Source organism: Chiloscyllium punctatum, chromosome 1 (genome assembly GCF_047496795.1).
Source record: "Chiloscyllium punctatum isolate Juve2018m chromosome 1, sChiPun1.3, whole genome shotgun sequence".
NCBI classification, from domain to species: domain Eukaryota; kingdom Metazoa; phylum Chordata; class Chondrichthyes; order Orectolobiformes; family Hemiscylliidae; genus Chiloscyllium; species Chiloscyllium punctatum.
Window position 1 is genome coordinate 119,217,349 of NC_092739.1, and position 72,089 is coordinate 119,289,437.

Consider the following 72,089-nt stretch of genomic DNA (forward strand, 5'->3'; position numbering starts at 1 on the left):
CATACAGGGAGCAAAAATCTCATATCTGTTGAACAAGGTCAAGGGCTGAGGCTCCTCCACCCCTGAACTCAGAATCCCCCTACCTGCCTCACTTTCAGTCACACCTTGTTGTCCCTGATCAGGCCACTGAATTTGAATTACTTAATATACCGGGTCTGACTGCTTCTTGAAACAAAGCATCCAGGTAACTCTTCCCCCTCCCAAATGTGCCACAAAATTTGAAGCACAGATTCCAGATCATCAATTCTGATCCAGAGTTCTTCCAGCAACCAATACTTGCTGCAGATGTGGTCACTGCCATTCACAATGGGATCAGCCAGTTCCCACATCATACAGCTACAGCACATCATCTGTCCAGCCATCTCTACTTATTGAATTAATGTACACAAATTTATGTGTTAAATAATTTCTAGTATTTCTCTAGCTCTTATTCAACTAACCAACTAACAGTAAACTTTTAATCAATCATATGATACATAAGAAATATCAATTGAAACGCCTTACCTTAGCAACACATGAGAGTAATGTCTCGTGATTCAGGCACTGCCCAAATATATACCTGGCAGCCCTCTGCTCCTTGCTGTGGCCTCTCCCTCTGCATCTCCTTTAAAAATGATTCTCTCCGCCCTCTCTCTCCTCGCAGCTCTGTAAAAATGGAGGCCCGACACCTGAGGTAAGTCCCTTTTTTAATGGGAAAACTTACTCTTCCCAGCAGCCATCTTTTCTCTCCATCCTCTCTCCTCGCTGCTCTGTAAAAATGGAGAATGTTGGTGTCCAAAATGCAGTGTCCAAAATGCAGGTCTTTTGACATCAATCCAGCAATAATACTGAAGACCTGTGCTCTAGAACTTACTGTTTCCTGGCCAAACTGTTTCAGTACAGTTACAACACTGGCATCTACCCAATAGTGTGAAAAATTGCCACATGTACTCTCTGTCCTGTACACAAAATGCAGGATAAATCCAACCAGAGCAATTACCACCCCATCAGACTACTCTCGGTCATCAGTAAAGTGAAAGGTGTCATCAACAATGCTATTAAGCAGCACCTGCTCAGCAATAACCTGCTCGGTGACACTCAATGGGTATAATCAATGAAACCCCCACAATCAACATCCTGGACATTACCATTGACCAGAAACTTGACTGGACTCATCACATCAACAGAGTGGCTACAAGAGCAGATCAGAGGTTGGGAATATTGCAGTGAGTAACTCACCTCCTGACTCCACAAAGCCTTTCATTCATCTACAAGGCACAAGTCAGAAGTGTGATGGAATACTCCACAATTGTCTGGATCAATGCAGCTTTAACAACACTCAAAAAACAGGACACCATCTCGCAGCCCGCTTGATTGGCACCACATCCACAAACATCTACTCCCTATACCACTGATGCACTGTTCCTGTGATCTATAAGATGCTTTGCAAAAATTCACTGAACATCTTTAGACAAAATCTTCCAGACAAACAACCATTTGCATTTAGAAGGACAAGAGCAGCAGATGCATAGGAATACAGCAATCTGCAAGTACCCCTCTAAGCCACTCACCATCCTGACTTGGATAAAATCACCATTCCTTCACTGTGGGTCAAAATCCTAGGCTTCCTCCCTTGGGGCATTGTGGGTCAATCCACAGCCATTAGACGGCAATGATTTAAGAAGACAGCTCACTACCACCTTCTCCAAGGTAACGCTCACATCTCATGAGTGAATTTAGAAAATTCCTGCTTATTTAGTACTTTTCAGAAGATAGAATGGTGAATATTAATGAGGTGATTTGCACCATTAACAGGGTGTTTAATAAATAATAATTCCCCTTAATTGGCAACTCTCTGCTGCCCAGAGAAATCTTATTGTGCCATTTGTGAAAAGCATAAAAGAAGATGCAAGATGTTTCCAAAGTCATGATCGGCCTCATTACATTTCTCATCCAGTTCTGCCACAAATATTGCCTAGGACCACATCACTCTAACGTGTCCCCACCAATTAAAATACAAAATTAAATGGAAACTGTTGAACCAACATGTCAATTAAGAGGAAGCGACAGAGAGAGATGGTCAGTCACATTCAATGTACATTCTTGCAATGCTAGATTAGTATAAACCTGGCATAACAGCAAGATCACAGGCACCAGATACTGACTACTCATAATTTCTAATATGTCTACAGTCACATCACTGGACCCTGTCACACCTTTCTGACAAGGACCAGGGCTGACGAATCACTGTTACTTAGTAATCAAACAGCCAGTTACAGAGCTATGCAATTTACAGCAAGGAAATAAAGAGTTTGAATTTATGTAGCAGTATTTATAAAACAGGACATTCATAAAATATTTTACACCCTGTGAGGTATTTTTGAATTCACCATATTTACCAGTACTACAAGAGGTCCTGTAACCAACATGGACCAGGAGTATGACAGTGACAGATAAGGTCATCCACCTCTTTCAAAGTTCATGCTCCAGTCTTGTAATATCAATCAATACCCACATGTGTGTCAAAGATGAGACCGGTATGTTGACCTTGATTAGGTGAGCCAATGGGCCAAGGATTGACGGATGAAGTTTAATTTAGATAAATGTGAGGTGTTCCATTTTGATAAGGCAAATCAGGGCAGGACTTATCGACTTAGTGATAAGTTCCAGGGGAATGTTGCTGAGCAAAGAGACCTTGGGATGCAGGTACATCATTCCTTGAAGGTGGAGTTGCAGGTAGACAGGGTAGTAAAGAAGGCATTTGGTACACATGCCTTTGATGGACAGTACATTGAGTATAGGAGTTGGGAGGTTATGTTGTGATGTACAAGACTTTGGTTAGGGCACTTTTGGAAAACTGCATTCAATTCTGGTCTCCCTGCTATAGTAAAGATGTTGTTAAGCTTGAAAGGGTATAGAAGAGATTTACAAGGATGTTTCCGGGGTTTGAAGGTTTGAGCTACAGGAAGAGCCTGAATAGGCTGGGGCTGTTTTTCCCGAAGCATCGGAGGCTGAGGGGTGACCTTATAGAGGGTTGAAAATTCATGGGCAGCATGGATAGAGTGAATAGCCAATAATTTTTTTTCCCAGAGTGGAGGAGTCCAAAACTGGAGCACATGGATTTATGGTGAAAAGGGAAAAATTTAAGAAGAACCTAAGGGGCAACTTTTTTTCATGCAGAGGGTGGTACGTGCATGGAATGAGCTGCCGGAGGAAGTGGTGGAGGCTGGTATGATTACAGCATTTAAAAGGCATCTGAATGGATATATGAATAGGAAGGGTTGAGAGGGATATGGGACAAGATTAATTTCAGATATCTGGTTCGCATGGAAGAGTTAGACCGGAGTGTTTTTTTCTGTGCTGTACATCTCTATGACTCTATGACTCTACTAGAATGACACCAGGATTGAGGAATTTTAGATAAAAGGAAAGATTAGGTAACTTGGATTTATTCTCCTTGGACCAGAGAAGATTAAGAAGCAACCTTTCTTCTACATTATGAACAAAACTGATAAGGTAAAGAAGGATATTCTGTTTCCACTAGTTTATGTGTCAGTAACTAGGCATCATAATTTCAAGATTGCCAGGAAGAGAGCTAGGAGTGAGATGAGACAAACTTCTTCTTTACTCAGAGAGTTGTTAGGATTTGGAATGTGCTGCCTGAAAGAGTTGTGAAGGCAGATTCCATGCAAGTTTCAAGGACAGCTAGATATATATTTGAAAATAATCAATTTAGAGTGCAATAGAGATGGGTTAAATAATGGGACGAGCTGGGGACCTGTTTTGGAAGTCAGTGCAGGCATGATGGGTCAAATGGCCTCATTGTATACTGCAAATTCTCTGGTTCTACGTTGCATGAAGGCAATTTGTCCACAGACCAATCAGCTACTGGGAACTCCATTTGTACATAGCCCTTTGGCTCCAGCTCATTTGTAACCAGACATCCGCTACCAGTTGACCAAACTGCTGTGTAAATGGCAATTTAGTACAGAAAAGTAAAATAAAATGACTGTTACACTAATTGCAAAGTTTTCTTGAGTGAAAGAATCAGCAACTATATTAACTACTAACCCTGAGAAAACAATAAAGGCATGGTATCAAACACACAAGTGCAGGTAATGAGTTTAAAAAAGGGAGATATCTGGTGCAGACTTGAAAAGCACTGACTGTTCAAAAGTCACTAGAATCCTTCAGATGTTATCATTTTAACTTCTACCGATTATTTAAATAGTGACTGGTATTTCCAGTAGTAGAGAAATTTGTAGATATCCTTGAGCTCTCAGTGATTGGTACTTTTTCAAATGCACTTGTCGACCTTCTGAGGATGACAGGCAGGCAGTGACTTCAATTTCTGTCCTTAATATTTTTTTTTTCTCTCCTCGCTCTGCTACTCAAAAACAGCTACTGCAATATGCTATGCTTTTACATATTTCCAAGTCTGGCTCCATTGTCTATTCAAACCAAATAGTTGCAAGCAACCTTTTTCTGTTGAACATAGCACTTATCCTACAAGGTGAATTAAAAGAGATGATGTGAATTTCTTAGTAGCACATTTACTTGATTTCTATGTCTTTAGATAAAGTGAAGATTTCATTGCAGTCAGTTTCATTTATTCCCCATTGATCTTCTGCATTTACCTCTCTCTGTGGCCAAATGGTCATAAGAATATTTTTGTTCAGTATGCCTCCTTTTTTGAAAAGAAGTCATGATACATAGCAGGTATAAAGTTAGATACTGGAAGTTATAATTTGAAGGTCCTTTTTTTAATTATTGTAACAACCATCATTTACTCCTACTCCCACTACAAGCCCCTCCACACTTCATCCTGACTTGGTATTATATTGTATTGCTTCATTACTGCTAGATCAGAATCCTGGAACAATCTATATTCAGGTCTTAGACAAAGAGACAGAGTGCAATGTATCTATGTTTACTGATGATTAAAAGCTAGCAGAATGGCAAGGAGGACAGAGAGATTGTAATGAGATACAGGTAGATTCAGTGGATGGGTGACAAGGTGGCAGATGGAAAGTAAAGTGGGGAAGTTTGATGTTATTTATTTTGTTAATAAGAATAATTTTTGAAAAGCATGAAACTTCCAAATGTTGATGTTCAGAGAGACTTGGATGCTCTTGTTCAAGGAACTGCAGCTACAGAAAGCAATTAAGAAAGCAAGCGGCATGTTGGCCTTTATTGAAAGGTGTTGAGGGGAATTAAAAATTGTAGTTTTCTGGTGAGACCACACCTACAGTGCAGTTTTGGTCTCCACATTTCAGAAAACTTATACTTGTGTTGGAAGTGGTAGACTGAAAGTTCACTAAATTGGTCTCCTGGCTGAAGGTTTGTCCTATGATGAGAGGTTAAATTCATTGGGTCAATGTTCTCTGGACTTTAGAAACATGCAAGGTGAACTCATCAAAACAATTTTGAAGGGTTTTAATATGATAAACACAGGCTTCAGATGACTGGGAAACCTAAAAGAAGCAGAGGTACAGTCTCAGGATAAAGGAATGATTTTTTCTTTATTCAAAACATTATGCAATTTGGAATTCATAGCCCAGAGGGTGGTGGATGCTCCATCATTTGAATAGATTTGACTGGGACAGATAGATTTTTGGTCTTTCAGAGTAATAGTAGGTATCAGGAACAGAAAGGAAAACAGCTGAAGACTGAGATCAGCCATGATCACGGTCAATAAGAGAGCAGCTGTAATAGGCTATACAGTATCCTCTTCCTTATATATTGAGTGCTTTTGTGCATACCCAACAGCGCTGGAGATATATCAATACCAGATGAACTGCAGTAGTTCAAAATTACAGCTCAATACCACCTCCAAAGAGCAATTACCATGGGCAATAAATGTTGGCCTTTCCAGCGATGTCTACATATCATGAAAAACATAAGGCCATAAGAAATAGGAACAGAAGTAGTCCATTCAGCCACTTGAGCCTGCTGAGCCATTTTGTGAGATCATGACGAATCCAACATTGCTTATGTCCATTTTCTGCTCTTTCCCCGTAATATCTGATTTTCCTAATAATTAGGAATCAATATATCTCAGCCTTAAACATACACAAGGACTTTGCCCCCATGACTCTCTGTGGCAAGGAGTTATAAAGACTCACAACCCACTAAGAGAAGAAATTCCTCCTCAATTCAGTCTTAAATTGGTGACTCTTCATATTGGTGATGACCTCTGGTCTCAGATCTCATACTTTCACGAGAGGAAGCATCCACTCAGCATTTATCCTGTCAAGCTCCTTAAGAATCCGAAATGTTTCAATGAGATCACCTCTCATTCTTATAAACTCCAGTGAGTACAGTCCCAACCTGTTTAACTTTGGCTCAAAAGACAATCCTCCAACAGAGGTTAACTCTCTCTCTGCACTGCCAAAACTGCTCATAGGTAAGAAAAGTTCTGACATATTCTGACATACTCAACATGATTCCCTCAAGCATATGTGTTGCACTCTTCAGAAAGTGTGCTACTGTGCTGACATAATCAAAGTGCTATAAGATATTTTCTTCTGGGGTTGCTGGCAGAATTTTCTTATAGGACAGTGACGATTGAAGACATCATATTTCCAGATTTTTCGATTATATTCCCATAAAATAGGATACCAAAAAATAATCCTTTACATGTGCACTCACTTAGGATAATAGAGAACATTCTGGGATCAGAGATCGTGAAGATATTAACGAAATGAAGCTTTGATGGCATTTCCCCATGGATTGCAGATAATAAGAAGCTCACAAGCTTGTCTCTATAATCAATAAATGATGCTAATCTATTAGACGGAGAAATTTCTGTCTCAGTCTCTCAGGAATAGTGCTGATACCCTTTTCCATCCAGCAGCCAGCACCCGACCTGGAGGTTGAAGGATAGCAGCATGGACACCATTGAGCTTGTTTGATGTAGAAAAGGCCTCAGATGCTGTAGGGGTTTTGCAAAAGAAAGGTGCAGAGGCCTAAAAAAAAGCTGGGGAATGGCTTAAGCTTGAGTTGGAATCTATAATTTAGACCTGATTTTAATTCTATTTAAGTGACTAGCTTTAGCGAATCAAACAAATAAACAGAATCATCCAGTGCTATTGAAAAAGATTTTTGTTTTTTGTTTTGAGCTGTTCTTTCAAATGTTGTTAAAGCTCTACAACTTCAACACCTCTATCTTTGTTCAATAATGAATTCTTCAAAAACACATTTTCTTGATTTGTCATTGACTTTGGTATTGCCCTCTCACTGTAGATATTTGGTTTTTGTAAGCGTCCCACTTCAATCTCTTGAAGAGCAAAGCACACACTTTGAAAAAAAATGTGAGACTATTGCAGATGGGCCAATGGGCCTTTTCTGTGCTTTATGGCTCTATTACCGAGACCATGTCTTAGATCAGTGATTCTCAACTGTTTTTTTGGCCACGGCCCCCCTAGGAGCTCTTCACAGGTTCCATGGCAGGTTCCTTTCAAGCAGGGTGACAACACAGATAGACATGCTGATCTTTGGATAATGAAGTATAGTGATATTGGATGCGAGAACAATTGATTGAATACGTTGATCTGGTGCAGTCTGATTCATGGCTGACTCTGAAGTGAGGCTGTATGGGAGGAGTTAAGCAATTAACTTACCAAGTGTGCCAAATTCAAATGGTGTGTTGGAAAGATATTATAAAAGGAAGGAAACTATTGACTCTAATGAAGGTTATTGCTTGGGTATTTCATCAGTTCAGTTACCAGGCTCCCAAAACCTTGGGGCTCCCCTTTTCACAGTTTTCAGTCTGTGACCCCCTTCAGATGTGCCAGAGCCTCTAAGAGGGCCATATGGCCCCCATTGAGAATGGCTGCCTTAGATGATAGTAGATTTACAGGACAAACACCTAGAATGGGCTAATTGCATTATGAGGAGAAGTTGGACCGGTTAAACTTATGTCTACTGGAGGTTAGAAGTGGAAGCAGTGAATTGATTGAAGCCTTTAACATCCTGAGCAGCCTTGCTGGGTTTAATATGGAAAGGATGTCTCCTCTTTAGGAGAATTTTGAACAGGGCTCAGTGTTTAAAAAATAACGAGTTATATTTAACACAAAGACAAGGATTTTTTTTCTCAAAGAGGGGCTTGCATATTTGAAATTCTCTTCTTAGAAGACAATGAAAGGAGAGTCATGAATATTGTTAAGTCAAGGTAGATAAATTCTTAATAAACAAAGAAGTGAAATGTTATCTGGGATAGGTGGGAATATGAATTCATTATCAGCTATGATTTTATAGAATAGTAAAGCAAGCTTGAGGGGCAGTTTGGCCTATTCCTAGACTTGATTTATATGATCACATATAAGCCAGAGAAAATGAATTTATTAACCATACAAATGAGCTTTGTACCTTCATGCTATCACGCAATAAATCCTTTTGTTAACTAAGCGCAATGTTTCTTCAGTGGTTTCATGACTGATCATAATATAGGCCCGAGCCAAAGAGTAGCTTTAGGATGATTGGGGACAACAAATTGCATCAAACATCCCTTGCTCTGAACCACATATTGTCAGAGGTTGCAGATACTATGATGTGCTTCATATAGGGTGAGGGCATGAATGTTGGCCAACTGCTTTTTCCCTGTCTGCCCTGATGTGGGACATTTTCTCTTGCAAGGAGACATAAGTCTGAGTTGAGGGAGACAAAAGTAGCTGGAAGTGCTATTAGTGGCAGTACACCAAGCAAGAAGGGTGCTGAAGTGTCACTGGCGAATGAGCAGGAAGCACAGAGGTTAGGAAGGGTTCGTAGTTTTGGAGGATGAGGTGGGTGAGACCCATTGAATGGAGATGTTATATACAACAGTGAGAGTGAGAGGCCATTTGCCTTGGTGGGAGGTGTGTGCAATACCAGAGTTAGAGTAAATGAAGAAAAGGTACCACTCACTCTTGGAGCGTGTGGAAGGTCATTGAAATTCTTTCTACATTGCTGGATGTTTCTTCTCATCCAGGACACACTACTGATCTGGGTGACAGCAACTGGTACCACAGCTATCTTAGATGATCTGCTTTCCTCTCCATCACACTGTCCACCAAAAATTCCAGGCTCATGAACTAGCAAACCAAAATCACTTTCTTGGCATGTCCTCAGGATTCATGGTTGAGTACTGACTTTGATGAGTAGATGCAGTCCTGCAGAACTTAATGCAGCTAGGATTTAAATATCATGCCTTCTGTGTAATATCATGCCTTAAGAAAACACTTCTGCCTCTTGGGCCACACAGGTGAATGTGGAAAACACCATGATGTCCAGAAGAATAATTACTGAGGCAAGCAGTGTGAGACAAGTCATTATGGGTCAGGGTTGGAAATCCCCCAAAAATGACACTTCACCTAAAACATGGAAAGCAATTAGTGCAACACAGATTTGTGAAAGGGAAATTATTTTTAACCAATTTAATGGATTTATTTGGAGGAAGTAACATGCTATAGATGAGGAGGAACAGTCAAAGTACTGCCCTTCGATTTCTATCATTTGATGCGGTGCCACATCAAAGGCTATTATGCACAATAAAATATCATGGCATGGGGTAATATATTGACACGAGTGGAAGATTGATTAGCTAACAGGAAACATAGAATAGGCATAAATGGGTCATTTACTGGTGGAAATATTTAATGAGTTATGCACCATAGGGCTCAGTGCTGGGACTTCAATATTTTACAATCTGTATAAATGACTTGGATGAGAGACTGAAAGAATGGTTGCTAACTTTGCTTCTGACACAAATACAAGTGTGTAACTTGTAAAGAGAATATAAGGACGTTTTTAAAAAAGAGATTTAGACAGATTAAGTGAGTAAGCAAAGAATGGCAAATGGAAGGGGGCAAGATGCAAAATTGTCTATTTTGTTGGAAAGAATAAAAATAATCTTATTGGTTAGATTAAAATGAAATCATGTACAAATGTCCTGTCAAGTCTGCCATAGTCATGTGACATTCTAGGCAGACATCATAACCTCAATAAAAATCCTCACGCTGAACATAGTGCTGTGTTGCACACTCGAGAAATGGGTTTGAGATAATTGATTGATTGATTGGTTGTTTTATTGTCATGTGTACTGAAGTACAGTGAAAACTTTCTTTATGAGCTGTACAGGCAGATCATAATATGCAAGGTTGTACAGATCAAAGCTTGTAAAAAAACTTAGATAGAAGCATACAAGCTACATTGCACAGGGTGTGTGGTAAACGAGATCAGCGTTAACAAAATCAATATTATTTGAGGCTAGAGAGTCCATTCATTGGTCTAATAACTGCAGGGAAGAAGCTCTTCCTGAACTTGCTGGTGCATGTGTTCAGGTTTCTGTATCTTCTACCTGAAGGGAGACGTTGGGGGAGAGTATGACTGGGGTGTGATGGGTCTTTGATGATGTTGGTAGCCTTTCTGCAGCAACAAGATGTGGAAATTTTAAAAGCATTGAAGTCATGCTCTCAGGCCCAAGTGAATGTTATGTGTTAATGGTACAAATTTAATATTAAGGACCAAAAGGGAGAAAAGAGACCACTGATCAATATGTAATGTCATTATCTCAATTTGCTGAAACATGTGAATTTGTGCAACTAAAAGGTAGGTTAATTAAAAAAATAGAATCACCTGAAGCATAAGAGATCCCATAATGCAGCATGATAACGTAGAGACAAGAATGTGACTATTGAAGAACATATAAACAAATGTAGAAGTTCTGAGCTTATAAATCAATAGCTAAAGTACATACATGGGAAGAAAGGTTATTTTGCAGAAAGAGTCCAGATATGTTCACTATGTTGAAAAACTTTTCAAGTGCAACAATGTGAAGAAAAACAACAAGTATTCAAAGATGAGCCAACAGAACAATTAAACTTGAAGGACAAATTGTAAATATTACAGAGGTCACCACATCAGACAAAAAATAGGCATGTCCAGCATAGAATATAAATGTGTTTTAACTGCAAGAAGCGAAACCACTTCTCATACAAGTGTTTAACTTGGAAGCACGCAAACAAGCCTATAAAGAACATAAAAACGATTGCTACAAATGATTCAAAGAAGTCAAGCGTAGGAACTAGAGAGATTTTGGATTCAGATGATTTAATCTACACTGTAGAACAGGTTGTCAAAGTCAAGACCAAAGTAGAAAAATGTTTTCTTTAACTCTTGTGATGAAGGCAGCAGATCAAGAGTATCAAATGAATATGAAGTGTTTCTCTCTCAACATTATGACCTTATCAAGCCTGTATAAAGTTTTACCAGATGACTTGACAAAAATAATACCCCCAGGACAAAGTAGAAACTCTCTGATGGAACAATGCTCAGCCAATCCGAGAGCCCAATGATATGGCAAGGCTGAAGATCTGAAATTCCAGCTGTTAAACACAAAACGAAAACCGCATATTGTACCGGGAGCAAGTTGAAAGTTCAGACCAACAACACAAAATAATCCAGAAGAGATTTACAAATTTTCACATCAACTGATGAATAACAAACAAACAACATAAGACAGAGAGGGTCCAACTGGAGGAATACAAAAGAATCTTGATACCAAAATCACAAAATGAAAAGATTGCTGTGTCAGACACAGCTAATGCGACTTAAGGAAATAGATGTCAAAGGAGACAGTGCAAATCAGCAGAGCCAACTGAGAGCATTTTAAAAATAGTTACAGGAGTCAGCCATTCAATCCCTCAAGCCTGTTCTGCCATTCAATGAGATTATGGCTGGTCTGTGGCCTACCTCCATATGCCAGCATGTGTGCCATATTTCTTAATATCTTTGCTTCACAAAAGATTTTTTCTATCTCAGGTTTAAAATTATCAACTGATCTAGTATCAACTGCCATTTGTAGATGAGAATTCCAAACATCTATTAACCATTGTGTGAAGAACTGCGAACATCTTTTCTGGACTGCCTGGTCCTGATTTTTAGATTATTTCTCCTGCTTCAGTAATCTCCAACCGGTGGGGACAGTTTATTCTTATCTATCCTGACTTTTCCTGTTAATATCATAAAGACTTTGATCAGAACACCCTCAACCTTCTAAATTCTAGAGAAAACAAGGGTTTAAAAAAACCCAAAAGGACGGCAGGTGCTGGAAATCAAAATCAAAAACAAAATCAGAACTTGTTTCAAAAACTCAGCAAGTCTGGCAGCATCTGTGGAGAGAAAGTAAAGCTAATGTTTCGAGTCCAGTGAAGAAGGGTCACTGAACTCAAAACATTGGCTCTGCTTTCTCCCTATAAATGTTGCCAGTGATGTTACATTTTTCCTAATTTCTCCAAACTTCTATTTTTGTTCCTAATTTGTATAATCTCTCCTCATAACGTAATGCCTGAAGTTCAGATATCATGATTGCAAACCTCAGCTGTACTTGTTCTAGGGCCAATATATCCTTCCCAAGTTGCAGCGTCCAGGTCTGCTCATAATATTGAGTGATGTCAAACCAGGGTTTTGTACATTTGGGGTATAACATCTGCATCTTTGTACTCCAGTCCCCATGATAAAAAAGGCCAGCTTTCCATTAGCTTTCTTGATTATTTTGGCAATTGTTCATGGTATTTTACATATCAATGCACCTGACCCCCAAGACTCTTTGAATATCCACTTATTTAACTTCATATTGTCTAGAAAGTACACTAATCTGTACTTTTTTTATCCAAAGTGCATGACCTAACACTTATTCACTTTGCACTCCATGAACCACTGTTTAGCTCATTCGCCTGTCTACCGTTATCCATTTGTAGTTTTACATGCTAACATCTACTGTCTGTGATGCCGCCTAACATTGTCTCATCGGTATATTTGGATATATGATTCTCCAGGCCATTATTCAAGTTGTTACTAAATAATGTGAATAATTGAGGCACTAACACAGATCCTTTTGGGACACTGCTGGTCACATCCTGCCAGTTTGAGTCCCTACCCATTAGCCCTATGTTCTGTCACCTGCCATTCAACCAATTTCCTTGCCACGTCAACGGTTTGAAACCAAACTAGACAGCACTTCATTCTAGCCTGCAGAAATTGGAGAAAAAGCTACAAACCACAAGTATATCATTACAAGCCCCAAACACTTTAAAGATTGTGGGTACCATACCTGTAAATAAATGGACAAAACTGGGAGTAGATGGAATAGCAAACAGTTGCTATTGCATGAAAACTATCAAGTATATATTTGGTAACTTCGATAAATGATAATTTTATGATAATGCATGCAATTTTATTTCTCTCTCTTTGCAAAGAAGGGGGAAATTTGGATTAAAAAGCAATCTATGTACTAAAGTCATTTCAAAGCTGCATAGTCATGTAACATCTACCATAAGGCACAGATACTGTAGACTGACAACATAACCTCATTTCAATAATGTCCTCCTACTAAACATAATATGATATTGTATACTGAAAGCACATTATCGAAATAGTGTGAGATTACAGAGCTCTGAGTTGCTGAAGGATTTACTGTCTGAGGGCATGACCTCCAAAGGTCTGGGATGGAGATCAGATAATTAGGAAAGCTAATGGATTGCTATCATTCTGTGTTAGAGGAATTCAATGCAAAGGATACACATTCAATAGGACATTTGTGAGACCACATATAGTGTACAGTATTTGTCTCCTTATTTAAGAAAGAATGTAAATGCATGGAAGCAGTTCAGAGAAAACTTACCAGATTAGTCCTTGGAATGGGTAAGGTTGTCTAATGCAGAAGGGTTGGACAAGCTCGAGTCACATCCCATGGAGTGTAAAAGAGTAAGAGGTGACTTAATTGAACAATTTAAAATTGTGAGCGATCTTGTCAGCATGGATATGAAGATATTTCCTTGTGTGGGTAGATCTAGCATTAGTGTTCTGGGTTTCAAAACAAGTGGTCACTCAATTAAAGCAAGGTTTTGTGAGTCTTTGTGAGTCTTTGGAACTTTTTTTTTCAAATGTTGGTAAAAGCAGAGTCTTGAATTTTTTCATGTAGAAGTTAATGTATTCTTGATAAGTTTTGGATTAAAATGTTAGAAAAATGCTACAGTTTAATTGAGCAGCAGAGTAGGCTATAGGGGCCAAATGGCCTACTACTGTTCCAAATTTATACCTTTGTATGTGCAGCAGCTTAAAAGCACACAGAGACTATCAAAATACTTTGTGGGAGTTAGTTGGTTTGTAATGGTCATTGTAGGACAGCCTATCACTAGAAATGGAAACAGTGAAGATTAGAGTGGTGCTGGAAAAGCACAGCAGGTCAGGCAGCACCCAAGGAGCAGGAAAATCGACGTTTTGGGCAAAAGCCCTTCAGCAGGAAAGAATGGAAACAGTGAAGTCAAGGAAGGAAAGAGAATGGAAAAGTCAAAGGTAGACCCGGTGAAGGGGAGAAAAGGATGGAAATTGGAAGCAACATTGCTGAAATCTTCCAATTCCAGACACGAGCAGGAAGCAACAACGATCGATATATCAGAGAAAGAGTTGTGGATAGGGGGTCCCAAATAGAACCGAAGAAGGAATGTTCCACGTATCCCACTAAGAGACAGGTCACTGGGCCTGAAACTGTGGCAATCTATCACGTTGAAGGTGATATTCCCCCATGCTCCATTTTAATTTTTGAAAGACAGCTGCCAGTCTCCAACTTCAGTGTCCATTACATCTTGTCTTCGTCTATTCTAGTTGGGTAAAACACAATGTGCTAAGATAATGGGTCACACTCTGTCTGGGCTGCCTTGACTGAGTAACAGAACCTTATTTCCAACAGGATAATCACTGGTCCATCAGTTTCTGATTGAAGAATGGCCAGAACTGTAACTACATTCAGTTTCATAAATCATAGAACCCCTGCACTATGGAACCAGGCCATTTGACCCATCAAGTCCACACTGGCCCTTCGAAGAGCATCCCACCCAGACACTATACCTCTGTAACCCTGTATATCCTGTGGCTATTCCACCTAGCCTGTACATTCCTGGATACTGTGGGCAATTTAGCATGGCCAAGCCACCCAACCTGCACATCTTTAAACTGTGGGAGAAACTAGTGCTCACAGAGGAAACCTCCATTGACATGGGGAGAATGTGCAAACCCACATAGAAAGCTTCCCGAGAGTGGATTCGAACCTGGGTCCCTGGCGCTCTGAGGCAGCAGTGCTAACCACTGAGCTACCATGCCACCATTTCGGTCAGGCTGTTGCATAATTCTAGCACAGTGAGTAGCAACTGGTCTCAATTTAGCCATCCTTGTAATGCATCCAGCATTTGATAGTTTAGCATACTCCTCTATGCAGTAGGACATGGAAGACTCAAACAGGGAGGGCCATGGACGTTTGACATAAAAAAGAATTATTCCAATGAATGCAGCACAAGCTATATCACACAAATACAGTAGGTGATCTGCCGAATACTTATATACTTCTGCTGTATGATTATGATAACTTGATCTTCCACCCAGTACATTCCTAAGAAAGACAGAATTATTCATTGGAGCACGCTGGTGAACAGTTCAGGGCAAGACTAAATTAGGTCCATTTTCTTGTGCAGCCTGTGAGATCTTGGATTGACTTGATGAAAGAATTGAACAGATGCTCTGTTTAAGGTCACCTGTGACCATTTTGAGAACACCAACCATCTTAGAAGCTGAAATAGTCTATTTGGCCCATCATGTCTATTCCACCATTCAACCAAATCATGACTGATCTGAGAATCCTCAAATCCAGTTTCCTGCCTTATCTTGGTGAACCTTGATTCCCTCACCATTTAAATCTCTGTCCCCCCAGCTTTGAATATATCTAACAACCCAGCTTCAACAGTCCTTTGCAGTCTTTTGCCAAGTATAAGTTTAACCAGTTGAGAGTTTTTCCTCCGATTTCCATTGACTCCAATTCTATTCTGGCTCCTTAATGCCACACTCCCTCAAATGTAGCCTTGGTGTCAAAGGCTGTTACTCTCACCTCACCTCTAGTATTCAGATCTTTTGTCCATGCTCAGTCCAAGACTGTAATAAGGTCAGGATTTTAAGCATGCACATTATTATGCTTTTATCAGGAGCTGAGTGGCCCTGGTAGAACTCAAACTAGGTGTTGTGAGCAGGTTATTGCTGAACAAATGCTACTTAATAGCAGAAACAAAACAGAAATTGCTCGAAAAACTCAGCAAATTTGCTGCATCTGTAGAGAGAAAGCAGAGTTAACATTTCTGGTCCAATGAACCTTCTTCAGAACTGATTGTAACAAGGAAAAGGTTAGTACAAATGCTGAAGATGGGGAGTGAAGAGCAGAAAGCGGGGGCGTGCACAATAGGTGATGATGCAGCCCATAGACACGAGGAAGCTCAGGGGAACACAGGGATCTTGGGGTGGACAAGAAAAATGATTGGGATGCAAATCCTGCTAGAGAAAGGATCAGAACATCTTCGCTGCCTAGAAGAGCAGTGGCAGTGAGTTAAATATTAAGTAAAAACTGAAATAACTGTGAATATTATAAGTCAGGAACGAAAACCGAATTTGCTGGAAAAGCTCAGCAGGTCTGGCAGCATCTGTGGGGAGAAATCTGAGTTAACATTTCAGGTCTGAGGAAGGGCCAGTTGACCCAAAATGTTAACTCTGATGTCTAAGCTTTTCCAGCAATTTCTGTTTTTGTTTCTGATTTACAGCACCTGCAGTTTTCTTATCAGTTTTTACTTAGTGATTATAAACACGTTGTTTTCTGATAAACCATTCAGCTGTGTTCATTAAATTGTATCAGGTTACCATTTTTTGCTACATCAAGCCATATTACCTATTTAAGTTCTTTTAATAGACCACTACTTTTTATCATTGCAATCAAAGTGGAAAATCTTCGTCACCATTCCAAACACTGGAATAATGGAAAGCTCCTCGCCATGAAGATATTGCGCTGCAAGATTTAAGATAATTCTTGTTACATCCTTATGGGTTGCACATTCAAATCCAGGATGGCTAACATTGACTGATGGTTTGGCTGATAACTATACTAATTTTTAGCTGGACATTTGATCAGAAGAAAAAAAGTGCACTATCCTAAGGTGTGAGCTTTTGGATGTATTAAACGATCAGATGCAGCCCTTTGTTCTGAGGAAGGGTCACTCGACCAGAAACATTAATTCTGATTTCTCTCCACAGATGCCGCCAACCTGCTGAGTTTTTCTAGCAGTTTCTATTTTGCTTCTGATTTACAGCAACTGCAGTTCCTTCAGTTTTTAGATGCAGTCCTTTGTTTATTCTCACAAAATCAAAATATTACTTGGAGGAGACGGGAGGTGAAATTGTCAGCATGTCTACTCAGGAAAGGACTTCTTTACATTACAGAGCATCTCACACACAAAGGTCCAAAATAATTCCAGGTAGTCAATAAAAATTCACTTTCAAAATCATCATTAAAGATTGTGAAAGTACTTTCAGATTTGAAGCTGTTTACATGAAAGGATTTTTAAAAACTGGTTATATTCATATAATTTAAAAATATACAATATTATCCAAAGGAAAATTCTCAGAAAATACTGACACATGATCAGTCACAAAACTTCCACAAGAAGGAAAAATAAAGTTTGCATTTGCCCCTTGATCCAGCTAGTAGTGACAGAGTTATCAACATTGATCTTACGCATGAAAGAGCAAAATTCATCCAGAACATTCCAAGAAGCATCTTTGCCTTTTCTGCTCATTTCTTTTATGCTGAACAGTCAGAATTTTATGACTGTATTCATAGAACCATTCCTCTGAACTGCAGAAGGTGTATTGTTTTATAATCAGAACATTACCAGGGTGAAATTCCATTACACAGATGGCGATGAAGCAATTTATATCATCAAAACACAGCAGGTATAAATGATCTTGTAGGCACATTTTTGCTATGAAATTACATTTATATTAATGTCACTCCAAATTTCATTGCCTGGAAAATGATATTGCACTGTCTTCCCAATAGTGAAGAATAGATCGAGTGACGAGCTTTCAAGCCTTTGCCAAAAAGAAACTCATTTGCGAGTTCTACTTGAATCAACTCTTTGATTGACATTGACTCAAATCCCTTCCAGCCTGAGATGGAATGTTTAAAAAGGCTCTGATGGACAAAGGCAAAATTTACAGTTAATTTTCATTAATGTATGCTGACAACCTTCCCAGCTCATCTGACAGATACAGCACCATTCAAATTGATTGTCTTCTGTGCTGAATGCAATTTTTACCTTCCAAGGCACAGTTCCCCGCACCATAAATCATTTAGCTGAAATTTATTTACCTAGTTATTTAATATTTAATTTATTTATTGAACACATTGAAATAAGGTAGCCTTGTGAGACTGCTTGGAGTTTTTGATGTTCATTAAGAATCTGCAATGTTGGAAATTATTTATTAATAGAGTCTGTGCACTTAATATTACCAAAAGCAATGTATTCTTTTGGAATATTCTATGATTGCAGGATGAAAATTAGGAAAGATAAGAAAATGATGTTGCCTTGTTTCATAATATTCATTTCCGACTAATATATTCAAGCTCTGAATAGATTTTTAACTTCATTCCTAATTCAGGTTATAGAGCACAAACCAATGTTACACTTTAAATCTTACATGGCATGGATTAGTAACTCATCTACAATTGTAATGATGTGAATTTCCGTATTCCCAATAAAATCCCATCATCCAGACTTGTCAATCATTTCTGGTGAACAAAATCATTTGGGATTATAATTAAAATAATTTTTAAAAAGTAGTTGATGATGCCAGCATAACAAATTTAGTCTGTGACTGAAGAGAATGTTATTTATTTATAAGGTTATTGTTGACTTTACAAGAATTTGGTGCCACTGACTGTGACTGCTTCAATCGTATATCTTTTGTTTTCATTGAGTAAAGTCCATTCTAAAATAAAAATCCGGCTGATTAAACAGCAAAGAACTGCCAAATGTAAAGTGTTAAAAACCAACATTCTTTGCACAGATGCTAATGAACTGGTTGTAAGATTCTAATGTCTTATGTTTTATTTAATGTTTTAAACATGTTAGTCAGAATCAAAGAGAGCCAAGAAGATGCAGTTTTATTTTTAAAATGGTAAAGTTAGTTTCTATTGTTGATCATAAGAGCAACTAAAGAATCTTGATTGGAGTAGGGGTTAGAGGGTTACCATCTGTCTAATTTCAGCAAGGGCCCCTTCATCTGCTGTTAGGTTGCTACTCGACATATTTATACATTTGTATAGCTACCTGATGAAGGAGCAGGTCTCTGAAAGCTGATACCTCCAAAGAAACTAGTTGGACTATAACCTGGTGTTGTGTGACTTTTAACTTTGTCCACCCCAGTCCAACACTGGTACCTCCACATCATGTTCTTCCTGTCTGCAAAGATGTACAACTAAAAAATATAGGTGATGGCTATTTGTTTCTCATTTCACAATGCCCTAACAATCAGAGCCAACCTGCTTGGCTTGAAATTTAAACAAGCCTGGCAGTTAACTGTCAATTATAATTTATTAGTGCATTAGGTCAGAGGCTAGGAAATCTGTGGTGATTTACTCATCTCCTGACTTCCCAGATCCTGTCCATTATCTACAAGGCACAAATCGGGAGTGTGATGAAATTGTCCCCACTTATCTGGATGTGGCCAGCTCCAATAACAATCATGAAACTTAACACTATCCAGGACAAAGCAGATGGTTTGATTGGTCACACATCCACAAGCATCCACCCCCTCCACCACCAATGCTCAGTAGCAGCAGTGTGTACTATGTAACAAGATTTATTGTAGAAATTCACCAAAGATTCTTGTACTGATTGTTCCAAACCCACGATCACTTCCATCCAGATGGATAAGGGCAGCAGATACACAGGAACATCACTACCTGCAAGTTCCCCTCTAAGCCTCTCAGCCTGGCATGGCAGGCTGAAGTGATCTCCCAGCCTGATGCTTCTCAAGGTGAAGGCCAGCGCAGTCAAGAGCCAGGGCCAAGTGCAGACTGGAAACTAAGCGCCAGTGAGGTCTGTTGTTCTGAACTTTTATTTCTACAATGTTGGACATTTTATTTCTCTATTATCTAAGATCTTGTAACTTAAAGAAGCTGCACCTAGGTACCTTTGTACCTAATTTGGTGCGATAATTGGTGACGTATAAACTCCTCATTGAGTATATGTGATAATAAGGGCTAACTCTTCACTGTTGAAATATTGGATGCAACATCGGAAAAATGTTGTGAAACTTGAAAGGGTTCAGAAAAGATTTACAAGGATGTTGCCAGGGTTGGAGGATTTGAGCTATAGGGAGACGCTGAACAGGCTGAGGCTGTTTTCCCTGGAGTGTTGGAGGCTGAAGGGTGACCTTATAGAGGTTACAAAATCATGGGTGGCATGGATAGGGTAAACAGGCAAAGTCTTTTCCCTGGGATCGGGGAGTCCAAAACTAGAGGGCATAGGTTTAGGGTGAGAGGGGAAAGATATAAAAGAGACCTAAGGGGCAACTTTTTCACACAGAGAGTGGTGCATGTATGGAATGAGCTGCCAGAGGAAGTAATGGAGGCTGGTACAATTGCGATTAAGAGGCATTTGGATGGGTATATGAATAGGTAGCGTTTGGAGGGATATGGGCCCGGTGCTGGCAGGTGGGACTAGATTGGGTTGGGATATCAGGTCAGCATGGATGTGTTGGACCGAAGGGTCTATTTTCATGCTGTACATCTCTATAACTCTATGACTCTAATTCTAATTCTAAAGCCATTCAACATTCTGACTTGGAAATATATCTCAGTTCCTTCAGTATCGCTGGGCCAAAATCCTGGAACTTCCTCCCCAAGGGCTGTGTGGGTCAACCTACAGCATATTGACTGTAATGGTTCAATAAGGCAGCTCTCCACCTTCTCAACAGCAAATAGAGATGGACAATAAATTCTCTCCAATCCACTTCCCACAAGTGCATCCAAAAAGTTTAATGACAAAACTTCTAACCATCAACATCCTTGTGTCAATTAATCAACCCACCATATAAAATAAATATTGGTTTTCCCTTTGAATTGGTGTTCTTGAGAACTGAGCTCCTGAATGCAAGATGAAAAGCTTTGACAAAATATGCCTATTTTTACACAATACTGAAGTGCTACATTAAAAAAATTACATTTATATCAGAATTTTATTTAAAGTACAACCTACCATTGCAGGATTATGATCTCATGTTCTGTAGATTACCAGCCCAGTAACAAAACCATGATAGTTTTTTTTAGATTAGATTACTTACAGTGTGGAAACAGGCCCTTCGGCCCAACAAGTCCACACCGCCCCGCCGAAGCGCAACCCACCCATACCCCTACATCTACCCCTTACCTAACACTACGGGCAATTTAGTATGGCCAATTCACCTGACCTGCACATCTTTGGAGTGTGGGAGGAAACCGGAGCACCCGGAGTAAACCCACGCAGACACGGGGAGAAAGTGCAAACTCCACACAGAGAGTCGCCTGAGGCGGGAATTGAACCCGGGTCTCTGGCGCTGTGAGGCAGCAATGCTAACCACTGTGCCACCGTGCCGCCCATAGTCAACTTTTTTTCTTATTGACTCACTTGTAAGAAATGGGTGTGACTGGCTGGTCAACATGTATTGCCCATCTCTAGCTTTGCATCCCAACATCTCCTACTGTTACAAAGCTGACCTCCTTAGGCCTGTGGACTGGACCTCTGTTGTGAATAAGTGGAAGGACAAGAGAAAGGCAAGTATGGCTGTTTTGTACTTTGAGTTTTTCCACTTATATCATGGAGGAGTTTCAAGCTTTTTTTTATTCTTTCATAAGATGAGGACGTCGCTGGCTAGGCCAATATTTATTGGCGATCCATAATTGCCCAGAAGGCAGTTAAGAATTAACCACATTGCTGTAGGTCTAGAGTCACATGGAGGCCAAGCCAGGTAGAGACAGCAGTTTCATTCCCTGAAGGGCATTAATGAGTCAGATGGGTTTTTCCAATAATTGACAATTGTTTCATGGTCATCATTAGACTCTTAATTCCAGACCTTTATTGGATTCAAATTCCACCATCTGCCTTAATAAAGCCAAACCGTCTGAAGGACAATTTGACATAGGTAATAATTGCTGGCTTAACAAGTGTCAAGCTTTTAAAGAGGAATCAATTAGAGTTTTGAAATATTCACGAGTTGAGAGTTTTGATGAGCTGTCATAAACGGAGAGTTGAGACTTAGGGGGAATCAGCCATGATCTTGTGAATGGCCACACGGCTGGAGAGGCCAAATGGCCTAACCCTGTTCCTATTACTTCTGTTGTTATGTGAACCACATGTCATGTCTGAACACAAAGAAACCACCATCTATTCACAGAACTGAAATGCTTGAGAGAGATATGGTAGTCAGCATCCATATGCAAAAACCATCTTATGTTTTGATTTAATATCTTTTCTAAATCACAATATTTCTATAGGCAAATCCCTTCAATAACTTACTGTGACATCATCCAAGATTATAGAACAGGGCTTTCAATTATTGTTATAATGCACAAAGATTCCACTGGCCCACCCTATTATTTGGTATTAAAACATTCCCTGTTTTAATGATAATGACACCCCACTAGAAACAAAATGAAGTAGCTCACTCTGGCAAACAATGCTTCAATCAACTATTTACTCCATCTGGGTACTTCACAATGACTGTTGTTTAGATTTGTTTACTTACAGTGTGGAAACAGGCTATTCAGCCCAACAAGTCCACACCGACCCTCCGAAGAGCAACCCACCCAGACCCATTCCCCTAACACTACAGGGAATTTAGCATGGCTAATTCACCTAACCTGCACATTTTTGGACTGTGGGAGGAAACCAGAGCACCTGGAGGAAACCCACACAGACACGAAGAGAATGTGCAAACTCCATGCAGACAATTGCCTGAGACGGGAATTGAACCCAGGTCTCTGGTGCTGTGAGGCAGCAGTGCTAACCACTGTGTCAACATGCCGCCCACATAGATGTTGCCTCTGGCAGAAAAACACACATCTCTAATGGGGTACATGCTCATAGAATATGCTTGAGGACATTTTTGCAGCCTTTGACAAAGCTTTATCACTACCTCACTCGTGAACCAGAAAATCTGAATCATAGACTAGCCAAGGCAAATCCACTGTTGCCTCTGTATCAGTTGAAAGTGGTGCTGGTAGAGGGTGGGCTGGTAATGTCAGACAGACAAACTTTTCCAATTTATTCCAGGAGCAGCAATTACTGTTTTAGAAGTTGTTGCATTGTTTTGGAGAACTTTGGAGAAAAAAAAAGGCAAAACAATGGAACTTTTAAAAGGAAGAGGAACAGACAAAGGCAGCACATGGTGAAGTCAGTGCAGGGGAGAAAGAGTGAGAAAGAAACCCACACTGCTAACGTACACAGCAGTGAACCTGCACAGTTATGGCTTTTGCTGTTTGAATTCATGTATCGCTGGACATCGGAGTGCATCTGTGAAAATTAACAAACAGTGAAATTCACAACTGATCTTGGAGGAACCTGTTTGGGAGAGATCATAGCACAGAGACAGATAAGTGAATAGTTTTAAGTGTGGTCTTGGGGCCTTGCTGTAAGTCTGAATAGCATGGGTTCTTTCCTGATTATATGTTTAATTCATTTTATTGAAATACATCTCTTGTTTAAACTTAGGAATATAGGCCAGAAGTATTAAGTTAGCCTGGAGCAGTGTTTTGTAGAGGAATAAGACCGGGCTATTTTTTGGGTCTGTAGATGAGAAGAAGCAAAAATGGCCCTTAGTAGAGTGATATGCTCTTCTTCTCAGGTGTGGGAGTTTAGGGAGAGTTTAGGGGTTACTGAGGATTATATCTGCAATAAATGCCGTTGGTTGTGAATCCTTTCAGATTGAATGGATCAGTTGAAAAGGCAGTTAGAGGCAATGAGGAATTTGCAAGAGCAAGGGGGTGTGATGGATGGCAGTTATAGGAAGGGAGAAAAGTTGCAGATAAAGTCACATCGATGGGTTAATGCCAGGAAAGGTAAGAGAAGTAGGCAGGTAGTGCAGGAGTCTTCTGTGACTATCCCCATTTCAAACAAGTATGCTGTTCTGGAAAATGTAGGGGGTAATGGATTATCAGGGGAATGTAGCATGAACAGCCAAGTTTCTAGTATTGAGACTGGCTGTAATGCAATGAGGAGTATGTCGGGTTCCAAGAGATTGGCTGCGTTAGGGGACTCTCTACTCCGAGACACATACAGACGTTTCTGTGGCCAGCAGAGAAAAAGCAGAATGGTGTGTTGCTTCCCTGGATGCCTCAGAGAGGGTGCAGAATGTTCTCAAAGGGGGAAAGGGGGCAGCAAGAGGTCATTGTACACATTGGAACCAACGACATAGAAAGGGAAAAAGTTGAGATTCTGAAGGTAGAATACATGGAGTTAGGAAGGAATTTAAAAAGGAGGTCCTCGAGAGTACTAATATTTGGATTATTCCTGGTGCTATGAGCTACTGAGGGAAGGAATAGGAGGATAGAGCAGATCAATGCATGGCCGAGGAGCTGGTGTATGGAAGAAGGATTCACATTTTTGGATCATTGGAATCTCTTTTGGGGTAGAAGTGACCTGTACAAGAAGGACAGATTTCACCTACATTAGAAGGGGACTAATTTATTGGCAGGGAGATTTGCTAGATTTGCTCAAGAAGGTTTAAACTAGTAAGGTAGTTTGGGGTGGGGGGGGGAAGCCAGGAAGACAGTGAGGAAAGAGATCAATCTGAGATTGGTACCGTTGGGAAAAGAAGCAAGTCAGGCAGTCAGGGCAGGCAGGGACCTAGCAGAGAACAAGGTAGGACTGATAAATTAAACTGCATTTATTTCAATGCAACAGGCCTAACAGGGAAGGCAGATGAACCCATGGGGCTGGGTTATCACAACAATTACAGAAACATAGCTCAGGGATGGACAGGACTGAGGTATTCCTGATGAAGGGCTTTTGCCCAAAATGTTGATTTTACTGCTCCTCGGATGCTGCCTGAACTGCTATGCTTTTCCCAGCACCACTCTAATCTCGAATCCCGTTTCCAGCATCTGCAGTCCTTGTTTTTACCTGGCAGCTTAATGTTCCAGGATACAAATGCTACAGGAAGGACAGAAAGAGAGGAGGAGGAGTAGCATTTTTGATAAGGGATAGCATTACAGCTGTACTGAGGGAGGATATTTCCAGAAATACATCCCGGGAAGTTATTTGGGTGGAACTGAGAAATAAGAAAGGGATGATCACATTATTGGGATTGTATTATAGACTCCTTAATAGTCAGAGACAAATTGAGACACAAATTTGTCAGCAGATCTCAGTTATCCGTAAGAATAATAGAATGGTTATGATATGGGATTTTAACTTTCCAAACATAGACTGAGACTGCCAAAATGTTCAGAGTTTAGATGTACAGGAATTTTTTAAATGCGTATAAGAAAATTTTCTGATTCAGCATGTGGATGTACCTACTAGAAAAGTTGTAAAACTAGACCTACTCTTGGGAAATAAGGCAGGGCAGGTGACTGAGGTGTCGGGGGGGAGCACTTTAGGGCCAGCGACCATAATTCTATTAGTTTTAAAATAATGATGGAAAAGGATAGACCAGATCTAAAAGTTGAAGTTCTAAAGTGGAGAAAATTTGATTTTAATGGTATTAGGCAAGAACTTTCAAAAGCTGATTGGGGGCAGATGTTCGCAGGTAAAGGGACGGCTGAAAAATGGGAAGTCTTCAGAACTTAGATAACGAGAGTCCAGAAACAGTATATTCCTGTCAGGGTGAAAAGAAAGGCTGGTAGGTATAGGGAATGCTGCTTAATTAGAGAAATTGAGGGTTTCGTTAAGAAAAAGAAAGAAGCATATGGAAGGTCGAGTGTGGAAGATCTATCAGGATAGATCGAGTGAATCCTTAGAAGAGTATAAAGGCAGTAGGAGTATACTTAAGAGGGAAATCAGGAGGGCAAAAAGGGGACATGACATAGCTTTGGCAGTTAGAGTTAAGGAGAATCCAAAGAGTTTTTACAAATACATTAAGGACAAAAGGATCACAAAGCTAGTCCCTTAATTTTCTAAAAGCTCTTCCTTGGCTCAAGGAGACTCTGTCCTTGACTTTTTTCAGAGGGCAATAAACTTGGCCGGGCTCCAATCAGTCTAGTTTAGTGCAGAGATAAAAAGGACTTTGAGATGCCTTTTTTTTGTATGTAAACAAATGAGACTTCAGGCCAAAGTGGTCATGTTTTAGAAGTGACCTGTATAATGAAAGGGGAGCGGTCAGCTCTCCAGCTGAACTGCTCAGTTTTAGTTCGGTCTTGAACTGGTTGGAAGTTCAGCAGGGAGCTGTGTGGAAACTCCCTCTCTTTTCTGCCCCTCAACTTCAACCTGTAAGCATGTGCTCCATTTATACTGGTTTTTAAAGGCTGTTTGCTTTTTGCTATTGCTGTGTATATTCAGAACAGCATAATTAATGTTATTTTGGATAGACTGAGTTCTATAGGGATTCTGTATTCTGTTCTTTGAGATTCATTGTGTAATTTTGTGAATACATTTTTGTCTGTTTTAAAATCTAGTAGACAACATAGCTAACTTAGGGTAATTTGCATTATATACTTAGTGAAACAAATTACAAAGTTATGGTCTGAGCTGCCTATTTAAGAATGTTTTGAGTGGTCTGGCTTAGTTCATAACAGTAGGGGGAGAATAGGGCCCCTCAAAGATCAGCAAAGCGGCCTTTGTGTGGAGCCGCCGGAGATGGGGGAGATACTAAACGAGTATTTTGCTTCAGTATTTACTGTGGAAAAGGGCATGGAAGAAGGAGAATGTCAGGAAATAGATGGTGAGATCTTGAAAAATGTCCGTATTACAGAGGATGAAGTGCTGGATGTCTCGAAACGCATAAAAGTGAATAAATCCTCAGGTCTACCCTAGAACTCTGTGGGAAGCTAGAGAAGTGATTGCTGGGCCCTTTGCTGAGATATTTGTATCATTGATACCCACAGGTGAGGTGTTGGAAGATTGGAGATTGGCTAATGTGGTGCCACTATTTAAGAAAGGTTGAAAGGACAAGCAAGGGAACTATAGACCAGTGAGTCTGATGTTGGTGGTGAGCAAGTTGTTGGAGGGCATTCTGAGGGACAGGATGTACAAGTATTTGGAAATGTAAGGACTTAGGGATAGTCCACATTGCTTAGTACATGGGAAATCATGTTTCACAAACTTGATTGAGTTTTTTGAACAAGTAACAAAGAGGATTAATGGGAGCAGAGTGGTAGACGTGATCTTTATGGATTTCAGTAAGGTGTTTGACAAGGTTCCCCATGGGAAATTGGTTAGCAAGGTTAGATCTCATCAAATACAGGGAGAACTAGCCATTCGGATGTAGAACTGGCTCAAAGATAGAAGATAGAGGGTGGTGGTGGAAGGTTGTTTTTCAGACTGGAGGCCTGTGACCAGTGGAGTGCCACAAGGATCTGTGTGGTTCCACCACTTTCGTCATTTATATAAATGATTTGGACATGAGCATAAGAGGTATACTTGGTAAGTTTGCAAATGACACCAAAATTGGAGGTGTAGTGGACGACGAAGAAGGTTACCTCAGATAACAACGGGATCTTGATCAGATGAGCCAATGGGTTGAGGAGTGGCAGATGGAGTTAAATTTAGATAAATGAGAAGTGATGCATTTTGGGAAAACAAATCTTAGCAGAACTTATACACTTAATGGTAAGGTCCTAGGGAGTGTTGCTAAACAAAGAGACTTTGGAGTGCAGGTTCATAGCTCCTTGAAAGTAAAGTCACAGGTAGATAGGATAATGAAGAAGGCGTTCGGTATGCCTTTGGTCAGAGTATTGAGTACAGGAGTTGGGAGGTCATGTTGTGGCTGTACAGGACATTGGTTTGGCTACTTTTCGAATATTGTGTGCAATTCTGGTTTCCTTCCTATCAGAAGGATGTTATGAAACTTGAAAGGGTTCAGAAAAGATTTACAAGGATGTTGCCAGGGTTGGAGGATTTGAGCTACAGAGAGATGTTGAATAGGCTAGGGCTGTTTTCCCTGGACTGTTGGAGGCTGAGGGGTGAACTTATCGGGGTTTATAAAATTATGAGGGGCATGGATAGGATAAATAGACAAGGCATTTTCCTTGGGGAGTCCAGAACTAGTGGACATAGGTTTAGGGAGAGAGGGGCGGCACGGTGGCACAGTGGTTAGCACTGCTGCCTCGCAGCGCCGGAGACCCGGGTTCAATTCCCGCCTCAGGCGACTGACTGTGTGGAGTTTGCACGTTCTCCCCGTGTCTGCGTGGGTTTCCTCCGGGTGCTCCGGTTTCCTCCCACAGTCCAAAGATGTGCAGGTCAGGTGAACTGGCCATGCTAAATTGCCCGTAGTGTTAGGTAAGGGGTAGATGTAGATGTAGGGGTATGGGTGGGTTACGCTTCGGCGGGGCGGTGTGGACTTGTTGGGCCGAAGGGCCTGTTTCCACACTGTAAGTAATCTAAATCTAAGGGGAAAGATATAAAAGAGACCTAAGGGGCAACTTATTCACGCAAAGGGTGGTGTGTGTGTAGAATGGGTGCAAGAGGAAGTGGTGGAGGCTGGTACAATTACAACATTTAAAAGACATCTGGATGGGTATATGAATATAGAGGGTTTGTAGGAATATGGCCCAGTTGCTGGCAGATGGGGCTAGATTGGGTTGGGATAACTGGTTGGCATGAATGAGTTGGACTGAGGGTTTGTTTCCGTGCTGTATATCTCTATGATTCTATATAGCTCGATGTCCTTCCTTCAAATATTAATCCTGTTTTCTTCATCATAATAATTCAGAATGGTTCAGACTAAGGTACTCAATGGACAAAAGAACAGAGGTTCTTCCCCCACAGAACATTTCTGGGTGCCTATTTCGTAATGTTGCAGCTCATTTGATTCAGGGTATCGATTTAAAAATTAAGTAGTGCATGTCTGCTGTGAAAGCTGGAAAACAGTAAATACCAACAATAAATTATTATCCCAGCATTTCAATTTTAAAATGAACTCCCATATATTTCAGCATTGAACCTCCTAGCCCTTCAAATTTCACATGAGAAATAAATCTAGCACACAATGCATGGAAAATGAAAGGGTTCAATTTAATTTTCATTTCAGGGATCAAAGAGTACTTGGAAAGTCACAACCACCTAATGAAGGAACAGTGTTCCTAAAGCTAGTACTTCCAAATAAACTTGTAGGACTAGAACTTGGTGTTGTGTGATTTTTAACTTTCGAAAGTCCACCTTTTTTTCTATTACCCTTATACACTTTGTATGATATGATCTGCCTGTACAGCACGCAATACAAAACATTTCACTGTACCTACACACACACACAACAATGATAAATCAAATCAAATTTTAAAAATTGTTCATCCATAATTGCCATTAAGAAGTTGACTTTGAGCCTCCTTCTTGAACCATTGCAGTTCTTGAAGTGTAAGTCCAGCCATGATGCTGCCCGAGGTAAGGAGTCATATGTCTGTTCTGAAAGTTGGATCCAAGTGAAAGAATGGCGCTATAGTTCCAAATCAGAAGGGTGTGTGGCTTGGAAGGGTGCTTGCAGGTAGTGCATTCCCTTGCAACTGTTTCCCTTATCCTTCTTGATGGCCGGGATTGTGAGTTTGGAAGGTGCTAGTGAAGGAACTTCTTGAGTTGCTGCTGCACATCTTGCAAGTGGTACACACTGTGTTAGTTGTGAAAGAAATTAATGTTGAAGAAAGAACAAATCAAGTGGACTGCTTTGTCCTTGGTGGTGTCAGACATCTTGAGTGTTGTTCGAGCTACCATCATCCAAGCAGTTGGAGAATATACAATCATGCTACTAGCTTGTGCACTGTGGATGGTATTTAAGTGATGGGTGAATTGTCACTTTGGAATTCCCAGCCTCTAAAGCTGTTGTTCTAGGCACATTAATAATTTATATCTTCTTATTCAATCACAAGAGGTAGGTATCAATGACAGCTTTGTTTTCATTCATAATTTCACCCATCCCTAATTGCCCTTGAGAGGTGGCAGCATGTTGCCCTTGTAACTGTGGCAGTCCATGTAGTGGAGGTGCATGCACAATCAAACAGTGCTTTTTGGGGAAAGGATGTTGGGGAAGGGAGTTGCAACACTAGTGATATTGTTTCAAATTAGAAGATATGTACCTCGGGTAGGTGGGGTTACTAGAAAAGATATAAACCTTGTAGGTGGTTTTCCCATGTTTATGCTGCCCTTGTTATCCTAGATGGTAGATATTGTAATGTTTGGAAGGTGCTGTCTAAGTAGCCTTGGTGAACCATTGCGGTCCGTCTTGTTGATGGTACACATTGCTGCTGCTGTACACATGGAGGCAGTCAATACAGAACTTGGTGAATTTGTGCTAGTAAACTAGGGTGTTGCGACTTGAATGATGTCAAGCTTCTTGAGTGTTGTTGAAGCTGCATTCTTCCAGGCAAGTGAAAAGTATTCCAATACCCTTGATTTGCACCTTGTAGATGGTAAACACGATTTGAGGAATCAGGAGGTGAGTCACCAAGTCTAGAATTCCCAAGCACCGGTCTTCTCTTGTAGCCATAGCATTTATGTGTTTGGCCCCCTTCAATTTTTGGTTGATGACAACACCCAGGATATTAATAATGGAGGATTCAGCAATAATAATACCTCTAACGTCAAGGATGATAGTTAGGTCCTCCCTTATTATAGGAGTTAGTCTTGGCTGGAATGTGTATAGTGCAAATGTTATTTACTGCTTATCAGCCCAAGTCTGTCTTGCTCCAAATGGATATGTACTGCTTCAGTATGTGAGCAGTCATGGATCATGAATCTCTGACCATTGTGCAATCATCAGCAAACATATCCATCTTTGAATTTATGATGGAGGGAAGGACATTGATAAAGCAGCTGAAGGTGGTTAGGCAGAATCACTACCCTGAGAAACTATTTGCAGAGATATCCTGACATGGTGATGAAAGCTTTTCAATAATCACAATCATTGTCCCTTGTGCTAGGCATAACAGTAATCAATAGATTCTCATTGAATCCAGTCTTGAATCCATGATGCCATATTTGGTTAAATGCCACCTTAATGTCAAGGACAGTCACTCTCACTTCCTGTGAAGAGTTCAGCTCTTTGTCTTGTTTAGTAGCTTCACTGGGTAACACCTTGATTTTACATATGCCTGTTTCTGCTCCTAGCTTGGTGGCAATAGGAAAGTGGGAAGTATGCCAGGTTGGATGGTTGCAGTTTGTAATGGAATCCAGTTTTGCTGTTGATGATGACCCACTACACTTTGTAGTGCCCAGCCTTGAATTGCTAGATTTGTTTGAGATCTCTCCCACTTGGTAAAATGGTAGTGCCATACAATACGATGAAGGGTATTTTCAATGTGAAGACAGAACTGCAACTGCAAGATTTGTACAGTGGTTACTCCTACCAGTATTGTTATGGACAGTCACATGTGCTACATCTGGACTGGTCAGGATGAGTCAAGTATATTTTCCATCTGTAGGCCCATTCCAGCACTTTGCTCTCCCAGAATTCCACTACCTGGTTCAATAGTTGCTCTACTGAGCCACTCTTAGTGACGGACACTGCAATCCCTCACTCAGAGTCCATTCTATGACCTTATCAACTTCAAAGCATTCCTGTTATGGCATATGTATCATGTTTCTGATGGATGGTATTTGCCACAATTTGGCATTGTGATCTTTCAGCAATGCTAATACCATTGAATGTTTGGAAGAAGTAGTTAAATTTCTCTTCTGCAAGATGATCATTGACTGGCACTTGTAATGTTGGATGTGCTTTACTATTTATCTACTGAAGACTGTTAGATGTCTTCATTTTGCAGATGCTGGTATAGTCTGTTTTGATATTTGAATTAGTGAGCAACACTGAACACCGCTATAGTCAACATGATCGCAACTTCTACATTATGCTGGATTGCATGGCAGTTAATTCAACACTTTCCTGAGGGACATCTGCAGCGATATCCTGGGGCTGAGATGATTGATTTGCAACAAGATTCCTTTGTAGTATGACTCTGATCAGTGGAGTGTCTTTTCCCTCGATTGCATTCAATTTGTTGGGGCCCTTGATTCTGAACATGGCTATTCATGCCTTTATGTTAAAGCATTTATTTGCACTTTATCACCGGCAATCAGTTCTTATGCCCATGTTTAAATCAAGGCTACAATGAAGTCTGGATTTGGATGATCCTGGCAGAACCCAAACATCGCATCAGTGAGAAAGCTGCTACTGACTAAGTGCCTCCTGATCACACTGAGAAGACACTGTTCATCACTTTGCTCATATTTGAAAGCAGCCTAAAGGGGCAGTAACTAGCTGTGTTTGATCTGACCGAATTTCTACATACCTGGGTTTTTTTTTAACATTGTCATGTGGATGATTATGTTATAAGTTTCACAGGAACTCTTGGATGAGAGCATAACTGGTTCTGGCGCATTTGTCATTAGTATTATAGCTGCTATTTTATCAGGGTCCATAGTTTACATTTTAATCAGAGCCTTCAGACAATTCTTTAAATCACTAATGAGTAAGTTACGTTATTTGTGATGTTGGAGAACTCAGGGAGAAGGAGAAAGTGAGGACTGCCAATGCTGGAGATCAGAGCTGAAAATGTGTTGCTGGAAAAGCGCAGCAGGTCAGGCAGCATCCAAGGAGCAGGAGAATCGACATTTCGGGCATAAGCCCTTCTTCAGGAATGAGGAAAGTGTGTCCAGCAGGCTAAGCTAAAAGGTAGGAAGGAGGGACTTGGGGGAGGGGTGTTGGAAATGCGATAGGTGGAAGGAGGTCAAGGTGAAGGTGATAGGCCGGAGTGGGGTGGGGGCGGAGAGGTCAGGAAGAAGATTGCAGATTAGGAAGGCGGTGCTGAGTTTGAGGGATTTGACTGAGACAAGGTGGGGGGAGGGGAAATGAGGAAACTGGAGAAATCTGAGTTCATCCCTTGTGGTTGGAGGGTTCCTAGGCGGAAGATGAGGCGCTCTTCCTCCAACCGTCGTGTTGCTATGGTCTGGCGATGGAGGAGTACAAGGACCTGCATGCCCTTGGTGGAGTGGGAGGGGGAGTTGAAGTGTTGAGCTACGGGGTGGTTAGGTTGGTTGGTCCGGGTGTCCCAGAGGTGTTCTCTGAAACGTTCCGCAAGTAGGCGGCCTGTCTCCCCAATATAGAGGAGGCCACATCGGGTGCAGCGGATGCAGTTGATGATGTGTGTGGAGGTGCAGGTGAATTTGTGGCGGATATGGAAGTATCCCTTGTGGCCTTGGAGGGAAGTAAGGGGGGAGGTGCGGGCGCAGGTTTTGCATTTCTTGCGGTTGCCGGGGAAGGTGCCAGGAGTGGAGGTTGGTTTGGTGGGGGGTGTGGACCTGACAAGGGAGTCACGGAGGGACCAACCTCCACTCCTGGCACCTTCCCCTGCAACCGCAAGAAATGCAAAACCTGCGCCCACACCTCCCCCCTTACTTCCCTCCAAGGCCCCAAGGGATACTTCCATATCCGCCACAAATTCACCTGCACCTGCACACACATCATCAACTGCATCCGCTGCACCCGATGTGGCCTCCTCTACATTAGGGAGACAGGCCGCCTACTTGCTGAACGTTTCAGAGAACATCTCTGGGACACCCGGAACAACCAACCCAACCACCCCGTAGCTCAACACTTCATCTCTCCCTCCCACTCCAACAAGGACATGCAGGTCCTTGGACTCCTCCATCGCCAGACCATAGCAACACGACGGTTGGAGGAAGAGCGCCTCATCTTCCGCCTAGGAACCCTCCAACCACAAGGGATGAACTCAGATTTCTCTAGTTTCCTCATTTCCCCTCCCCCCACCTTGTCTCAGTCAAATCCCTTGAACTTTCACCGCCTTCCTAACCTGCAATCTTCTTCCTGACCTCTCCGCCCCCACCCCACTCCAGCCTATCACCCTCACCTTGACCTCCTTCCACCTATCGCATTTCCAACACCCCTCCCCCAAGTCCCTCCTCCCTACCTTTTATCTTAGCCTGCTGGACACACTTTCCTCATTCCTGAAGGAGGGCTTATGCCCGAAACGTCGATTCTCCTGTTCCTTGGATGCTGCCTGACCTGCTGCGCTTTTCCAGCAACACATTTTCAGCTCAGGTAGAACTTGAGTTTGATCATCCTCTCAGCACTTCTGGCTGAAAATGGTTGCAAATAGAGTCATAAGATAATAGAGATGTACAGCACGGAAACAGATCCTTTGTTCAACATGTCCATGCCGACCAGATGTCCTAAATTAATCTAGTCCCATTTGCCAGCACTTGTCCATATTCCTCTAAACCCTTCCTATTCATATACCCATCCAGATGACTGTTAAATGTTGTAATTGTACCAACCTCCACCACTTCCGCTGACAGCTCATTCCATACATGCACCACCTTCTGCGTGAAAAGGTTGCCCGTTAAGACCCTTTTAACTTTTTCCCCTCTCACCCTAAACCTATACATTCTAGTTCTGGACTTTCCCACTCCAGGAAACAGACCTTGTCTATTTACCCTATCCATGTTCCTCATGATTTTATAAACCTCTATAAGGTCACTCCTCAGCCTCGGATGCTCCAAGGAAAACAGCTCCAGTCCATTCAGCTTCTCCCTATAGCTTAATTCCTCCAACTCTGGCAACATCCTTGTAAATCTTTTCTGCACACTTTCAAGTTTCACAACATCTTTCTGACAAGAGGGAGACTAGAATTGCACACGTTATTCCAAGTGGCCTAACCAGCATCCTGTACAGCTGCAACATGACCTTCTAACTCCTATACACAATGCTCTGACCAATAAAGGAAAGCAAACCAAATGCCTATTTCACTATCCTATCTACCTGCAAATTCACTTTGAAGGAACTATGAACCTGCACTCCAAGATCTCTTTGTTCAGTAACACTCCCCAGGATCTTACCATTAAGTGTATAAGTCCTATCCTGATTGGCCTTTCCAAAGTGCAGCACCTCACATTTATCTAAACTAAACTCTATCTGCTACTCTTCGGTCCATTGGCCCATCTGATCAAGATCCCATTATATTCTGAGGTAACCTTCTTCGCTGACCTCTACACCTCCAATTTTGGTGTCATCTCCAAACTTATTAACTGTACCCCCTATAGGAACAGTTATTTATATTATTGCGCTGGGCTCCTCCATCACTGAAATATCTCCTACAGTTAATTAATTTTCCACCACTATTGGGCTTCAGCTCTGTGTAAGTGGATAGGTTTTGAATTGACTAAAACTGCATCCTAAATAGTGAGGTTGACTCCCTCCACTTGAACAATCTATGTTAGAGAAGGCTGAAGGGTGTGTAATCTTCAGTCACATTTCTGCATGCTGTGTGTGACAGGTACATCAGCCTTTTCCTCAGAATAGTGAGTGCACTAAGAATTTGAATTCGCTCATAAGCAGCTTCCTCTTACGTTTTGAGTGTTTCAATTTAAAGATAATTACAAACCGACTTTTATTCTTAAACTAATGTTTGTCTCTTACAAGTCTACTGGTGTACTAATTTTTAAGGGTGATAAGGTTATTTGTTAACACTAAAAATATCAAAGGATAAAAGATGAATTTTAATAAATATGAAAGTAAGATTAATCTCTAAGGCCTGTTACATGAAATTATTTTTAGAGAAGTCAAAGGTTTTAAACTTGAAAATGCTTACAGTGACTATCAAGTAGTTAGTGAATACCTACAGGTGGAATCAACAGGTCATCAGGGTTTGGGAATGAGATAGCTTTCTTGCTTTACACAAATTCTGCAGTGTTGCCTCTTACTGGCTGCTTGGACTTGTTCAACAAAACAGCAGTAAACTTCTGAAGGGCTTCTTCCTTGAGTTCCCTTTGGCTGAGAACCAACACTGATGTCTCTCAGAGTTTTTCCTGGGGTTCTGCACAAAGTGGGTTTCACAACTTTATCACACAACAGTTAAACACTCCGAAGTTAATTTCAAATAAACTTTTGTTGCACCAGGCAAAGGGCTAATTGCAACAAAGTCATTTTCTGCATTTTGTCTCCATTGCGACCCATTGCATTGTCCAAAGGTTAATCAAATTCGAAAAGTTTCCTTTTGTGGTTAATGCTGAAACAACAATGTTCTCTAGATCATAAAAGAACAGATGGTTGGCTACAGGGTCTTGTTTCTTGAGAAGACTTCTAAAACTTAAGCTATAGATTCCGAAGCAGGAATTTTCTTCTGACAATTTTCATCTTTAAAATGTGCAAACTCAGAACTGCATGGTTGTGGCAGATGGTCATCAAATGCTTTATAATTACAATGCTGCAACTCTATTCATAATTGAGATCGTAAGAATAGTTTTATCAGAACATCAACAACAGATTATAGGATTCTTTGTGAATACTTTACCCCAGCAGAGTGTTTTGGTCAATGAGAGCATGTGTCAGAGAGAGTATTCCAGCAACATAAAACTGACCTTTCCAGCTTACACCCCCAACGAGAAATAGATTTGCCTGGAAAGGCTTAATAGTTGCTAGCATCTTTATATTCGTAAAGTCATGCAAGCATTTTTAGTATTTAATAATCAATATGCATTGAATTAGATGGGGAGTGAATTTCTATATAGCAACTTGCACAGTAGATACTGATGTCAGTATGTTCTATGTTGATGTTGTGTAACACACTTGAACTGACAATGAACTTGTTTTTTAATACAGTTTGAAAGAGATAAATTTGATTAATTTTTGTTTCTTCTTTTCCTTTATGCTAGGAAAAGTGCCGCTAAAGACATTAAGAGTCCGCTCATGTCATCATCTATGACTTAAGAGAGGTCAAGAATCTAAAATGGCCACTTTCCCACAGAACCTTACATTTCTGTGCTCGATTTCCCCCAACCTCACATTCAACAGGGCATTGAATGCCCTGAGACACATGGCTCCTTAACCTAATGCAGCAAATCATTCCAGACATTTATCACAGATTGTCTAATCTGCATTCCCTTCTCACTGCTTCCTACTTATGACCATTGATCCTATTAACCTGCATTGTTTTATCGTTATATTCAAATTTAAATTAACTAGACTACTTTATATACATGAACCAGATTTCCCTTTAGTTGTCTTCCCTCCAGGCTGCATGTTTATCAAGCACTAATGTACTTTTAATAACATTTCTTGGATCTGTGCATAGACTCTGTCATGTCTGTTTGTCAATTTACTTCTTGCACAATGGTTAAATCTATGTTTTTCTTCTCTCTGTTTGATAGATAATGAAAATAGAAAATAATCACAGTCCTTTTTCCAATTTCAATTTCCTCCCCAATCACATTTTAGCAAAAATACTACCCAGTAAAAATATAAGTTGATGAAAAAAAGACAATTTAATTCTATCCCTTTTGATGTAAGTGACATTGAGTAAGAAAGATGAAGCGAGAATGTGAAAGTGTATGTGCATGAGGGAGAGAGAGAGAGAGAGAGAAGGAAGAGAAAAAAAAAGACAAAGTACTTGAGTTTTTTTTTCATTTTATTTGTGGGATTATGGTGCTGCTAGCTGGCCAGTATGTTTTGCCCATCCCTCATTGCTCTTGTGAAGGTGGAGTTTGTCTGCCTTCTTGAACAGCTGCAGTTGAGTGGTAATAGGTAGATGCACAATGCCGTTGAGGAGGGAATTTCAGAATGTTGACCTAGCAACAGTAAAGTAACACAATATATTTCCAAGTAAGGATAATGTTTGGCTTGGAGGGAAATTTTCATGTGTTGATGTTTCCATGTATCTGCTGCCTTTGTGTGTGAAGATGCTGGCTAAGGACCCCTGACGAATTCTTGTGCTTCACCTTGTAGATGATAGACACTGCTGCTAATGAGCATTGGTGGTGGAGAGAGCAAACGATTGTGCATGTGATGCCAATCAAGTGAGCTGCTTTGTCCTAAATTGTATCAAACTGCTTGAATGTTATTGGAGCTGAACTCAGGCATCTCTCATATCTCTCAGAGTTCTTCCTGGGGTTCTGCATAAAATGAGTTTCACAACTTGCCTTTATCACAATGAAGTAGAGAGTATTCTATCACACTCTGGACTTGTGCCTTGTTGCTGGTGATCATGATGTGGGGAGTCAGGAGGTGAGTTACTCACTGCAGTATTCTTACTCTCTGACCTACTCTTGTAGCAACAGTATATTTATAATTGTTCAAATCCTGAACTAGATCAACCATATAAATATTGTGGCTACAGGAGCAACATCAAGATTGGAAATTATGCAGCCCCCATCCTCTTGATTCTCCAATGCCTGTTCCCATTTACAGATCACCGGTCAGGAGTGTTATGAAATTCTCCCCATTTGCTTGGATGAATGTAGCTCCAATAACACTCAAGATGCTCAACAGCATCCAGGACAAAGCAACCTGCTTGACTGTACATCCCCTCCACCTTCAACATTCACTCCCTGTTGTAGAACAAGGAAGCCTCAAAGGCAATAGCAGTGTCCCGTATTATAAAATAATGCTAGTTCTGTAAAACTATAAATTAAATCCAGAACCTGTGTATAATTAAGGCATGGTTACAGTGCAGCAAAATGTAAGGTGCTTACATATATGTTAATATGGATGTAGTCGAACCATTGACATGAGAAAACATAACCAATGCAGTTGTAGGGAACACTAATAATCCAATCAATTTGGGTTTGACAGGATCTGATAATATTAATGAGTATCACATTAATTTTTAGCTTGGTACAGATTTTTTTCTTTATTTGTTTGTGATTTATGGGTGTCACTTGCTGGGTCAACATGACTTGTCCATCTCTAATTGTTCAAGGGCAGTTAAGAGTGAAACACATTTTTATGGGTTTGGAGTCACATATAGACAAACCATAGTGAACCAAATGAGATTTTTAGGATAATCAACAGTGGTGACATGGTTGCCACGAGGCTAATTCTATTTTTAGTTTCAGATTTCTAAAACTTAATTCAAATTTCACCACCTGAAAGGATGGGATTTGATCTGTGCTCTCAGGACATAAACTTGGTACTCTAGATTTCTGGTCCAGTGATATTATTAGCACTATCCCACCATCTGTCACTACCGTACCAGATTGTTTGCCATTAGTGAAGAAACAGAGGTTCTTATGAGACAAAATTACATCATCCAGGTCAGATTCTGTTCCAAGGAACAACTCCCTACAATAAAGATATGCTAGAAGCAACACTGCATCCTAAAGGTATAAGATGAAAGAGAATGTATATGTAGTTCATAATTAAGAAACATCACTCTTGAGCATGAATGCATGCTTTGCCCTCAACTTTCTTTAACATCTTGAACACATTGAATAATGCAAGAGTAAAATATCTCTTGGAAAGAGTAGTCTAAATTGTTCACAGATCTAGGGTAACTCAATATTGAAGACAGCATGAAGCTAAAGAAGAATTCCAACCTGTTATATAACTGTCATCAAAAACATTCTGCATCCCTTCATTAAACAAATCTAGAAGCAACTTGACAGAATGAGCAGCATTTCCCTGGTGATGAAACCAAACAAATAGTTTTCAGGCATGTACTGTGGCCACACATCAGAATTTGTGTTTACCTAAGCAATTTTTAAAGCTTAGTTACACTTATAACATAAGAAAGGCAGCTGCCAAACATGCACAGAGAAATATCCTACAGGCTGGGTTCCTGTTTAAAAATAATGGATTGTTCATTTACAACAGAGATGAGTTGGATATTTTTCCCAGAGGGTTATGAATCAAAAGGTATTGGAAAATGAGTTTTTGAATGTTTTTAAGGCAGTGGTAATTAATTCTTGATAGGCATGGAGGTGATAGGTTGATGGGGCTAGTTGGGAATGTGGAATGCGGAAAACTGTAACCTTATTGAGTGGTACAGGACCTATGAGAGGCTGACTGGCCTATTCTTGCTCCACATGGGAAAGTCAGGACGCTTCATGTCTCTTGAATTATATGATATGCTTGAGTTCAAGCTCACAATTTTGGAGCTTTCGGAGCAGCAGGAGTATCAGGGAAGCTAAGAATTTCCCTCTCAAATGGGTACTTATCTTTGGAGATTGCTCTTGCTGACAATAACCTGAAGGATTTATTGTCCAGACCAGGGTGCTATTGGCTCGGAATTTACAGATGAGTTTGGCAAAATGTAGAAGGGAAATTGATTCAGGCAATTGAAATCCAAGGTTCAGGAAATAACATCTGTAACCTCCATTGTGAATTCCCTTTAGTATGTTGCTTCCCTTGTTCCCAAGGAATGGACAACACAAAGAGAGTGCGGTATATTCTACAGGATAAGGAAAGTGAGTCTGAGTTTGTCTTCGGTGCTCAAAGATGGTTGTACTAGCAGGGTTGGTAGTTTTCTGGCTTCTGAACTTGTTCACATCCAGGCCTACTGCATCCTTTACTCTCTCTCTTTTCTTCTTTTCATCTTCCTGATGCTGCAGTGAGGTTATGGAGGTGGCAGTGTCAGAGCTGGGACTCCTGGCTGCAGTAGGCCCGGAGCCCGGAGTGTTGGCAGCAGGGCATTGGTTGTGGCAGCCATGGTGTACCGAATGGGGACTCCTAGCTTCAGTAGGGCCTTAGCCTGGACTCTTGGCAACAACAGTGAGGTGTTGACTATAGTGTTGGTGGAATTGGCAATCCTGGCTGCAGTAGGCTAGAAGTGCAGACTGTTGATGGCATTGTCAGGTAGTCGACTGAGGCAGCATCAGTACCCGAAGTGGGCACTCCAGACTTCAGTAGGCCCAGAGTGGGGACTCTTGGTCATGTCGATGAGACAGCGGTGACATGAGGAGCTGGGATCTCCTGGGACATTGCTTTAGTAGCCACTGTACCTGGAGTGGGGACTCTTGAGGCCAACTTTGCAGAGACATTGCAGAAGGCCTGGAGCTATGTTTGGGACACTGGTCAATGAATATGAACTCTTATTTAAGCACTTTCCTTTTATCATTTTGAAACTTAAAATGGCATTGGACTGTGGCAAAAAAAAACACCTTTCACTGTAACTCCCAGATACATGTGACAATAAAATCATTCATTCATTCGTTCAAATGTTGGTATCAATGACATAGGGAGGGGATGTATCAAGGTCTTGTGCATAGAGCTTCAGGAGTCTGGCAGAAGTTAAAAACCATACTTCAATGCGAGTAATCTCTGGCTTATATCAGTACCACATACTGTAGTGCAATAAGAATGAGCTCAGGTTCTTAAGGCAAAGGGACCAATTCTGAGGCAAACTGCACATATTCAAAAGGAATGGGTTTTACCTCAACAGAACTGGGGCAAATGAGCTAGTGGGGAATTTCACTGGTGAGATATGGGGGCAAATAGGTATAGAAAAGAAAAATAAGGTGCATAAAATTGGAATGTTAGGCAGTTCTAGGGTATTTTCGGGTAAACGGGTTCTGTAAGATCTGACCAAAATGATTGCAAAACGTCATGTGAACTTTGATATAAAGTAATTTTATTAGCTTAATCTGATTTAGATATATGTCAACTAATAAGGGAATCTATTAGTTTAAACTATTTCAGACAAATTCAACATGTATGGCAGGGACTCCTGGGTGATGGCTGGCACTTGGAGCTCTGTTTCAGTTTCCGCAGCATTGGACCTCGATGAAGACTATCCCGGTCTCACAAACCTCAGTCCAATAGGAACTATCCCAGTCTCATGAACCCCAGTCCGATGGGGACTATCCCGGTCTCACGAACCCCAGTCCGATGGGGACTATCCCAGTCTCATGAGCCCCGGTGTGAGGGAGACTATCCCGGTCTCACGAGCCCCAGTCTGATGGGGACTATCCCGGCCTCATGAACCTCAGTCCGATGGGGACTATCCCAGTCTCACGAGCCCCAGTCAGATGGAGACAATCCCAGTCTCATGAACCCCAGTCCAATGGGGACTATCCCAGGCTCACGATTCCCAGTCCGATGGGGGTCTATCCCATGCTCATGAACCCCAGTCCAATGGGAGCAGTCTTGGTCTCACAAACCGCAATCCAATAGGGACTATACTGGTCTCATGATCCCCAGTCTGATGAGGACTAGATTAGAGTGGTGCTGAAAAAGCACAGCAGGTCAGGCAGCATCTGAGGAGCAGGAAAATCAATGTTTCAAGCAAAATCCCAAACCCAGTCTCATGAATCCCAGTCTGATGGGGACTCTTCCAGTCTCACGAATTACAGTTTAATGGAGACAGTCCCGGTGTCACGAGCCCCAGTTCGAGGGAGACTATCCTGGTCTCACAAACCCCAGTCTGATGTGGACTGTCCCACCAAATCATCCACCGACATTTCCGCCACCTCCAAAAAGACCCCACCACCAGGGATATATTTCCCTCCCCACCCCTTTCCGCCTTCCGCAAAGACCGTTCCCTCCGTGACTACCTGGTCAGGTCCACACCCCCCTACGACCCACCCTCCCATTCTGGCACTTTCCCCTGCCACCGCAGGAACTGTAAAACCTGTGCCCACACCTCCTCCCTCACCTCTATCCAAGGCCCTAAAGGAGCCTTCCACATCCATCAAAGCTTCACCTGCACATCCACCAATATCATTTATTGTATCCGTTGCTCCCGATGTGGTCTCCTCTACATTGGGGAGACTGGGCGCCTCCTAGCAGAGCGCTTTAGGGAACATCTCCGAGACACCCGCACCAATCAACCAAACCGCCCCGTGGCCCAACATTTCAACTCCCCCTCCCACTCTGCCGAGGACATGGAGGTCCTGGGCCTCCTTCACCGCCGCTCCCTCACCACCAGATGCCTGGAGGAAGAACGCCTCATCTTCCGCCTCGGAACACTTCAACCCCAGGGCATCAATGTGGACTTCAACAGCTTCCTCATTTCCCCTTCCCCCACCTCATCCTAGTTTCAAACTTCCAGCTCACTTACTGTCTCCTTGACTTGTCCGACCTGCCTATCTTCTTTTCCACCTATCCACTCCACCCTCTTCTCTTTGACCTATCACCTTCATCTCCTCCCCCACTCACCCATTGTACTCTATGCTACTCTCTCCCCACCCCCACCCTCCTCTAGCTTATCTCTCCATGCTTCAGGCTCACTGCCTTTATTCCTGATGAAGGGCTTTTGCCCGAAAAGTTGATTTTGCTGCTCGCTGGATGCTGCCTGAACTGCTGTGCTCTTCCAGCACCACTAATCCAGTATTTGATTTTCAGCATCTGCAGTCATTGTTTATACCAGTCTCACAAACCCCAGTCCGATGGGGACAGTCCCGGTGTCATGAGCCCCAGTTCAATGGAGACTATCCCGGTCTCACGAACCCCAGACCAATAGGGACAGTCATGGTTTTACGAACCCCATTTCAATAGGGATCGCTCCATGAGTGGGACAGAGTCCCTGATATTAATACTAATCTGTTTATGTGCTGTAACACAATCTCATCTTACTGTCAGTACTTTTTCAGACTTTCCATGTGCAGAAAATAAGATGAAAGTATCTCCAGATGGCTTCATGTTAACTATGTAAGAAAATAGTTCCCATAGATATTTGAGGTTATGCAGTAACATCTCACGCAAAACAGGCTGTTTTTAATACCAGGTCTATTTTCATGAACTTTTCCACTTTGCTTCAATTGCTGATCATCATATCCGATTAACACCTAACCATTAACCGTAAATGGTTTGATCTGACAAAATCATTTTTAAGCCTAACATTATAGTCAAAAAAAGGAATACTTCAGAAAGAAAGGGGGAGAACGCATCCCCATCTACATCAACAGAGCCGAACTTGAGAGGGTGGAGAGCATCATGTTTCTCAGAGTGGCAATAACCAACAACCTGTCTTGGACCTCCCACATAGATGCAATGGTCAAGAAGGCACAACAATGCCTCTTCTTCCTCAGGCGGCCCAGGAAATTGGGTCAGAAGGACTCTTTCTAACTTAGACAGATGCATCATTGAAAACATATTGTCTGGGTGCATAACGGCCTGGTATGACAACTGCTCTGTCAAGGAACATAATTAACTTTATAAAGTTGTGTGCACAGCCCAGACCATCATGGAAGCCACCCTTCCATCCATGGGTTCCATTTACAGGGCTTTCTACCACAGAAAGCTCCCAGCATCATCAAAGCCCCTCCCACCCCAGTCATGTTCTCCTACAACCTCTTCAGTCAGGCAGAAGATCCAGAAGCTTGATCACACGCACCAGCAGGTTCAGGAACAGCTTCTTCCCTGCTGTTAATGGACTGATGAATGGACTTTCTAAAGTCAAATAATGCTGATCTTGCTAACATTGATCTCGCCGAGTGCATGCTTTGTGCAGTATAACCTGTATGCCTCTGTCTAGTTTCTTTTCACCCTATGATCTGCATGTCCTTGCTTACTATGATCTGCCAGTACTGCTCATAAACAAAGTAATTGGGTACACATGACAATCAATCAATCAATCTTTTCCATGTTAGATAGGAGCAGACTAGGAGGAAATAGTAGGAACAAATAGCATGCAATCACATTGTTTGGTTTAGTCTACAGGCCAACAGCCAGTTATAATGATATAGAAAAACAAACATCTATATGTGTTATAGAGGAATGCAAAAATTATACAGTAGTTACAATAGTTAATTTTATTTAACCAAAATATGTAATGAGACAATAGAAAGAGAAAGGCAACAGTTTGGAGAGTAGGTATGTTTAGAAAATGTGTCTAAAGCAATGTGGTTACAATCCAGCAAAAGAAGAGACCCTGCTAGAACTGTTTCTTGGGATTGAGATGAACAAATGGGAATATTTGCAGGCAGTGATCATTATCAGGATCATAATCCTGGCTGAGCCTTCAATATTTTGTGATCCAATTTAGGGATCAGTAATTTTTATATGAAGGGTACAACAAAATTGAAATCCCAGTTACTTTCTAGAAGAAGAAAAAACACAAGTCATAATTTTAAACAAATAAGAATTTTTAATATACAAAACAATTTGGGTTGCATGGTTGCTCAGTGGTTATCACTGCTACCTCACAGCGCAAGGGACGCAGGTTTGATTTCAGCCTTGGGCGACTGTTCGTGTGGAGTTTGTACATTCTCCCCGTGTCTGCGTGGGTTTGCTCCAGGTGCTCCGCTTTCCTCCCACAGTCCAAAGATGTGTAGTTTAGGTGAATTGGCCATGTTAAATTACACATAATTTTAGTGCATTAGTCAGAGGAAAATGGGTCTGGGTGGGTTACTCTTTGAAGGGTCAGTGGGGACTTGTTGGGCTGAAGGGCCTGTTTCCACACTGTAGGGAATCTAATCTAATCTAAATCATTAAATATTAGCTATCCCACATACCAAAATCCAAAATTAACATGAATTAGCAAGCATGTATCAAAGCTATACCTATACGTTCTGTACCCGAATTATTGTAATATCCAGTTTTGGTTCTCCCCAGGACAAACAAATTCTGAAAACACTGACACCATCGCATAAGGTTTAAGTTAGCTATGGAAAAGAACAAAGAACAATCCAACTGAAGAATAATTAACCAGGGAAATCAAAGGTCAATAGGATTGGATTGAAAATTTGGCCCCGAACAATCAGGATCAAAAGTTCGCAGAAAGAGGCTTCCTGAATAATTGGTTGACTTTGGAGAAGAAACCATTTAGGTAGAGACAAGGTATATTAGCACAAAGGGGAAATGCAGGGCAAACAAATCCAACTGTTCTTAGATGATGACAGAGAGAAAGATTAAGATGAAGGAGTAAAACGATTCCATATGACAGATGCCAGATAGATAATACAACTTTGAATCAATCTGAATGTAGAGGATTCACAGGTGAATTGAAAAAAGCGTTTAGGAGAAGGAAAGAAAGACTATGAGAAGAGGTAAGCAGCTAATAAAAAGGGAATTAAAAAGTCACAAAATCTCTATAGTGTGGAAACAGACATTCAGCCCAACAAGTCCACACCAATCCTCCAAAAAGTATCCAAACCAGACCCTTCGCACTACTCTATATTTCCCATTGTTAACACACATAACCTACACATTCCTGGACCCTATGGGGCAATTTAGCCTGGTCAATCCACCTACCTTGCATATCTTTGGACTGTGGAAGGAAACCGGAGCATCTGGAGGAAGCCCACACAGATGTGAGATGAAAGGACAAATGCCACACAGACAGTTACTCAAGGTTGGAATTGAACCCAGGTCCTTGACGCTATGAGGCAGCAATGCTAATCACTGAACCAACATGCTGCCCTTTAAATATATATAAGTGGTAAACTGTTAGTAAAAGAGGTTGTAAGAATACATCTTGCAACTACAGGCAGTCAGTTCAAAATATAATAGTGCAAGTTTTGAGAAATGATAATTTGGATCAAAATCGAGCAATCATGGGTCAATTAAGAAAAGCTTTCAAAACTGTATCAAGGACAAGTTGTGTTTAACTAACTTACTGGAGTGTGTTGGTGAAATAACAGAAAAGATTGCTGAGGGGGTAATGTTGTGGATGTGGTGTACATCACTTGCAGAAGGCACTTGATAAAGTTCCGCACAACAGATATGTGAGCAAAGTTAGATCGTTTAAAAAGGACAATAGTAACAGGATGTTGAATTGACTGAGTAACAGGAAACAGCATAATTGCTCATGAATGTTTTTCAGGCTAGAGGAAGGTTTGCGGTGATGTTGATCAGGATTTAGTGTTGATACACTTGCTCTTTCTGATACATATTAATGATATTAAACCATAGTGCAAGTGATACAATTCCAAACTGCAGATAATATGAAACTTGGAATCATTGTGAAATAGGAAGAAGGTAGCACAGAACTTTAAATGGAATGAGCAAATTGGTGGAATGAACAGATATGCGACAGGCGAAATTTAGAGAAACTTCAAGGATTCATATTGGTAGGAAGAACATTGAAAGGAGAACTTGAAAGGTAGTTGCAGGAGCAGAAGGATCTGGAGTTGCATGTGCAAAAAGGTGGCATAAAATTGAGATAAAGTATAAACATCCTAAGCTTTACTAATAGCAGCATAAGGTATAAAAGCAAGACTAAGTCTTATTAGATTTGTATAAAGCACAAATACAGCTTCAGCTAGAGTAGGTTAATCAGATTGGGTCACAATACTTTAAGTAGGTATTGAGTGTAAACGAAATGAATGAGGATGGCCACAGGATTAGTTATGAAGATAGATTGGAGAAGCTGGGCTTATTCCCCTTTGAGAAGAGAAGATTATTCAAAGATTTGATAGAGGTATTCAAAATCACTAGGTGTCTGGATAGATCAATAGGGAAACAACATAGTCATTTGTAGAAAAAAAAGAACAAAGTTAATTGGCAAAAGAAGCAATCGCAATATGAGATAAATCTTTCCCATACAGTGAGTAGTTAAGATCTGGAATGTACTGCCTTTGAAAAGGGTTAGATTCATTAGAGACTTTCAAGAGAGAATTAGTAAATATATAGAGAGGCATCACAAACTTAACTGACCGAATGCCCCCACCACACCTATCACTGCCCTCCCCCCGCCCCAATGCTGTAACAATTTGCAGTTCTGTTATATAACTTTTGTGTTATATATTTTTATCGGTATTTGAAACAATATCCTAATGGTGCACATATATTGTAAACTTAATAGTTTATTTTTCCAAGTGGACGTTTCTGTATTCTTTGGCAAACCTACTTATCACTCTCAGAAATAATAAGGTGTACTTAGGTTAATATTTGTGCTTTGCTACAGCCTAAGATAAGTTGTGATGCTATCTTATATGTATTCAACATTCTGAGGCCTCAGGGCTCTCATTAAATTGTACAGAGATTGTGACTATCATTCTGAAACATTTGAGATACTGTAATTCAGATGACTATCCAGCTTTTACACATAAATATTATAAGCTGCACACTTAACAGAGAAAAATAATAAAACAAATGAAAGCAAGCCAACGGCATTTTTCAAGGTAGATATCATTATGACCAAAGCATGTCATGGAAGAAAGATTTAGATTCAATTGAATTGATTAGCCTTATAAGCTTTTTATCAATTCAATCAAAAAAGCAGTGCACCAGAATACGTCACATTTAGAGAGACAATGAAAAGTGTGTTAACTTTTCTGATTAAGAGGTGTTTGATTAGTGCCTGGCTATTTTAAAATCTTTTGAAACAAATTTTAATCCTAGATGTTATGGGAAAACATAGTGTATTTATTTAATTTAAATTTGCTAAGTTATACATTCTTGCGGTTATGTGTAGTTTTAAAGATAGCATTTTCTACCATCAATAACTTCCTTTGAAGTTAGGATAACGTTGCAGCAATTAAACCATAAAGTCTGATGGCATAGTTATACACTCTACCCCACTTGCATCATTGCCAATTAGCTGTAAGGAGGTCCTGGGTGGAGGCTACAAAATATTCATAGAGGGAACATTAGCTTAGTTTGGATAGAAATTGCAGGCTGTTAGCTGAGAAGGGCTACCTCAGTATGGAATAGACATCAGACTATGTTATTTTCTGGCTTGTATTTTTCAATTTGAATCAGGGATGTATATGTTAATGGAGTTATTCCACTGCCTGAATATACAGGGAAGGAGACAAGTTGCCAATGCAAAGCCTGACTGCAGTTGCTGTGTGTGTACCTTACCTTGAAGAGAGTTCATCTTTAAAGACTCAATGTGCTGTGTATATGCAATGTTGCAAGTCTATCTGGCAGTTAGTCTTCAAGTGGGTCTCCAAGTTGCATAGGCACAGAAAACAAATGCTGGGTGGTGGTTACATTCTCTCTTACTGGAGATTATCATTGCTTGGCATTTGTGTCACACAAATGTTGTCTGCCCTTGTCAGCAGCTGAAGTTGAAAGGTTTTCTCGGCTTTCCACAAGTTGGACATGGACTGCTTCAGTATCTGAGGAGTAGCAAGTGGTGATGAACATTGTACAATCATCAGTAAACATTCTAAAATCTGATATTATGATGGAGGAAAGGTTGCCAATGAAACAGCTAAAGATGGTTGACCTAGGACACCATGGTGAGGAACTCATGCAATGATGTCCTGATAATTGGCCTCCAACAACCACACCCATCTTCCATCATGCCAGGTAAGACTCCAACTGACAGTTTTCCCCATGATTCCCCTTACTCCAGTTTAGTTAGAGCTCCTTGTTACCATACTTAGTCAAGAGCTGCCTTGATGTCAAGGGCAGTCATTCTCATATCACTTTTGAGTTCAACCCTTTTGTGAACCAAGGTTGTGATCATGTCAGGGGTAGCTCTGAATCCAAACTAAACATCAGTGAGCAAGTACATTGAGTAAGTGCAGCTTAATAATGACAACTTCATGTACTTTTCTGATGATTAAGAATAGCTCAAAGGGACGGCAATTTTGTACACAGGAAATATCTGGAAAATTATTAGGTAGATCTCATTGTCATAGCTGTATTGGAATGTCTTGGCTAAGGGAAGAGCAAGCTTTAAAGTGCAGGTTCTCAATACTATTACTACAGAGTTCTCTGGTGGGGAAAGTCCAGCAGTATCCAATACCATAAGCTGTTATCTGATATCACACGGAGTTAATCAGCTTGGCTAAAGACAATCAGGAGCTCCAGTAGAGGCCAAAGTGGGGATCATGCTTTTGGCACTTGTATATTGGAGACCTGGATATACTTGGAAACTTATAGACTTGGATATTTGTAATTGCTTCAGCCTTAGTCTATTGCTCTGAAGTGCTCATCCATCATTGAGAATAAGGACATTTGCAGAATTTCCTTCACCCGTGAATTATTTAATTGTTCATTACTAATCACAATCAGATGTCACAGGACTGCAGATCTTAGATCAGATCCATTTGATATGGGATTACATTGCTGTGGAGAAAGTAAGGACTACAGATGCTGGAGATCAGAATTGAAAAATATGGCGCTGGAAAAGCACAACAGGTCAAGCAACATCCAAGTAGCAGGAGAGTCGACATTTTGGGTATAAGCCCTTCATCAGGATTTGGTAGTGGACAAAGCCCAGGATGTACATGTCCTTGGCAGAGTGGGAAGGTGAGTTGAAATAACTGGCCACAGGATGGTGGATTGATTGGTCCATGTGTCCCAGAGGTGTTCCCTGAAATGTTCCGTGAGTTGGTGTCCTGTCTCCCCAATGTAGAGGAGACCACATCAAGAACAATGTACACAGTAGATGATGTGTTTGGATGTGCAGGAAAATCTCTGCTGAATGTGAAAAGATTGTTTGGGGCCTTGGATGGAGAGGAGTATAGGTGTGGGCACAGGTTTTACACCTCTTACGGTAGCAAGGGAAGGTGCCAGGAGTAGAGGGTGGGTTGGTTGGGGCCGTGGACCTAACAAGGGAGTCATAGATGAAATGTTCTCTGCCGAATGCCGATAGGGGTGATGAGGCAAATATATCTCTGGTAGTGGGGTCTGAATGTAGGTGGTGGAAATAGCGGAGGATAATGTGCTGTATCCAGAGATTAGTGGGGAGGAAGGTTTCTATCCTTGTTGTGATTGGAGGGGTGGGGTTTAAGGGCAGAGGGGCAGTAAGTGGAGATTATGCACTGGAAGGCATTATTGACCACGTAGGAGGGGAACTTTCTGTCCTTAAAATAGGAGGTCATCTGGGATGTCCTGGAGTGGAATTGTTTCTCCTGGGAGCAGAAACAGTGGATGCGGAAGAATTGGGAGTAAGGGATCATGTTTTTACAGGAGGGGTGTGTGGAAGGAGGTGTAGTCCAGGTAGCTGTGAGAGTCGGGAAGTTTGAAATCGATGTCCGTGTTAAGTTGGTCATCAGAGAGGGAGACAGAGAGGTCCACGAAGGGGAGGGAGGTGTCTGAGATGATCCAAGTGAACTTAAGGATGGAAGGTGTTAGTGAAGTTGATGAACTGTTCAAACTCCTCATAGGAGCTTGACGTGGCACTGATACAGTAATCAATGTAGTGGAGGAAGAGGTGGGGATGGTGCCAGTATAGCTGTGAAAGATAGACTGTTCCACACATCCTGCAAAGAGGTAGGCATAGGTGGGACCCATGACTACCCCTTTGATCTGAAGGAAGTGGGAGGATTCAAAGGAGAAGTTGTCAAGGGTGAGGACCAGTTCTGCCAAATGAATGAGTGTGTTGGTAGAAGGATACTAGTTGGGTTGGCTGGAGAAGAAAAAATGGCAGGCTTGGAGGCCTTTGGCATGGTGGATGGATGTATAAAGGAACTGGATGGCCATGGTGCAAATGAGGCATTGAGAGCTGGGGAAATGAAAGTCATGGAGGAGGTGAAGGGCATGGAGTGTCACGAATATATGTGGAGAGTTACTGGACTGAGGGGGACAGGTTGGTGTTGAAATATGAGGAAGATAAGTTCTGCCTAGCAGGAGCAAGCAGAGACAATAGGTCAACTGGGGCAGTCAGATTTGTGGATTTTGAGTGAGACGTAGAAACAGTTGATGTGGGATTCTTAGATTATTAGATTGGAGGCTGTGGATGGGAGATCCCCTGAAGTGATGAGGTTGTGGATGGCCTGGGAGATGATGGTTTGGTGATGGGAGGTGAGGTCATGGTTGAGGTCCAGTAGCAGGAGGTGTCCGCGAGTTGGTGTCTGGCTTCAGCGGTGTAGTGGTCAGTGCGGCAAACTACCACTGCACCCCCCCTTGTCTGCTGATTTAATGGTGAGGTTGGGGTTGGAGCAGAGGGAGTGGAGGGCTGCGCTTTGCAAGGGTGAGAAGTTGGAGTGGGTGAGGGGGTGGACAGGCTGAGTTGGTCAATGTCATGGCAGCAGTTGGAGATGATGAGGTCAAGGGCAGGTAACAGACCAGGACGATGGACAACTGTCCAAGAGGATGGAGTATATTGGAGGCAGGAGAAGGGTCCTCAGAGGGTGGGTGGGAGTCATGATTGTAAAAGTATGCACAGATGCAGTGGAAGGAATGTTCAACGTCACAATGCGTATGGAATTTGTTGACCCAGGTGCATAGTGAGATGAAGGTGAGCCCTTTACTGAGGACTAATTGGTCATCCTCAGTGAGAGGGATGGTAAAACCTCAGCAGGGCTGGGGGCTGGGGGCTGGTGGCTAGTGTAGTGCTAGAGTTGGGAGTGAGGTGGAGACTGTCTCTGGAGTAGGGACAGTCATGTGATCATTGGTGATGTCACATTGCTGTGTCTATCAGATGCTGTTTATGCTATTTGACACACAGGTAGTTCTGCTCTGTAGTTTCACCATATTGACACCTCATTGTTCGGTGGATGGTAACGTTCTTGGCATGTCATTCTGCATTCTTCATTGAACCCATTGTTGACTGAAAAGCCTTCGTGACGCATCGTTCCACTGCTTCAGCTAATTTAAGTCTCTTTTGTTTGGTACTTCAAATAATAATGCAACACTACAAAGCTGTAACAACAATATGATAGATTTATCCACCAGTTTTATTGGGGGTCTGGTGACCCTTTTTCACAACTGGTAACTCTGATTTCTCTCCACAGATCCTGACAAACCTGCTGAGTTTTTCCAACGATTTCTGTTTTTGTTTCAGATTTCCAGCTTCTGCAGTTCTTTCATTGTTTTTTTCCACGAGTTTTATTCTTGGTAAAAGCCAAAGTGTTTCACAGAAGCAATGACAAAATCAGAAACAAAGCCACACAAGGAGACATTAGGGGATAAACAAAGTCAGTCTTAAGGAGCATTCTAAAGAAGAAAAGAGAATTTGTGTACTCAAGAAATTTAAACATAGAATTGCAGGGATTTGAACCGCGAAAGCTGCAGACTTTTGTGCAGTGATTAAAATTGGGAAGATGCAGCCAACCAGAGCTGGATGAGCAGAGACATTTCAGACAGAGAGATAGAGGCAATTTCAAAGATATGGATGGGCATAGAGGAAATTAAAAACAAGGATGAGAATTGTAAAGTCAAGGCATTGCTTAACCATGGTCCATTGTAGATCAAAGAGCTCAAGATTAAACATTGAATGAGACTTTGTATGCATTAAGATGTTGAATCTTGGACAACTGAGTCAAGTTAAAAGTGATAAGGGCATGGATGAGCTGGGCTTCAGCACCAAATGAAATGAGGTAAAAACAAGGACCAAATGAAATGAGACAGCGCTGAAATATTTCCACATTATAGTCGATGGTGTTCTGCCAATATTTGTCCTCCAGCTAAGTGGAGATATATCCCTCAACAAAAACAGAGAAGCAGATTATCTTGTCATGACTTTTAAAAAAATAATTTGAGGGATGTGGGTGTCACTGAATTGTCCAGTATTTATTGCCTATCCCTAATTGTCCTTCAGAAGGTGCTGGCAAGATGCCTTCTTGAACTTCTTCAGTCTATAGGAAGGGTGTTCGAGGATTTTGACACAGCCATGCTGAAAAAAGTGGGTATTTCATCAAATAGTGTTCTGGGGTTTTATATTTCCATCCAAGAGCTCAGGAAGATTTGATACAGAAGTCCAGCCCTATTGCATCTGTACCCCTACATTTTGATGTGCAGGCACTTTTACCTCCAGTTTTTCGGCTTAAGGTCACAATATTCGAACTGAGAAACCAGAGTGCTATGATGGAGTTTGGGCTGACAAATGGCACGATGTTGTATATTTGATTGAGATAATACACCTCTAAAGTATGTAAGAAAATTTCAGAACCATTGATCGACAATGTCCTGGCACTTTCTTTCCCTAGGGTCAGCGAAACCCCCATTCAGTCTAAAGTCACAATGAATGAAGATCCTCCATTTTGTATGGATGTCTTCCAAATAGTGATATTGTTGGAGCATGCAGGAAACAAGGAGATTGTACATCTCTATATGTAGATCTCTATTGTGGTGAGGCATTTATTATAGAAAAGAGTACAATTCGCAACTCGAGAATACTTTGAATAAACAATCATTACCATTAATAATGTTACTTCTTTAAAGCAGTACCTTACCTTTCATATGCAATATAGCAACCATCGAAGAGAGTATTGTCTACATTAAAAAGAAAGGGCTGCAGGTCATGTCCTTCAATCAATCAAACCTATCCTCTGTTCTCTGTTGGAGTATGATTGCAAGTACATTAATGCTCTTCAATCATACCTTGTTATATTTTACAGAACATGTCAGCAAATGCATCGAAGTATGAAGAGACTGTCTATAATTTGCTGTCTAGAAATGCCACATGTCAAAACTGATTGTCAACACTGCCAGGAGGTGTTGCCAGTCTCATGAGAGCATTCATGATCCTGTAACAGTTTTCTTGTTGAAAAGAAAATTGGGAATCAAGCACAAAAATGAATTTTAGCATTAAATAATGATTGAATTGAAAATGTTTCCTCATAAGAGCAAATCCAGTGTTCTAGAGCTCTTTCATTCAAACTCAACAAGCCTCTGCAAGTCTCAAGCATCTCATGCAATCTGAGTTCCTTAATACAGATACTGTTTTCTGCTGATTGGCTGTTGCAATAACATAGAATGAGGAAATCAGACGATTGATGAAGAGTCAACTACAGGATCACTACAATAGGTGGACTGGAATGTCTTTCAGACTTTGTGCAATCTAACCAGCAGCTAGATCCTCACAAATTTTCCAACCTAGATAACCACTTTTTATCATAGTTTTATTCATCTAGGTTTATCACAGTTCAAAGATGAGATAGAGCAATTCATTCATTGTTATAGATACATATGTATTTGAACAATCTGCAATTGTTCATAATTGACTGCCTCATTGAAAATACATTTTAATATCAGAAATAAAAGTAAATTCTGAAGCTATACTGAATTGTAATTTGAAGATTTGGTGAAACAATTTAAAGTTAAATCAGAATTTTAGAATACAATGTCTTAAACAATAAAAGCTGAAACATGAAAATTGGACAGTTTTTTTTAAGAACTAGATGGAGAAAAGCACAATGTTGACATGAGTACTGTCAATTTGTGAAGAGGTCACAAAGGTACTATGATGGGATGTATACAAATGAATGGCAGATGAATGAATGAATGAATTATCTTTATTGTCACATGTACTTACCTGAGCACAATGCAAAATATACAAGTTGCAAATTACAGCACAATCTTAGACACAGGGCATCTAGGTACAGATTGTTCAATACAAGTTCTTAGGAAAGAAAAATCGAAAAATTAAGATATAAAATGTCTAGTATTACTCCTGATCATAGGAGCAAGTTAGAAAAATAGAGAAACAAAAAATGCAGACTAACATTCTTTTCAACTCAGTCCACGCCAGCAACTTGCCTCCGGTCTGCACAGGCCTTGAATCACTTGGAAGCTGAAGAACCGCCATAGGCCACTGAGAGACTGCCACATCAAGCTTCAAACAGACCAACAGGCCAGAAGATCACAATGCCATACTGGCCAACTGCGGGACCAAGCCATGAGAATGTCACAGGTCACCAAAAGATTGCCACATTGAGCCACAGAGAGAGACTGTCATGCTGGGCCATGAGAATGCCTCACTGGGCCAAGAGTCCAAATCTGCGCTGATGCCAGGAGTTCAGGACATTGCTGAGATGAAAGAAGAGAGGAAAAAAAACAGCAGAGGAGTAAAGAAAGAGAAAAAAAGAAAAAGAAATGAATGAAGTGGAGGGAGTCCGGCTGAAGCATCCTACTCCACAAAGTAGGCCAGTGTGAGATAATTAACTTTGATCTCAAGCAAAACTTTTTGAAAAAGTAAAAAACTTATAAATATTGATGTTCAGAAAGTCTTGGGTGTACTGTTGAAAGCTATTAATAGAAAGTTAGCATTGTAAATACAGCAATTAAGAAGGTAAATACTATGTTGGAATTTGGAAATAAGGGACAGACTTTCAGATGAGGGTTGGTCGTTGATTCCTGAAGAAGGGCTTATGCCCAAAACATCGATTCTCCTGTTCCTTGGATGCTGCCTGACCTGCTGCACTTTTCCAGCAACACATTTTCAGCTTTGGTCGTTGAAAACTCACGTTAGAAAAGCTGTTTGCATTTAAAGGGTTGTGAATCTTTAGAATTCTCTACCCAAGAGGGATGTGGATACTCCATCAAAGAATATGTTAAAGTCTAAGACAAGCAGACTTTTGAACGCTCAAGGAGTGAAGCCATACATGAAAATCAAACAGAAATGCTGGAGATACTGAGCAGGTTTGGCACCATCTGTGGCGGGAGAAACAGAGTTAAGGTTTTGTGTCCAAGGACTCTTCTTCAGAACTCATCCCCTAAGGATATTGTGAGTCAACCAACAGCAGGTGGACTGCAACTTCAAGAAGGCAGCTCAACACCACCTTCTCAAGGACAAATAGGGATGGGTAATTCAGGGAAACCTTGATTATCCAAATGAGATGGGCGGGCACTATTTCGTTTGGATAATTGATTATTCGGTTAACTGATTAAGTGCCTTTCCTCTGGGGCTCAAAGTTTTTAAAGTCTGCTCCCCATTCTTGAGATAAGGCAACAGCACACCACGTGCCAGACCCTGTCCCTGCCCGCCCCTGCCCCCATCCAACATCCCCCCTCACCCCCTAACCCAGTCCAACACTGCCCCCACCCACCCGCAACCCCATCCAACGCCATCCTCCGCCCCCCCCGCCCCCATCCAACACCGCCCCCCCCCCGCACCCCCATCCAGCACTGCCCCTGCCCGCTCTCTGGGGCAGCCAGACTGTACACCAACAACAAGACTGCTGTTGCTGCCTTTGTTGGGTAAGTCTCCAAATAGCACACACACACAACTCTTTATTGCAACTTTTTGTCAAGTTCCACCTTTACCCTGTACAGAACAATGTTGGAAAGATTATCTGGGGAAGGGGGGGGGCGTGGTTAAGGTACACCCTTCTGTAGAACTCCAGCGAAAGTGTGGGGGGAGAGAGAGAGAGGACAGGAGGTCATTTGGAGACAGTGCCTGTTTAATCACTGTAAATGAAGATGCGATCACTGTTGGAAACACGTCTTTGAGGTAATGTTTCCATTGGGAGCTCGAGCTCTCCTTCAGATAATGCCATTTTCAGATAATTGGTATTCAGATAATCGAGGTTCCTCTGTAAATACTGGCCCAGCCAGCAATGTTCACATCCCAAGCATGATTTTTTTTTGAACAGGTGAGTCCGAAGAAGAGTCTGAAGAAACACCCTGAATGTTAACTCTGTTTGTCTCTCCACAAATGCTGCCAGCCCTATTGTGTTTCTCCAGCATATAAAGTTTTTGATTCAGATTTCCAAGAATTGTTGCATTTTGCTTTTACTTAATGACATATGAAGTGTGGGCAGCAAGTAGAATTGAAGCACAAGATCAGCTATCAAATGGCAGAACAAGCTTGACAGGTCATACAGTCTACTCCTGGTCCCATTTTGTATGCTCTTATAAAAATGTGCTGCTGTCGCAACGTGAACAAAAAAGATTTCTCCCTTGCTTATTTTTGTGGAGGAAAGCTAAGACCTGAAATTCAAGCCAACACAAAATTCTCAAAATCATTGTTGATTCAGTTGCTGAACAAGTGTTTAATGGACTTGCTTGGCCTTCCTTGATTTATTTGGAAAGGGGAAACCCATTTAATGTAAAAAGATTAATGGTTCCATTTTGATAACAAACAGAGAGAGGTGTAACAGCATTACTGTTGGTTCAAAACTCTGAACCTGCCTAACAGCAATGTAGAAGCACCTTCATCACACAAACTCCAGGGCATCAAGAAGACAAAGAACAAAATATTGTTCTGTTCTGGAGAAGAATGATATAAGATTCAAAGGGTTAATTCTGTTGCTCTCCCCACATATACTGCCAGACATGCTGAGTTTCTCCTGCATTGGCTGTGTCTGTTTTAGATTTCTAGCATCTGCAGTAGTTGGCTTTTATAGAAATTCCTATAGTGTGGAAGCAGGTCATTCAGCCCATCAAGTTCACACCGACCCTCCAAAGAGCATCTCAACCAGACCCACCCTTTATCATCTCTGTACCTCTATGTTTCCCATGACTAATCCACCTAACCTCCACATCTTTGGGCATTGGGAGGATACCCATGCAGACATAGGGACAATGTGCAAAGTCTAACCATACAGTCACCTGAGGGTGGACAAGAATCCGGGTCCCTGGTGTTGTGAGGTAGTCGTGCTAACCACTGAGCCACTCTGCCATTTAGGAATGGTTATAGGAATGTTTGCAGTACATCTTGCTTCTGACACAGTGGTGATGTACTGCACAGAAGTAACATGTGGGATAGAGTAATTAAAGCATGAAAGGCTGACATACAATGTTATAGAATAGCCTGCATAGACCTTCAAATTTGAAATAGTAACAACACACATGATTTTAGATTAGATTAGATTACTTACAGTGTGGAAACAGGCCCTTCGGCCCAACAAGTCCACACCGCCCCGCCGAAGTGCAACCCTCCCATACCCCTACATTTACCCCTTACCTAACACTATGGGCAATTTAGCATGGCCAATTCACCTGACCTGCACATCTTTGGACTGTAGGAGGAAACCGGAGCACCCGGAGGAAACCCACGCAGACACGGGGAGAACGTGCAAACTCCACACACTCAGTCGCCTGAGGCGGGAATTGAACCCAGGTCTCTGGCGCTGTGAGGCAGCAGTGCTAACCACTGTGCCACCGTGCCGCCCACATGTTATAGAATAGCCTGCATAGACCTTCAAATTTGAAATAGTAACAACACACATGATTTTAGATTAGATTAGATTAGATTAGATTACTTACAGTGTGGAAACAGGCCCTTCAGCCCACATTTTCTTGCTTTACCATTCTTTAGAGTTAGAAAACTACATCAGTGTATATTTTTTCATAACATGTCTATAAAGTTGCTTACATTTTAATGTATTTTTATTGTATCACTACTCAAAAGAGCGGTACATCTGCACATTTCATGACAAGAGATGCATTATGGAGTTTGAGAAGTTTTGATCCTTGCCCTTAGGGATGTTGAGATACATATAAACTAATGGAACTATGTTTTCTCAGAAGTAGAATCAGTTCACCAAGCAGAAAGAATACAAACTAACTGAGCATCCTGGATTTTACATGTAAAGTGTACATGGGTCTCCAGGTGGCATCTGAATAACAGGACCATTGACATAAAGGAAGAGAAATAGACTATTCAGCCCTTCAAGCCGCTCTGCAACTTAATATGATCATGGCTGATCGAACGTTTTAATGTCTTTCGCCTATATTGTACTCAGAATACTTTATGTCATTGATAATCCAAAATTTATCAATGTCTACTTTAAATGTACTGTACAGAGGATAACCATAAGACCGTAACATACAGGAGCAGAATTCGGCTATTCATCCCATTAAGGCTCTTTCACCATTCAATCATGGCTGATATATTTCTCAACACCATTCTCCCCATAATTCTTGATCTCTATACCAATCAAGAACCTCTCTATCTCTGTCTTAAAGACATTCAACTCATTGCCTTCTGTGGCAACAGTTCAACAGTTTCACCAGTCTCTTGCTGAAGATATTTCTCCTCATCTCAGTTATAAAGGATTGTCCCTTTATTCTGAGTCTGTGCCCTTGGATACAAGACTGCCCTATTAGTGGAGATTCTTTAAATATCTCTCTATTTAACACCCACCTCCCCACCTCCAACACACTCCTAATGAAGGGTTTATGTCTGAAACATTGATACTCCTGCTCCTCAGATGCTGCCTGACCTGCTATGCTTTTCCAGAGCCACACTTTTCGATTCTCTCTTTTTCCACTCTACCCAGGCCTCTCATTATTCTGAGAGAGTTCTAATAAGAGCTCCCTTCATCCTTCTAAACTTCATCAAGTACAGTGCTCAACTGCTCCACATATGACAAGTCTTTCAACCCCAGCATTATTCATGTAAGCCTCCTCTGGACCCATTTCAAGGTCAACATGCCCTTCCTTAGATACAGAGGTCAAAACAGCTCACAATATTCTGAATGGTCTGACCAGATGCTTACACACCTCAGCAGTACATCTCTGCTCTTAAATGCTAGCTTTCTTGAAATGAATGTGCGCCTTTCTGACTGCTAACTGAACTTACATATTAACCTTAAGAGAATCCTGAACTAAGACTGCTAAGTCCCTTTGTGCTTCAGATTCTGAAGCCATTCCTCATTTATACAATAGTCTGTGTCTTTATTCTTCCTACCACAGTGCATAACCTCGCACTTTCCCACATTGTATTCCAGCTGCCACCTTCTTTGCCATTCTCCCTGTCCAGACCCTTCCATAGCTCTCTGCTTCATTAATGTGATATATCCCTTCATCTATTTTTTTCTGTTATCTGCAAACTTAACAACAGTGTCCTTAGTTCCTTCATCCAGATCATTAATGTATAACATGAATAGTTTTGGTTCCAACCAGGACCCCTGCAGAATTCCATTAATCTCTGGTTGCCATCTTGAAAAGCCTCCTTTATCCTCACTTTCTGCCTTCTGCCAGTTCACCAAACCTCTATCCAGGCCTTAGCAAAAATGACCAAACAGCTAATTCACAACTAGTAAGCAATCAAAAATTTAGAACACAATATCTTCCTTTCGTGAAAAGGAATCCATAACAACACATGTTATGCACAATTTAAAATGCATAATGTAAAAAGGAAGAATTCTAAGCTGTGTTTCAGAAAGTAAAATCAATTCTTGCTAATTTACATACATGAATTTGGTACAAGGCAGCACAATATTATGTTTGTATGTGAACTCGCGATGTGTTGTTATCAAGTTTATACAACCATTGAAAGCTGAATTGTAGCTTTAATTCATAGAATGTATCAGCTAACAAGTGAAACTGTTGACCTGTATTCAATAAACAAATTACACATTATGAAGGTGAATAATGCCAAATGAAATGGGAACAGAAAAATGCTTAATGTTAGTCAGCCCAGACATTAGTGTTCTCCGATATGTTTCAATGCATGTAGAATCCTATGCTTCCCTTATTGTGCTGATCTCAACTCTTTGAATCTCTAATACTCCCTCTCTTTTAGTTACACTTGACCTGCATGAAAAATGTGACAATGAGCTTCCTTGCTAAAATGCTCAATTTTTAAGGTTAATTAGATCAAAAATCAAGATTAATAATGATACTTTTTGACATGAGTGCACTCCAACCATTTTTCATTGAATACAGGAAGACAAATTGCTCAATTTCTAACCATTACGCCAGGATAATGAATTGGCGATTTTAATCCCAATTTGTTGGGTAGCTAGGCAGGTCTAAATATATAGGGCAGAATCTTCCCAGCCAATGAATACCATGAGGATTGATGGGAAAGTTAGGAGAATCATCTGTGATTGCCAGTAAGGAACTTCCTGAAGGCAAACAATCCCAGTTTCCATATGAACATTGAGCAGTGAGATGAGATTTTCACAAGTGAGTTACGAGAACATGTATTAATATTTTCATTCTTATAAAAACTTAGCTCACTGATATGTAGCTTCCCATTCTCCCACTTATATGTAGAAATTAGTCGGCAATAATTCCTGGCGTGAAAGTGAGAGTGGTACTTAGCGATTCTAGTCCACCACTTGCTCATCTGGACTTCCATCTTGGCCACCTGACACCATCATCTCAGAGCACACTTCACAGGCAACAAACACATGCAGCCCATGCCCATAAACCTTGGCATCCAACGGGTGCCAGCCTCACTGCATACCATTTGTGATCTACTTATGCAATTGTTCTGCACTTCAAGACTGCACTGTAGAGAGTACCTGCACCTTCAATGGGATACAAAGACACAAAGCCAGGCAGCTTGCCATGTTCACCACCTGTGACCAGTCAAGGGGCTGGACCTTGTTTTATACTGCACTAGCTGCATCAACCTGAGACATATATAATGTGCCAGCCAGGTATGTACCAAATACATTGCAAGTGTTTCAAGCAGTTGGCCATATCTCAAAAAAAGGAGTAGCCCTCAATCTTCTAATGTGAGACACTTCAACAGGAGGTTCCGGCACAATGAGCCAAACACAGGCTCTGATATCAGTCCAGCTAAAGAGGTGAGGGTTAGTATTTCATTCTCTGAGGGATGGGGCTTCTATTCTCAACAATGTGAGGTGCTTCAGTGGTTAACAGCATTACACACAACCCCATACACTGAAGCTCAAATATGCCTGCAAGCAGTACATGCTGCCTGTGAGTCACAGGCTCTGAATTACAGTCTGCAGTTCCAATCCTGGCCCCAAACACTGTTGATCACATGATACTGTATCAGAAACCAATGCCAGTAAAAGCTTTGATGATCAATGAATTGCAGTCTCAAAAAATTCACCACAGTTGTCAAAGTAACAAGCACATTCCAAGTTTTCATATACCGCACAGGGTGCAGGAGAGCGGCACCTCACGCTTTGAGACATGACAAAATCCATGTACCTCTCAGATGGCTGAGCTCTGTGCCAGTTGTGGTGAGACAGACATTCACTTAAACAGCTGATGATGAAAAGTGATGATGTTTTTACAAAGATGTGTCACCCTTGCCACTTATGTGTTCCCTGAGGTTATTTTTCTTTCTTTCCCTCCCACTGGGCCTCAATGTAGCTGAGTTGGATGGAGCCTGCTGTGGAGCAGAACCTCGTGACTTTGGGTTTTTGACTATATCTATGCAGCCTGACAAGCCACAAGTGCCTTGCTCAGAGGCAGATGCGCCTCATTGGCTTAACTTCCAACGGGGCTGAGGGGGCCAAGCAAGGTGAAGGTGGAAGGCCTGACCACTTCTAGAGTGTCCTAGAGGAGACTTCTTGTGGAACAGTATGTGGTTTCTCTTCTGGTGCTTCCAGGGAGCACCCTGTCACCTTGTGAGGAAGGGGCATATGCAGTAAGGTCAAGGTACAACCAACAGCCAAGCAATGGAGTGCAGCTCTGTGCAAGCATCCAGCAGACTCTAAGAGTGCTGGACCTGGCTGTCTGTGGCAGTTGCCAATCTGTCCATGATGCTAACAAGATAATTGCCTTCCAGAGACAGGAATGCCCCATCGTATCGCTAGATTCTTTTTGACAGGTTGACCAAAACCTTCCTGCTGCTCCTGTGTCTGCACATTCATATCAATGGAATCATGAATCACCAACACCACTGGGCCTTCTCCAGCCTGTGGCTGGAGACCGGCAGTTGTCTGAGTGTCAGTCATCTAGGCAATCCCTCCTTGACCAGCTGCAGTGAAGTGGCAGTGAAATGTTCCCCAGCATTTAGTGACTACAAGATGATCATAATACTGATGAGCTGTTTTGATTCTGATGTTGCCTATATGGTATCAGCCAAATCTTTCCCAGTACGTCCATATACAGAAGGTGTTCTCTTTATTAAGGCCACTGCTCTAAGCGCATCCACACAAAAGGATGGTCACGCATGTGTCTAGAAAAACAGGATTACCATCAACCTCTGGAGATGTGACATGGAGGCTCAGTGGCTCGCACTACTGCCTCGATTCCAGCCTCGGGCGACTGTCTGTGTGGAGTTTGGACATTCTCCCCGTGTCTGTGTGGGTTTCCTCCCACAGTCCAAAGATGTGCAACTCAGGTGGATTGGCTATTCTAAATTGCCCACAGCATTAGGTGCATTAGGGTGTCTAGTGGGTTACTCTATGAAGGGCCAGTGTGGACATGGGCCAAAATGGCCTGTTTCTACACTGTAGGGAATCTAATCTAAGACAGTTTGGGGCAGCACGGTGGCTCAGTGGCTCAGTGGCTTAGTGATTAGCACTGCTGCCTCAACACCATGGACCTGGGTTCAATTCCAGCCTCGGGCAACTGTCTGTGTAGAGTTTGCCCATTCTCACCATTTCTGCATGGGTTTCCTCTGGGTGCTCCGATTTCCTCCCACAATCCAAAGATGTGCAGGCCAGGTGAATTAGTTGTGCTAAATTGTCCATAGTGTTAGAGGCCTCAGTCAGGGCTAAATATAGGGTAGGAGAATGGGTCTGGGTAGGTTACTCTTCGAAGGGTCGGTGTGAACTTGTTGGGCCAAAGGGCCTGTTTCCATACTGCAGGGAATCTACTCAAATGGGCAGTGGTTTACATGTACAATGTGAACTACGAATGCAGTTTCCAATCAGAGGTGTCCACGTGATATGATGGATATGCAGGAGAGCCACAGTTTTCCAAGGAATGCTATTCTGATCAGAAAGGGACAATGATAATGACAGCATATTCTGTTTAGAGTTGGTGATCTACAATACTCCATATGGTTCCACTGGAGCCAACAAGGGCCATTAATTGTCTCCTCCACACTATGCTTCTATGGACATCCTGCCTAGGTGTTTGTTGTAGCACTGTACAGATAGAGAATACTTCGTTCATCTGCTCCAGACAACTTGAAGAATCAATGCATGTGATGGCCAAGGAGGATCTGTCAGAGCCTCAGCATTGTTTTGAGCAAAGCAATGAGGTTGTTCTTCAGAAAAAAACTGCATTTTCAGCATCCAAAAACACAGCAGGGCAGGTGAAGCAATGCAGGCAGGGCTTCATAGTGAACTGAGTTGCATAAGGTCAGAAGTCAAATGACACCAGGTTATTGTCTAACAGGGTTATTTGAAATCACAAGCTTTCGAAGTGCTGCTCCTTCATCAGGTGAAATGCCGACCCACTCCAACACCAACATCTCTACATCATGAGTTGCATAAAATCATCTTTCATTCACAGTCATGTTTTGGTGATGCAGAGGCCAATAATGCCTGTTGATCTCATCTGAAAATGTAAATTACCAGATAAGCTTTGTATTTCTGTTTTTTTAACTAAAGTTAAGGCTACAAACTAACGGAAGCATTCACAAGACCATTCATTCTATCATTAAAGCATGAAATCATAACAAAATTGCATGGAAGTGTAGATGCTGTGGAAATCATAACTGTTGCTCAAACACAGTTAGAACATTACATGGTGATAAGCATGACTGGTCTCTCTCTCTCCCTTCATTCTTGTAGTTGTATATGACAGTCACTCACAAAGCAATTGATAAAAAGGGGAACATATTGAGATGCAAGACGGATGATTTACAGAGGAACCTTGATTATCCGGCATTTGATTACCTGAATTTTGGATTATCCGAACAAGATCGCAAGGTCCTGTGTTATCTAGCATTCAATTACTGAGCATTCAATTATCCGAACAAAATACTCCTCACCTGTGACATTTGAATATTCGAGGTTCCTCTGTATATGTATTTTAGAAACATAGGAATTTGAACCAGGAGTTGGCCACTTGTTCCTTTAGCCCATTCTACCTTTCAATATGATAATAGCTGACCATCTGTCTTATTGCCATATTGCCACTTTTTCCCTCTTCACTCTTGATGCATTAAAATCGAAAAATGAATCAATCTTTTTCTTCAATGTATTCAATGACTTAGTCTCCAAGCCTTCTGTGTTACGAGAATTCGATAGGTGAAGAAATATTGAAGAAATCAATGAGTTCTCAAGATCTACAAGCCTTGCTACTACTGAAGAAACAAGGCAACAGCTAACTGGTTACTCACATGCAAGATCTAACACCTCAAGGCATCTAATAACTTTACAATGCAACTGCCTTACCTCCATGTCTATTTAGATACCTTTCCCTATATCTTTTTAAGCTAAATATCTGTATTTGTAGATACATGTTTCTGTTACCTTTTGTCTATGATAGTAGGTCACATGGAATACAGGGGGAACTAGCCATTTGGATACAAAATTGGCTAGAAAATAGGAAACAGAGGTGGTGGAGTGTTGCTTTTCAGACTGGAGGCCTGTAACAAGGGATGTCAATAGACAATAGACAATAGACAATAGATGCTGGAGTAGGCCATTCTGCCCTTCGAGCCTGCACCGCCATTCAATATGATCATGGCTGATCATGAAGGGATGTGTGCTTGGTCCACTGCTTTTTGTCATTTATGTAAATTATTTGGATGTGTGCAGAGGAGACACTGTTAGTAAATTTGCAGATGATACAAAAATTGGTGGTGTAGTGGACAGCAAAGAAGGTTACCTCAGAGTACAACAGGACCTTCATCAGATGGGCCAAGGAGTGATAGTTGAAGTTTAATCTCGATAAATGTAAGCTGCTACGTTTTGAAAAGGTAAATCAGGGAAGAACTTATAAATTCAATGATAAGGTTCTGGGGAGTGTTACTGAACAAAGACACCTTGGAGTACAGGTTCCTTGAAATGAAGTTGCAGGTAGACAGCATATTAACGAAGGCATTTGGTATCCTTGCCTTTATTGGTCAGTGCATTGAGGTCATAGGAGGTCATGCTGCAGTTGTACAAGGTATTGGTTAGGTTATAGGAAAGATGCTGTTAAACTTGCAAGGGTTCAGAAAAGGTTAACAATGATATTGTTAGGTTTGGGAGAAGCTGAATAGGCTGGGGTTATTCTCCCCAAGGCTGAGGGGTGACCTTATAGAGGTTTATAAAATCATGACAGGCATGGATAGGGTGAATAGTCAAGGTCTTTTCCTCAGGGTAGGCGAGTCCAAACCTAAAACTAGATGGCATAGGTTTAAGGTGAGAGGGGAAAGACTTAAAACAGACCTATGGAGCAACTTCTTCACACACAGGGTGGTGCATGTTTGGAATGAATTCTCAGAGGTAGTGATGAATTACAACAGTTCAAAGACATCTGGATGGGTACATGAATAGGAAGGGTTTAGAAGGATATGGGCTAAATGCTAGATGGGGCGGTGTTTGTGCAGTGTGTCCAGGAAGCTTTTCTAACGCAGTATGTAGAGTGTCCAACCAGAGGGGAGGCCATATTGTATCAGAAATAAGGTGGGTGAACTTAAGGCGTGGATCGGTACCTGGGACTACGATGTTGTGGCCATCACGGAAACATGGATAGATGAGGGACAGGAATGGCTGTTGGAGGTTCCTGGTTACAGATGTTTCAGTAAGATTAGGGAGGGTGGTAAAAAAGGAGGGGGGGTGGCATTGCTAATTAGAAATGGTATAACCGCTGCAGAAAGGAAGTTTGAGGGGGATCTGCCTCTGGAGGTAGTATGGGCTGAAGTCAGAAATAGGAAAGGTGCAGTCACCTTGTTGGGTGTTTATTATAGGCCCCCCAATAGCAGCAGAGATGTGGAGAAACAGATTGGGAAACAGATTTTGGAAAGGTGCAGAAGCCACAGGGTCGTAGTCATGGGCGACTTCAACTTCCCAAATATTGATTGGAAGCTCTTTAGATCAAGTAGATTGGATGGGGCGGTGTTTGTGCAGTGTGTCCAGGAAGCTTTTCTAATGCAGTATGTAGATTGTCCAACCAGAGGGGAGGCCATATTGGATTTGGTACTCGGTAATGAACCGGGACAAGTGGTGGGCTTGTTAGTGGGTGAACATTTTGGTGATGGTGACCACAATTCTGTGACTTTCACCTTGGTTATGGAGAGAGATAGGTGCGCACAACAAGGTAGATTTTACAATTGGGGGAAGGGAAATTACGATGCTGTAAGACGGGATTTGAGGAGCATACGTTGGGAGCATAGGCTGTCAGGGAAGGATGTGGTGTAAATGTGGAACTTTTTCAAGGAGCAGATACGACGTGTCCTTGATATGTATGTACCGATCAGGCAGGAAAGAAATGGTCGTGTGAGGGAGCCTTGGTTGACGAGGGAGGTTGAATGTCTAGTAAAGAGGAAGAAGGAGGCTTACATAAGGTTGAGGAAACAGGGTTCAGACAGAGCAGTGGAGGGATACAGGATAGCCAGAAGGGACCTGAAGAAAGGGATTAGGAGAGCTAAGAGAGGGCATGAAAAATCCTTGGCGGATAGGATCAAGGATAACCCCAAGGCATTCTATGCGTATGTGAGAAACCTGAGAATGACGAGAACGAGGGTAGGTCCGATCAAGGACAGTAGTGGGAGACTGTGTATTGAGTCGGAAGAGATAGGAGAGGTCTTGAACAAGTATTTCTCTTCAGTATTTACGAACGAGAGGGACAGTATTGTTGAAGAGGAGAGTGTGAAACGGACTGATAAGCTAGAAGAGATACCTGTTAGGAAGGAAGATGTGTTGGACATTTTGAACAACTTGAGGATAGACAAGTCCCCCGGGCCTGACGGGATATATCCTAGGATTATGTGGGAAGCAAGAGAGGAAATTGCAGTACCGTTGGCAATGATCTTCTCGTCTTCACTGGCAACGGGGGTGGTACCAGGGGACTGGAGAGTAGCGAATGTTGTGCCCCTGTTCAAAAAAGGGAATAGGGATAACCCCGGGAATTACAGGCCAGTTAGTCTTACTTCTGTGGTAGGCAAAGTAATGGAAAGGGTACTGAGGGATAGGATTTACGAGTATCTGGAAAGACACTGCTTGATTAGGGACAGCCAGCACGGATTTGTGAAGGGTAGGTCTTGCCTTACAAGTCTTATTGAATTCTTCGAGGAGGTGACCAAGCATGTGGATGAGGGTAGAGCAGTGGATGTAGTGTACATGGATTTTAGTAAGGCATTTGATAAGGTTCCCCATAGTAGGCTTATGCGGAAAGTCAGGAGGCATGGGATAGAGGGAAATTTGGCCAATTGGATAGAAAACTGGCTAACCGGTCGAAGTCAGAGAGTGGTGGTAGATGGTAAATATTCAGCATGGAGTCCAGTTACAAGTGGAGTTCCGCAGGGATCAGTTCTGGGTCCTCTGCTGTTTGTAATTTTTATTAATGACTTAGATGAGGGAGTCGAAGGGTGGGTCAGTAAATTTGCAGATGATACGAAGATAGGTGGAGTTGTGGACAGTGAGGAGGGCTGTTGTCGGCTGCAGAGGGACTTAGATATGATGCAGAGCTGGGCTGAGGAGTGGCAGATGGAGTTCAACCCTGCCAAGTGTGAGGTTGTCCATTTTGGAAGAACAAATAAGAATGCGGAATACAGGGTTAATGGTAGGGTTCTTAGTCAGGTGGAGGAACAGAGGGATCTTGGGGTCTATGTACATAGATCTTTGAAGGTTGCCACTCAGGTGGATAGAGTTTGTAAGAAGGCCTATGGAGTATTATCGTTCATTAGCAGAGGGATTGAATTCAAGAGTCGTGAAGTGATGTTGCAGCTGTACAGGACTTTGGTTAGGCCACAGTTGGAGTACTGTGTGCAGTTCTGGTCGCCTCACTTTAGGAAAGATGTGGAAGCTTTGGAGAGGGTGCAGAGAAGATTTACCAGGATGTTGCCTGGAATGGAGAGTAGGTTGTACGAGGATAGGTTGAGAATTCTCGGCCTTTTCTCGTTGGAACGGCGAAGGATGAGGGATGACTTGATAGAGGTTTATAAGATAATCAGGGGAATAGATAGAGTAGACAGTCAGAAACTTTTTCCCCGGGTACAACAGAGTGTTACAAGGGGACATAAATTTAAGGTGAAGGGTGGAAGGTATAGGGGAGATGTCAGGGGTGGGTTCTTTACCCAGAGAGTGGTGAGGGCATGGAATGCGCTGCCCGTGGGAGTGGTAGAGTCAGAATCATTGGCGACCTTTAAGCGGCATTTGGATAGGTACATGGATGGGTGCTTAATCTAGGTTAGAAGTTTGGCACAACATCGTGGGCCGAAGGGCCTGTTCTGTGCTGTATTGTTCTATGTTCTATGTTCAAATGGGCCTAGATTAATTTAGGATATATGATTGGTATGGATGAGTTGAACCGAAGGGTCTGTTTCCATGCTGTTCATCTCTATGACTCTATTTAAAATTGCTGATATGAAACTGTGCTCTATTAAAGCCTCGCTCATCCATTAGAGGATGAGGAGGATGTAACTTTCTTTGAAAGTTCACTTTGAATGGGTGAATATATAACTGGAAAGGCTTTACACTTGAAACTCAGAAAACGGAAGTCAAATTATGAATGCTTCTTTTAAATATATTGAACGTGCATAATGAATCTATTGCATTTCTTCTCACAATTTGCTACACACCATTCCAACATACCACTGCTTTAACTCTGTAGTCAGCTGTGGTGTCCTATGTACATTTGCCTCAGAGGTCTTGATGGAAAATGTATTTATGAAGTAAGTACCAGTGGGATAATTAGCAGTGGGAATTGTACAGTATCAAATGGAATTAGGCAGAGTGGAGAAAATAAATGAGGTAAAAACAATAACTGCAGGTGCTGGAAAGCAAATACTGGATTACTGGTGCTGGAAGAGCACAGCAGTTCAGGCAGCATCCAACAAGCAGCGAAATCGACGTTTTGGGCAAAAGCCCTTCATCAGGAATAAAGGCAGTCAGCCTGAAGCGTGGAGAGATAAGCTAGAGGAGGATGGGGGTGGGGAGAGAGTAAAATAAATGCCTGTGGGACAATGCCTGAACTTTGGAATTTCTACCTGGGAATGTTTCATGTCCAAATAGAAAATATGTACTGTTAATAAAAGTGGATTGAAAACCCAATGTGTTTCAAGTATTTTGAAAAAGCTATTTGTCTTCCAAATACTACCAATACAAATAAAAATATTTAAGCATAACCACGCCAACCATGAAATTACTATTAGAACTGTGAACAAACACTTCACTTGTCATTGTGACATTCCTCTGTTGCCTACACAAAATAAACATACAAATGTTTTCTTTAAACTTGAACCAGGCAAAACACTGCTTTAACATCCTGTGCAAAGAACGACAGCTCTCACAATGTCTGTTCCCTATTAGTGCATGGGGATGTCACCTGAGATTATGCACTCAAATCCTGGCATGAATATTCATTTTAAAAGCTTCCGATTAAGATTCAAGGTTGTCACAAAAGCAAAGTAAACACTGTGTTGCAAGAAATGTTGTTTGCAACTAGAATTCTTAGTACCATACATAATAATGTCAGCAGAATAACATTCTGCTGCCAATTTCATTTTAAGACCCAGTTGTTTGACTGTGTATGCAGTAATGTCTCCAACATGCATACATTTACCAGGTGGGTAGGGACATTACCTCCCAGATGAAGTGATAAATAGTGCGTTCTATTCCTGGTGTATGCGCCACTTGAGTCATATCCTTTTTCTTCAGTGAAATCAAGAATACTATATTATTCCATTGGGATATTGCATAAAGTACTAGATGAAATTATGAACAGAGTAATAGGAAACTCCTTGCAATAACCAACAGAGCTGATATCCCAATGTAATCACGTACACCAATTTCTCCCTGTAGTGTAATACATTTAAGAAGTGATAATTTTTCTATTTAATAGATTTTTTTGGTTCAAACAGTCAACAAGAAACATTACTGCAAGGAGACACTGAAATATATCAAAAAATCACAAATGTCATTCTCACTTGTCAGGAAAGACAGCCGCAAAAGTGCTGTTTTACGGCCTCAGAAAGCTGAAATAGCATTCCAATATTTCTATAAATAGAATGTTTGAACTTGTGATGAAGTGGCTGAAATGCTATCTTGCTTCAAAATGTATGAAAACTTTTCATTAGACAAGCTTGTGCATTATTTAAGTAAAACTATTTACGAACTTGCACTTCTCCATGCGAAATTCCTCTATTGATTATTTGAAATAGACACATTATTACCTGCTTTAAATTATGAACCAGGAAATGTTCATAACACATATTGGTTTTGAAATTCAGATTTAGAGTGCATGTGTTTTTGAGAGCTAAACAAATTCCCAAGCATCCAAAGTGATGGGAAGAAAATTCACACTGTGGGCCTGAAATGGGAAAGAACAGCATTGTGAGCTGCAAATGTAGCTTTTCATATGCAAACAAGGAACTTTATAGCTGTTTGAGTACCTCGCTTTTGAATTGATTTGCACTAAGACAGTCGGCAATACCAAATAAAATGGATAGAAAAGGCCTACATCCTTCAATCCAGTGACAATAAAATTGCAAAATACTGCAGTGCTGGAAATCTGAAAAAAAAGAATATTAGAGAAACCCAGCAGGCCTGGCAGCATCTGATTTAGAGAGGAAAGGTATCTCAAATGCAGTCTGATTCTTATTCAGAACTGAAAGAGGTTGGGAAATGTTTTTAATACTTTTGACAAAGCGGTGCAGGAGTAAGTGGATCAGATTGTATGGAGGCCCAGAACAAATGACAAAAGAGTTGTTAATTATTGTTGAAGAGAAATAGTGTTGTAAACTTGATGTAAATTAAGGTTTGAAAGAGAGAAAATGGGTTCTCTTTGCTGAGAGCAAAGTGAACAACATACAAACAAGACGAGGTTGTGCAGTGGGGAGTACAGAATGTAAGATAAATGGATGATGACACAATACAGTCAAGTGCTGACATTGTAAAATTCAATATTGAGTCTGAGATGTCGTAAAATGCCTAAACAGAAAATGAGGCTCTTCGAGCTTGTATTGTGCTGCATTGGAACATTGCAGCAGTCACAGACAGAAATATTAGCATGAGAGC